Source organism: Mobula birostris, chromosome 14 (genome assembly GCF_030028105.1).
Source record: "Mobula birostris isolate sMobBir1 chromosome 14, sMobBir1.hap1, whole genome shotgun sequence".
Lineage (NCBI taxonomy): Eukaryota > Metazoa > Chordata > Chondrichthyes > Myliobatiformes > Myliobatidae > Mobula > Mobula birostris.
The window spans coordinates 65,896,472-65,968,560 of record NC_092383.1 but is presented as its reverse complement, the minus strand read 5'-3'; the positions used below and the strand labels follow the sequence as shown (position 1 = coordinate 65,968,560).

At 40.3% G+C, this 72,089-nt stretch overlaps 3 protein-coding genes across 5 annotated transcripts in view; all 3 read right to left on the bottom strand.

Annotated features, from left to right (window-relative positions):
- The window catches only part of LOC140209509 (uncharacterized), a 22,272-nt gene extending 10,210 nt beyond the window's left edge, over positions 1-12,062 (bottom strand). Inside the window, exons 1-4 of the mRNA XM_072277758.1 lie at positions 11,742-12,062; positions 7,721-7,939; positions 6,274-6,383; positions 3,265-3,353 (exon numbers count right to left, since the gene is read on the bottom strand). Coding sequence (XP_072133859.1) covers positions 3,265-3,353; positions 6,274-6,383; positions 7,721-7,939; positions 11,742-11,894 — 571 coding nt within the window. The 5' untranslated portion in view covers positions 11,895-12,062. The remainder of the gene's footprint in view (positions 1-3,264; positions 3,354-6,273; positions 6,384-7,720; positions 7,940-11,741) is intronic.
- A 7,531-nt stretch (positions 12,063-19,593) lies between these two features.
- Positions 19,594-56,735, bottom strand: c14h6orf89 (chromosome 14 C6orf89 homolog). Of its 3 annotated transcripts, XR_011889109.1 has the most exons (8): positions 56,486-56,735; positions 49,725-49,893; positions 35,677-35,822; positions 33,963-34,114; positions 25,597-25,732; positions 21,995-22,127; positions 21,091-21,364; positions 19,985-20,067 (listed from the first exon to the last, which is right to left on the bottom strand). XR_011889109.1 is itself a non-coding variant. In XM_072278630.1 (7 exons), the coding sequence occupies exons 1-7, from the start codon at positions 56,672-56,674 to the stop codon at positions 19,985-19,987; spliced, it is 1,008 nt and encodes a 335-aa protein (XP_072134731.1). In that variant the 5' UTR covers positions 56,675-56,734; the 3' UTR covers positions 19,594-19,984. The 3 variants fall into 3 exon arrangements, 2 of the variants coding, with proteins under 2 accessions (XP_072134731.1, XP_072134732.1); XM_072278630.1 differs by lacking the exon at positions 21,091-21,364 and having other exon boundaries at positions 19,594-20,067; positions 56,486-56,734; XM_072278631.1 differs by lacking the exon at positions 21,091-21,364 and having other exon boundaries at positions 19,594-20,067; positions 49,725-49,843; positions 56,486-56,680.
- A 14,132-nt stretch (positions 56,736-70,867) lies between these two features.
- The window catches only part of LOC140209945 (green-sensitive opsin-like), a 12,343-nt gene continuing 11,121 nt past the window's right edge, over positions 70,868-72,089 (bottom strand). The window contains exon 5 of the mRNA XM_072278629.1: positions 70,868-70,996. Coding sequence (XP_072134730.1) covers positions 70,868-70,996 — 129 coding nt within the window. The remainder of the gene's footprint in view (positions 70,997-72,089) is intronic.

The following is a 72,089-nucleotide window of genomic DNA, read 5'->3' as shown; positions in this document are numbered from 1 at the left end:
CTCGCAGGCAGACGCCACTGAACACCCGCTCTCGTCCCCCTTGGTGTCAATCTTCCCTGGCCATTAATCGGCGAGATCAACAAGAAATGGGGGCGAGGATGATTCCATGTTCCCGAGTTTGATTCCATGCTCCCAATTAATTGATCAATCCACCATCTATGGGATTTTGGAGAAAACTTGAACACCTGGAGGAAATCTACACAGTGACATGACATTCAAAGGTCGGGATTGCGGGAGATGCGAGGCAGCAGCCCCACTCGGTGCACTAAAATACCATGTTTATTTTCATTATTCGGCACACTTTCAATCCTGGTGTCATTGATAAGCTTGGAAGTGTTACCCCACGCTTCTATGTAATTAACATATACCAAAAATCAATTATACTTAAACCCATACATGAAGAACTTGGCAGTCTTTCTCGTTCATACTGAAATACGTACGTCTGCCTTGCAATCTGCCCTTTTAAGCCAATTTCCTATCCATGCGGCCAGTGGTATTTTAAATAGGCTGCAGTTTTGTTAAACGATTTTTGAATGAGTCATTTATGAAGGGTTTTTCTCAGCCTTCGTAGAAAGTAGAGACGCTGCTGGGCTTTCTTTGCTATGGATCTGGTGTTGAGGGACCAGGTGAGACTCTCCGCCAGGTGAACACCAAGAAATTTGGTGCTCTTAACGATGTCTACGGAGGACTCATCGACGTTCAGCGGAGAGTGGTCGCTCCGCGTCCTCCTGAAGTCAACAACAATCTCTTTTGTTTCGTTCACATTCAGAGACAGGTTGTTAGCTCTGCACCAGTCCGTTAGCCGCTGCACCTCCTCTCTTTATGCTGACTCATCGTTCTTGCTGATGAGACCCACCACGGTCGTGTCATCGGAGAACCTGATGATGTGGTTCAAGCTGTGTGTTGCAGCACAGTCGTGGGTCAGCAGAGTGAACAGCAGTGGACTGAGCACACAGCCCTGAGGGGCCCCCGTGCTCAGTGTGATGGTGCTGGAGATGCTGCTTCCGATCCGGACTGACTGGGGTCTCCCAGTCAGGAAGTCTAGAATCCATTTGCAGAGGGAGGTGTTCAGGCCCAGTAGGCTCAGCTTTCCAATCAATTTCTGAGGAATGATTGTGTTGAATGCTGAACTGAAGTCTATGAACAGCATTCGAACGTACGTGTCCTTTTTGTCCAGGTGGAGGGTGATGGCAAAGGCGTCGTCTGTTGAACGGTTGGGATGGTACGCGAACTGCAGGGGGTCCAGTGAGGGGGGCTACAGGGTCCTGATGTGCCTCGTGAAGAGCCTCTCGAAACATTTCATGATGTTGGATGTGAGTGCGACGGGACGGTAGTCGTTGAGGCAGGACACTGAAGACTTCCTCGGCACGGGGACGATGGTGGCGGCCTTGAAGCACGTAGGAACGATGGCGCTGCTCAGGGAGATGTTGAAGATGTCAGTGAGAATATCTGCTAGCTGGTCTGCACATCCTCTAAGCACTCTGCCAAGAATATTGTCTGGTCCAGCAGCCTTCCGTGGGTTGACCCTGCGCAGGGTTCTCCTCACATCGGCCAGGGTAAGATATAGCACCTGGTCATTTGGAGGAGGGGTGGTCTTCCTCGCCGCCACGTCATTATCTGCCTCAAACCGAGCGCAGAAGTTGTTCAGCACATCTGGGAGGGAGCCATCACCAGCACAGGCAGGTGGTGTTGTCCTGTAGTTGGTAATGTCCTGAATGCCCGTCCACATGCGCCGCGTGTCTCCACTGTCCTGGAAGTGGCCGTGGATTCGCTGTGCATGTGCAAGCTTTGCCTTTCTGATGGCCCGGGACAGTTGTTAGGGCTGCCTTGTCGCCTGTTCTGAAGGCGGAGTCACGGGGCGTCAGCAGCGCACGCACCTCCACGGTCATCCGTGGCTTCTGGTTAGCACGTGTAGTGATGGTCTTGGCCACAGTGACATCATCGATTCACTTGCTGATGTAGCTTGTCACTGATGCTGTGTACTCCTCTAAATTGGTAGAGTCGCCATCGGTTGCAGCCTCCCTGAACATGTGCCAGTCAGTGTGCTCAAAGCAGTCTTGAAGAGCAGAGATGTCTCCTACTGGCCAGGTTTTCACCTGCTTCTGAGCTGGTCTGGAGCGCCTGAGGAGCGGTCTGTATGCTGGGATTAACATAACAGAGATGTGGTCTGAGTAACCGCTGTGGTACGCGTCGGGAATGTTTGTGTAAACCAGATCCAACGCGTTCTCCCCCCTCGTTGAAAAGTCCACATGCTGATGGAATCTGGGGAGCACTGACTTAAGGTTAGCGTGATTAAAATCTCCGTCGACAATAAACAGTCCATTAGGGTGTGCGTTTTGCACTTCGCTAATAGCCCCATACAGTTCACAGAGCGAGCGCTTCCTTAGCATTAGCGCTGGGGGGAATGTAGACACCGACTATAATGACGATGGTGAATTCCTGTGCAAATAAAAAGGTCTGCATCTAACAGTCACAAACTCCACTAGCGATGAGCAGTACTGTATCTGGAAACCAGCACAGAGTTCTTGCCCCATTCCGTATTGATGTAAACACATAAGCCACCACCGCCAGTCTTACCGGATATGGTGGGGTGGGTAAATGTGTGAAGGTGCTGATCAGCCTGATGGCTTGGGGGAAGTAACTGTTATTGTGTCTAGTGGTCCTGGCGTGGATACTGCGTAGCTTCTTCCCTGATGGGAGTGGGTCAAACAATCCATAAACAGGGAGGGTGGGATCCTTCCTGATATTACTGGCCTTTGTCGGGCACCTTTCTTTACAAGTGTCCTTGATAGCTGGTAGGCTGATGACAGTGATGCGTTGGGAAGTTTTAACCACCCATCATAAAGCCAATTGCATTGCAGAGCAAAAATGTCCAGGAAACCTCACTAATCAAAAGTTGCGTGAAGAATGGTGAATGTAGATTACCATGCTGTTTGTTAATCAATACGTAATCATATTTAGTTAAATATGAATGGAACCAAAATGGTTGGATTTGTTGTCTCAGAAACATGGTAAGGCTACAGATTCAACTTTTGACTTTGGCTTAAGATCAGAATGTACAGAAGGGTAGTTTTTGATTCTGGTGCTTCCTTAAAGCTGTGATGAGTCAGGTCCAATAATGTTTAAGTGAAAAGGAATTCAAAGGGTGTGGGTCTGAATTCCTGAAAGATAATCTTTCAGTACCCTGTTGGGAGAATGTTCAGGGAGGTTCCCTGTTAAGATGTCTACTTATAACCAACTCAGAAAATGTAAAAATATACTCACTACAAAGATTATCAATGCACTTAAATCCATCAGGACATTTGCTGCAGGGAGTTCCTTTTTTGTACGGGTTTTGTCCAAGAACATTGCCCCTGAAAAAGAAGGAAATATAATGATTGTGTTGGCAAATCATCTGACATTACATTAAATTTCTTGCAGCTGCCTGTAAGGAGTTTGTACATTCTCCCCATGACTGCTTGTATTTCCTCTGGGTGTTCCAGTTTCTTCCCATAGTCCAAAGACGTACTGGTTAATAGGTTAATTGGCCATTGTATATTGCCGCACGATTAGGCTGGGGTTAAATTGGCAGATTGCTGGCCAGCATGGCTCGAAGGGCCAGAGGAGCCAATTCCATGCTGTAAATCAGTAAAATAAATATAAATACATTGCATTATGTATGTTCTTCAAGTTACAAAAGTGCCCAAATGAAGAGAAGCATTTCCAGTGATAGTGGATTCTGGTTAATTAGGTCATTGGTTCATCAGAGGAGCCACTTATTTGGGGCAACTCTTAAAGATCAAAGTCCCATGGTGGCGCAACAATATCAGCACCGGACTCTGGAGCGAAGGTTCCTGAGTTTGAATTCAAGTCGGGTTGAGCGTGGAGCTAGCAACTTGGCCTCGTAAAACAAGAATAGCTTGCTACGGAAACAACGTCAAAAGACGGTGCCCCAGTAACTCCACTGCTGAGTTAAGGGCTATTCTTCTGCTTCTTCCTCCTCTTCTTCTTCTTCAGGAACAAAAACTAATTGAGAAAATTGCCAGAATTGCCTTCGTTTATTTGGGACACTATGCCACTTAATTAGGCTGGAGACTGTTGCCTAACGGGTTCTAACCAGTGTCAGCCATGCACATTTTTGTGGCTGTTGGAGTGAATAGTTTTTAAATGGCATCGGTTGCATGTGTCTTTGAAAGCAGTGATTTTTGTCACTGAAAGTTGGTGAGAAATAAGCAGTGAGACAATTCCAAGCTGTTTTGTTCACTGTAGTTTCAAGTATTCCTGCTTGGAGATGCCTGAAATGGACGGCAGTGAAAACAAAATGAATTCTCTACTTCAACAAGTTAGGTACTATGAAAAATTTGAAGGCATGAACAATTATCTTGAATGTTACAGGGAAAATGAAGATCTGGAGGATGCAATCGTTGATAGCATTTTATGAAGGCAGACTATTATCAGCACTAGGTCCACTAACACATGGAAATCTGGAGATGCTGGAAATCCAAGCAACATACACAAAATGCTGGAGGAACTCAGCAGGCCAGGCAGCATCCATGGAAAAGAGTAAACAGTCAACATATCGGGCCAAGATCTTCAGCATTTTGTGTGTGTTATCTGCCCTAGGTGTTTGCACTGACTTTGTTCATTACATACACTGGATGAATTCCTCCATTGATAACTCTTAGGAACTAATACAATTTTATTGTATTGTACTACTGTTAGGATATATTCTGGAGTTGGGGTATATAACAAATATTAATTTCAGCAGCAGCTATTCTTCGGATTTGAATGTGGATAGCAGATTGAATTTAAAACACAGCTCAGAACAATGGGTTTCCTGGAGCTGCAGGTTGGGGTCAATGACAAAGAAAGAAATACCCCACTTAGACCTCAGATGCCTACATATGGAAAAATGCTACCTAGAGTCAATAGAGATTAACATTTATTTTTGGTGTCTGGAGTGTGGGTGCAAAGAAGGAGGTGTTTGAAAACTACACGTAATTCAAAGGAAGAACTGTAGATGCAATGTAACTATAGAATTGTCCTGCTGTTACTTTTGATATAAAAATGTCTTGTAACATTGGGTCTAGCATGCCTCTTCTTCCAAGAGTGTCTCGAATACGATGCCTATATACTCATTTTACTAGAATAAATACTTCTATATCCATTAGCTTCAGTGTTTCTCTGGTGGTTTTGTTCACAGTAACAGCAGTCAATTGGTAGTGTTCTAATTTGTTCTGTATTTAATTTAAATACATAATTTGTTACTCAATTTGTCTTTTGTATACCTCTTTAACTATCTCTGTGAAACTAATTGGGGCAGCTGTTTAATTGGGCCAAAATGTACTGGTCCCGATTAACCAGAATCCACTTTATTTTGTGAGTAAAGAAGGTAAGAATGTTTCATGGTGTCATGGTGTTAATTTACTTCTAAGAATTTCATCTGTATTTCTTACTGTTTATGCATGTTCAATCCGTTAGGTCTAAGATGGCTCACAATTGGCTCACAATCCTTCAGTCCTATTCCCCCTCTTATTTCCCTATACAGTACGCCGGCAAGTTATTCTCTCTCACCTGCCCTTTGATAGTTTAACTCTTACTACTACAAAGTGGTAAGTAACAGTAGCCACGTAACCTACCCTACCAACATACAAGCATAGAACTTTACAGCACAGTACAGGCCCTTCAGCCAATGATGTTGTACCAATCTTTTAACCTACTCTTTAGATCAATCTAGCCCTTCCCTCCTACATAGCCCTCCATGTTTCTTTTATCTATGCGCCTAACAGTTTCTTAAATGTCCCTAATGTAATTGCCTCTACTACCAACCCTAGCAGAGCATTCCATTCACCAACTATACTCTGTGTAAAAAATAACTTACCCCTCTATACTTCCCCCAAATCTGGTCAAAATTGTGCATGTTAGACGTTTCTACCCTGGGAAGAAAAATCTCTGGCTATCCGCCAATGTATGCTTCTTATCATCTTGTACACCTCTATCAAGTCACCTCTTATTTTCCTTTGCTCAAAAGCAATAAGCCCTAGCTCACTCAGCCAATCTTTGAGACATGGGAGGAAATCAGAGTACCAGGTAGAAATTCACAAAATTATGGAGAGCAAAATACAAAATAGCATGGTGTGTATCAAACCTGAGAGATAGCAGCACTGAACATTGTGCCACTCTCCTATTTTTAGTGTGAAAGTACCATATTTTTTACCAATTCTACCAAATACCATGTATCATATTTTAACATAGACTGGAGTCTGTAAAGAATTTATTAATATTTATACTTACGGAGGGGAATAGTTGCACACCAAAATAGACAAGTTATTGTCAGTCAGACCTTGCAATACATCACAAAAGTGGCTGGCACAACCCACTTTATCACTATCTGCCCAGACAACCTGTGAACATGAAAAGTTATAAAGAACAGCATGTTTATTCATTTAAAGCTCTTCCCTATGCCAAGAAAATATCCTTAACTTTCTGACACTGCTGAGAAAAAAAGAGTGCAAACATCATCATGAATCAGTTCTCACCCATGCCAAGAATGCAACTTGTTCAAGCCTGAACAGCAAGTTTCTGGACAGCTGTGTCATATGTCAGGCAGGCATTGAATCAAGAACAACACACAAAACGTTGGAGGAACTCAACAGGTTAGGCAGCATCAATGGAGGGAAATGCAGAGTCAACATTTCGAGTCTCAGCCTTTCACAGGACTGAGGTTAGAGAAGAGTTCGGTTGTATGAAAAGGTGGAGCAAGAGGTGGTAGGTGATAAGTGGATCTGGGTGAGGGGATGAAAGGTGGGAGTGACAAAGGGTTGAAGATGACGCAGTGTGATTGGAAAGGAAGGTGCAGCATGGAGAGAGAGAAGAACCAGTACAAGGAGTGTGTTTTAAAAACGCAAACAACAGGAATTCTGCAGATGCTGGAAATTCAAACAACACACATCAAAGTTGCCGGTGAACGCAGCAGGCCAGGCAGCAACTCTAGGAAGAGGTACAGTCGACCTTTCAGGCCGAGACCCTTTGTCAGGACTAACTGAAGGAAGAGTTAGTAAGAGATTCAAAAGTGGGAGGGGGAGGGGGAGATCCAAAATCCATGGCAATGAATTCCATAGATTCACTACCCTCTGACTAAAGAAATTCCTCCTCATTTTGTTCCAAGGAACCTCATTCTATTCTAAGGCTGTGCCCTCTGATCCTGGATCCCCCCACTATAGGAAACATCCTATCCACATCCATTCTATCCAGGCCTTTCAATATTCAACAGGTGTCAATGAGACACCCAAAACCTCCTTCACGGGGAGCAGGAGGAGAGAGAAAAGAGAGAAAGGGCAGAAAAGTAGCACTGGCTTGATATTGGAGGTGTAGAATATAACCTAGTACATTGAAGATGGATCCAAAGAAAATGCAAGTCACTGGTATTGAAATGCAGCTGCATATGGCATGGTCGGTCACTACATATTCCTTTGCAAGATCTGTTACGTGACAAGAAACCATTAACTAATGTTTTCTGATAAATCATTCCCTTTGGAAATGTTACAGGAGGAACATCTTCTGTTTGATGAAGCTCCTTGGACCTGAAATGTCATCTCTAGTTCTCTTTCCCCAGATGCTGCCTGACCTGCTAAGTGTTCCTGCCATTCTCTGTTTTTATTTAAGATTTTCAGCACCTGCCATTTTCTGATTTTTGGTAATGTAAGCCTATTCATTTTAAGAGTATAATTTAATTTCATACCTGGGTGTAGTGTCCACACATTTTAAGTGGAGTACATTCCATTGTATCATATGTATAATCTGCAGCTTCCAAATACCATTTCTCAACAGCTAATTTCAGATCAACTGTCCCAGTAACTGAATATAAATTTTCACCAGTTTGTCCTCGGTTTTTATTGTGTTCCCAAATACATTCCTTTGCATGCGTTAAGGCAAGTTCTTCCAAGTCATTGTCCCATTTCTAAAAAAAATAAATGAATGTATGGATCAGCAAACATGTAGACTGGTTAACTCAAAATAAGGCCACAAATCAATTCTTGATAAATAAAAATCAAGTCCGCACTGTGGAAAGAGAAACCAAATTAACATTTCATTCTCAGAGACTCTTCATTAGAATTGCAGACATGAGATAATAAAAAATGTCATTTTAAGCTGCAGAAAAGGTTGCAGGAGGAATAGACAGGACCAAGAGAATATCTGTGATAGGGCAAGATAAGGTCAAATGGATAAATTGGACAATTGGATGATGATTATGCTTTCTTGTCCGTGTTATGTAAATCTAATAGAAGGGCTGTGGAATCAGGTCAGGGTTACAAATAGCGAGGGAAAAACTGATCCGTAATAACAGGTAGAAGACTAACAGCAGAAATGACTAGTTCTGATACAAAAAGAAAGAAAGAGTGGGTTAATTAAAGATGGAGAATGCGATGTTGTGTCTCAAAGACCACAATGTGCTCAGAAGGAAAATGAGGTATCAATGTTCAAACTTGCACTCAGCCTCATTGTAACAATGCATAAGGCTACAAAGAGACAGATCAAAGTGAGAGTGGGGTAGGGGATTGGAGTTCTAGGCAACTAAAAGCTTATGATCCCTCCCTGGAACCAAATGAATTTGCTCCATAAAGTGATAATTTGGTTGGCTTTTTGTTTCTCCATTGTAGCGGAGGATGCATTGTGACTACTGAATGCAGTACATTAGATTAGAGGTACATATTTGCTCTGCAATTGCCTGAGTTTGTTAACGCTCCATTTAATCGTGACAGTTCAGTGTCATATCAGGTCTATCGCATCCAAACTAAATACTATGATAGCTCAGGCATTATAAAAAAAGAGATTGTTATCTGTCTTGGCTTGACATTTTGCCCTCATTCAGAGGAAAGAATGGTATCCAGGACAGGCACAGAAAAATGTTTGCCTTGATTGTAGGTGATCAAAGTTGTTTTTTAAAATGCTGGAGCAGCACAACAGGCAAGGCAACATGATTTGCTGACTGTGTCCACATACAGTATTCTGCTTTCTATTTCTGATTTCCATTATTTGCCTTGCTTCCTGAACAACCTGAACAAATGAACTGATAACCATTCCAATACAGATACAACACTGCATCTATCTGATCATTTTGAGAATTGTCTAAGAGCTGTTCACCCAAGGCAGGGCAGATTTCATCTGGCCAGTTGCCTATATGGCTGATCATCATCATCAGCAAAGTAATGGAAGCTGTCATTGCTCTATCATATCAAACTTAACACCAACAGTTTTCTTGATTAGTCGGCTTTAAGTCTCATACCAGATTTGGTCCAGGCACAGACAAAATAAGTGAAGGAGTCCATTGCTGGATGCAAGACTTGGACAATATTCAATCATTGAATGATAGATAGCAAATAACCTTTGTGTCACACACGCAAAGTGATTCACCTCCGAATTGACCAAAGACATTCTACGATTTACCAGGCATGTCAGGTGTACAGTACCTGGAAACAGGAAACTGCAGTAACAAAACAAGCCATTCTAATTGATTTGCAAGCCCAATTCAGCACCTCAAATATTCTGTTTCTGTATCACTGGCTTACTGTAGGTGCAGTGTTTACCAACTACAAAATAATCTGCAGTTTCTTGTCAGGGCTATTCCTATAACACCACTCTCCCACATCCTCTACCATGAAGAAAGACATGAACAATAAGCACACAAGAATCCTTCTATGTCAAACAACATTCTAATTTTGAAACATATTGCAGATGCTTCATCAATATTTGACTTAAACCATTTAACCAATATAGTGAGTGTACCTTCATCAGAAAAACTGTATTGAATCACCGCCATCTAACCAAAGTCAACTAGGGTAAACAATAATGCAAAATAGTTGATTTTAATTAATTGCAGGCAATATTGGGCTAGAGGGAAAATAAGAGATCATTAATCATCATTACCTGTGATGACAAACATTGGAAAAACATAAGACAATCTTATTTTGGGGAATTTGGCTTTGGCAGCATTTTGAGCTCTTGAAGCCATGAAGGTGAAGCTTCAAAGAGTTCTACAGTAGGTATTTGGAGCCAGTGAGAGAGGAAATTCATCAGGGGTAGCTAGAGTCATGGTCTAGAGCATTTGTCATCAGGAGTCACAGAGAGTGCAGACTTAGTGTTGAGTGGATATTATGGGCTTCTGTAGTCCAACCGTTTGCCAAAGTTGATTCTTTGTTGGCAAACTGATTAGTGGCGCCTCTCAGGGTCATGGGAACAATGTTGTGATCTTTCAGGAAGAGTAATAAATGTAGAATGATAGATAAGTTACAGTCGCTTTCTTTAGCTCTTACAGCCACCAGCCCCATGTACTTGCTCAGAATGCTCAGATCAAGAAAACTGGCCAAACTGCAAAGCTCAGGTCTTCTTGTATTCTGTCCAAAGTAAGTTTATGAAAGAAGTTGTCCAAGTACATTTTAAACAAGGATGTCAAAGCATAAAATAGTAACTAAAGGGATATCATCAATGCCGTGAAAAAAATAGTATAATTTTCATTTAAACATGATTTTGTACAGGAATTTTAATGATTGAGAAGATATTACAATTTCTGAAATTTTTATTGGACGAATCAGCAATAATTCTTGAATGTCAACACAGGAAAACTGGTCGTGAATATCTTCAACACATTTCACAATCAGAAACCTCAGAGGATAATTGTAATAAAAATAACTGAGGATTGGCAAATTATTAAGACGATTTCTCAAATGGAAGAATAAATAACTTTTTATAACTGACTTCCAGGTATTTTATAACTCGAATTGGATCTGTCCTTTACCACATAATTTAACCGGGAACAGTGTTAAGCAACTTGCAGGAGGAAGTTGGCGGGCTGAGCATCTGGAGAGCGGGGAGGAATTGCCTGCAGCAAGCAGACTATTTGTTGCTCCAGATTCCAACATCTTACGTCTCCGAGAACAGTGTTATATTAATGTGATGTGAACGAACCAAACCGCATAGATGTAAAACCTGCGGGTTGATTAATTCAATCTCCATCACTGATGGATGCTTTAATGACAGAAATTGATAACAATCACAAGACGGGGTATGGACTCCATCACTTTTGATGAAGGCAAGCTACAACAAAAACTCCCTGAACTGAAGCATAAACATTGGCTCTTTCTCCGCCGATGTTCTATCGCCTAATCTGCAGAACATCACCGGCACTTTTTGTTTGTAGCCCACTCAGAAACTATTTCCTATATACGTCCAATAGAAAATAATCCCTCAATCTCCCAAAATATGGTACAGTACATAATTTACATCAACACCCTTATCCCTTATTTCCACATGCAATGTCAGTTAACTCAACTCAGAGAGAGAGACAGACAGAGGCAGAGAGATGGGCAGCCTATCTCATTGCCTGGGCTTTTTCACGGTTCCGAAAGCAACTTGTTGTTTTCCCCAGATGCCTCCAGAAACAACATAAAATTTGATGAATTTTGTAAGATGTCGCTATCCTGTTAACACTTGGAACTTGTGTGTTCTATGTGTTTGGTTCAAGTCGCGATGTGCTAATTGATTACAGCCATTGCTTTGGAGAATCCAGCTTTGTTAGAGTGCCGCCGTGTAGTTTTATCGCAAATCAGTTAGAATTCTGTTCTGCAACTATAAGAAATCCAAATTCGTTCGTCCAGCAGATGTTTACAAAATTACTTCATATTCAGTCTAATGTCAATATTGCCAACCGTGAGATAATAAGATGTTCACGCAAACTGGTTTCCATATAGAATGTAGTCTATTACCATTCTTAGCATGTAGGAAGCATCCATCACTTGGGAGCGGTACTCATTGTGAGCATTGACCAGATCCTTCTTCTCTGCTTCCGAAAGAGCGAGGGTCCGCTCGGAAAACATTAAGGAAAGAAGCAGCAACGCTTTCAGTGATCCATCTTCCATCCCTTATCCTGGGCTGGTGGCAACTCAGATCAGATAAGCTAGGTTTTACGGGTGAGGACCCAGTCAAAGAACAGCGAGAACGTAGCTCAGTACTCATGTTTATAACGGTGGAAACAATGACGCGCCCACTTTGATTTGCTCTCCTTTTTGGAAATAAAACCGCAATAATTCTAGGTTCCAAAAACAGCTGACGCCTGATGGAACATGTGTTATTAAGTGGAGAGCACCCGAGGAAGATCTTGATGGCATGGGTGGAGAAAGTAGGCTGAACGATGCTCCAAGCCATTAATGAATGGACATATATTATATACTTCCCTACGGTGTGCCCCATGGCACAATGCCCCGAAGGTTCACTACCTTGTGAATCAGATAGCAAGTTAACCCTTGGGTTTCATGCAATTAAGATAATTAAGACTATAATCATTCTTCTTCTTAGGTAGTTTTTCCTTGCAGAGGATGCTTTGAATCCACTCCAGTGTTATGGGTTTCTAAACCAATAATCTGGTGGAGGTATCACAAACAGGAGAAAATCTGTGGATGCTGGAAATCCAACTCAAAGCTGGATTGGGAGATCGCTTCGCCGAGCGCCTACGCTCCGTCCGCCAGAAAAAGCAGGATCTCCCGGTAGCCACCCGTTTCAGTTCCATTTCCCATTTCCATTCCGAATGTCAGTCATGGCCTCCTCTACTGCCGCGAAGAGGCAGTAGAATAGCACCTTATATTCCTTCTAGGTAGCCTCCAAACTGATGGTATGAATATTGATTTCTCGAATTTTCGATATCTCCCCACACCCCTCCCCCACCATTCCCCATTCCTGTTTTCCCTTTCTCAGCTTATCTCCTTACCTGCCCATCACCACCTCCCTCCGGTGCTCCTGCTCCTTCTCTTTCTTCCACGGCCGTCTATCCTCTCCAATCAGATCCCCCCTCGTCCAGCCCTTTATCTCCTTCACTAATCAGCTCTTTTCTTCATCCCTCGCCCACCCGCCTCCCAGTTTCACCAATCACCTACCACCTTGTATTTCTCCCTCCCCTCTCCCATCTTTTTACTCCGACTTCTCAACTTTCTTTCCAGTCCCGATGAAGAGTCTTGGCCCGAAACGGCAACTGCACTTTGTACCATAGATGCTGCCTGGCCAACTGAGTTCCTCTAGCAACAGGAATTCTGCAGATGCTGGAAATTCAAGCAACACACATCAAAGTTGCTGGTGAACGCAGCAGGCCAGGCAGCGGTACAGGAAGAAGTACAGTCGACGTTTCAGGCCGAGACCCTTCGTCAGGACTAACTGAAGGAAGAGTTAGTAAGAGATTTGAAAGTGGGAGGGGGAGGGGGAGATCCAAAATGATAGGAGAAGACAGGAGGGGGAGGGATGGAGCCAAGAGCTGGACAGGTGATTGGCAAAGGGGATATGAGAGGATCATGGGACAGGAGGTCCGGGGAGAAAGACAAGGTGGGGGGGGGGGGAACCAGAGGATGGGCAAGGGGTATAGTGAGAGGGACAGAGGGCGAAAAGGGAGAGTGAGAGAAAGAATGTGTGTATAAAAATAAATAACGATTGGGGTACGAGGGGGAGGTGGGGAATTAGTGGAAGTTAGAGAATTCAATGTTCATGCCATCAGGCTGGAGGCTACCCAGACGGAATATAAGGTGTTGTTCCTCCAACCTGAGTGTGGTTTCATCTTTACAGTAGAGGAGGCCGTGGATAGACATGTCAGAATGGGAATGGGATGCAGAATTAAAATGTGTGGCCATTGGGAGATCCTGCTTTCTCTGGCGGACAGAGCGTGGGTGTTCAGCAAAGCGGTCTCCCAGTCTGCGTCGGGTCTCGCCAGTATATAGAAGGCCACATCGGGAGCACCGGACGCAGTATATTACCCCAACCGACTCACAGGTGAAGTGTCGCCTCACCTGGAAGGACTGTCTGGGGCCCTGAATGGTGGTAAGGGAGGAAGTGTAAGGGCATGTGTAGCACTTGCTCCGCTTACGAGGATAAGTGCCAGGAGGGAGATCAGTGGGGAGGGATTGGGGGGACGGACGAATGGACAAGGGTGTCGCGTAGGGAGAGATCCCTGCGGAAAGCAGAGAGAGGGGGGGAGAGAAAGATGTGCTTAGTGGTGGGATCCCCTTGGAGGTGGCGGAAGTTACGGAGAATAACATGTTGGATCCGGAGGCTGGTGGGGTGGTAGGTGAGGACCAGGGGAACCCTATTCCTAGTGGGGTGGCGGCAGGATGGAGTGAGAGCAGGTGTGCGTGAAATGAGGAACATTGACTTCTCTAACTTCCGCTAATGCCCCACCTCCCCCTCGTACCCCATCCGTTATTTTTATACACACTTTCTTTCTCTCACTCTCCTTTTTCTCCCTCTGACTATACCCCTTGCTCATCCTCTGGGTCTCCCCTCCCTTGTCTTTCTCCCCTATCTTCCTGTCCCATGATCCTCTTATATCCCCTTTGCCAATCACCCGTCCAGTTCTTGGCTCCATCCCTCCCACTCCTGTCTTCTCCTATCATTTTGGATCTCCCCCACCCCCTCCCACTTTCAAATCTCTTACTAACTCTTCCTTCACTTAGTCCTGACGAAGGGTCTCGGCCTGAAACGTCGACTGTACCTCTTCCTAGAGATGCCGCCTGACCTGCTGCGTTCACCAGCAACTTTGAGTTCTAGAGTTGTTTGTGTGTTAATCTGGTGGAGGTGCTTTAGGAACGGTGGTTTTTGCTGATTCAAAGCTCATTTTTATGAGCGTTGTGTATTTGCAAAGCTCCTCAAGGTACATGAAATCTTTGCTGTTTTACTTTGGGCACAGTACAGGAATTATCATGAATTATTGAGAATGTTGGTTTCATTTTGAAGGAAGCTTTTGGAACAACCATGAGGTCTTCCTCATTCCTCCTGGCATTCTCTTGCAGCAATGGAGTTCAGAATAAAATGCATTTTCACAGAAGTCTGGTATCAAAAACATAGCAAGAGCTGATCGAGTATTACTGGAGTCCCAATGCTATACACGTTGGCCTAGAAGAGGGCGCTAATTAACACTTTGCTTTTCTTACAAGTTGATTGTCAACACGCTGGTAGGCACTCTCCACTGTTCTGGGTTGACTGAAGTATGGTACACAAATCCCACGTCTCGGAGAATGGGGATCACTATGATTCACGAGGCCAAAAGCTGTGCTAGGGCATCGGGAGTGAATTTCACATCAATGCCTGCCTTTGCTGAAAGGTCGCTCATGATTGCAAAGTTAATCATGACAAAAAGGCTCTTATAATAGCCCTTTACTCTTCTGCTACAGGGAAGGTTCATGGAGGTGCTCTGACTTATTCTTATTGTAAAGAATAATGTGTAGTTAAGTAAACGAGTCCAAGGGATTTCCCATCTGTCCTATAAATTAACTCCTTTAGAAAGGAAAGCTTAATGGAAGTAATGTGCAACTTTGGGATGGGAAAGCTTGAGGGGAGTTTTAGGGCAGTGATACAACCTTGTTTGGCCCTAGCTGATGTAATATTGAAGGTACATTTCAGAGGGAAGTTCTTCATAATTCTCTTGGTTGACAGATACCTTCCATGGGGCTGAGAATGGCCACTAATAAATGACTGAAGACCGACTGCTCCTTGTCTTCTCAGGGTTGTCACATGGCTCTATTACCTCTTCATGGATGAACATAAGCTGAGAATAGACAGAAACAGAGAGGTAATGATATAATTAGTTTTGACTGTCATCATAGTTGGCCTGGGTCAAAGACCCTATTCTTGTGTTGTACAGTTTGGGTTGGAAGCTGCCAACATTTAAAGACATTCTACCTAAACAGAAATCAATTAGAAAAAGTCTTGCAAAGTGTTAACATGAACTGATGGACAAGGCTTCTTCCTGTAACTCCTATACAAAGAGAAAAGTCAGCTTTGGTCTGAATAGTCCATCAATTTCCAAATGTTCATGTAATGAAAGTGTTTTTCTTTTCCCTTTGCTGACATTCAGTAGTTTGGACAACTCTCCAAAAATCTGGAAATATTTGTACAGTATAGTTGAGTTTAGGCATAACAGATATTGTCATTCCCCAGGATCCATTCCAAATTATGATTCAGTGACTAAAGAAAATGTAAACAAAATATCTGTTTCTATCTCCACCCTTGTAGACATTAATCCAAGGCACAGCTGCTAGAAAAATTGAAACAAGCCTCAGGAAAAAAAATTCCCTTTATTATAGCTTATTATTTATTTAGTTTTAAATAATTGTAAATTTTATTGGTTTTACAGCAAAGGAAGCCATTCAGCTCATTCTGGGCAAAGAGAGAGAGCGCGCTATTTTCATTACTCTCACCTTCCAACGTGTCTCATAAGTTACCTTTCAAGCATTCAGAGTGTTACATTTAAAATGTAACTGCAGCAATATGCTGGGTGGAGAGGGTTGTACCTCTACCACCCTTTTAGGCATGCCCAAAGATTTTTCTTTGTCTGAACTCCCTTCTAATGTTCCTAACAATTAATCAATACTGCTCATTACTAAACTAATTCAATCCTCTCTATCTTTATTTCCAAGTCTCCACAAGCCAGTTGCTGTACTTCAAATCTGGCAACACTTCCATAAATCTCATCTGCACCATGTCTGGTGTTGTCCCACACTGCAGTATGGTAACCACAACAATACACACAGTGCTCCACCTCCGTTCTCAATTATGCCATTTTGTTTTACAGCATTACATCTATCTTTATATTAAATATCTCAGGCAATACAAACAAAAACAGAATCTATTTTTTTTCTATATGAACTCTTGCTGGCATAATTTCATGCTGGTAGATAATTATTGTGTGTATAAATATTAAGTAAGGTACAGAATGATTTTGCAGTACTCCTCAGTGAGTGTATTAGAATTAAAATGGGTTGTTCATGTCATACTGGCCAGTGATTTACTTTAAAACATCTGCCTGATTATCATTTCCATGTTGTAATTAGTGTAGCAAAGACTTGCTAAGATAGAGTTGTAACTGAAAATCCAAACTTCTGTAAGCTTTCTGAATAACTAGGAGTACCATGGGATTCTTCTATAAGAATAAATTCCAATTACAAGGGAATTCACAACTTCTGAATTGATTTAAGTTAACTATGATCTTGGAATTAGAAACAACACATGAAGAGCCGGCTATGATTAGACCTTCAGCTTGCATAAACATACAGCAGTATTTCAAATGCGACTCCATAGAGAAGGCAATCAAAGCTTGAAAGAAAACCTATCGAAACCAAATACGATTCAAATTTCCTTTCTGAATTTAACTGCAATCTCAAAAACAAAACAATAGGGAAGAAAATTAGTGAACAATCAGACAAGAGACTCCCACCTGAGAGGAAAATAAGTGCTATGATGACTATATGCCATCTATTAGGGGTTCCTGTGGGAATAAAAGATTGTCACGAATCAATGTATGTTCAACAAATGGCAGGTCGAGTTCAATCTGGAACAATGCAGTTGGGTCAAACTATAAGGCAGAGGACAAGAGTAAAAGCAGGATTCTTGGCAGTGTGAAGGACAGAGAGGTCTTGGGGTCCAAGACAATAAATTCCACAAAGTTGCCACACAAGTAGGGTGGCTAAGAAGGCAGATGATGTGTTGGCCTTCAATAGTTGGGAGAGTGAGTTCAAGAGCTGCAGGGTGATGTTGTAGGTCTATAAAACTCTGGTTAAACCATACTTGGGAGTATTGTGTTCAGCTCTCGTCACCTTATTTTAGGAAGGTTGTGGAAGCTTTAGAGAAGATGTAGAGGAGATTTACCAGGATAATGCCTGGATAAGAGAACATGTTTTTTATGTGAAAGGACTGAGTGAGCTAGGAATTTTCACCAGGAGGATGAAAGGCGACTTGATAGAGATAAATAAGATTATGAGAGGCTTACTGTGGACAGCTAGTACTTTTTTTTTTATTTTAACCCCAGGGCAGTAATGGCTAGTACCAGAGAACATCTTTTTAAGGTGAGTGGAGGAAAGTTTAGGGGAGATATTAGAGGTAGTTTTTATTTTAAACTACACCCAAGAGTGGTAAGTGCCCCTAATGCACTGCAGACTGCTGATTGAGGCTGATACATTAAGGACAATTAAAGGACACATGGGTGAAAGAAAAATGGGCTATGTGTGAAGGAGGGCTTAGATTGATCGAGGAATTGGTTTATATAGGTCAGGGCCAAAGGGCCCATACTGTATTGTACTGTTCAATATTCAAAATGGCTACTCATTCTTAGTAATATTCAGAGGTATGTAGTATACTATATATTCTAACAGAAGTTATTTACTTAAAAGCAGTCATGAGTGATTGAAAACTTACCAGCATGAGTGCAAAACACAGATACGCTAGCAGTTCAGGCACTGGTTTTTATCATATGAAACAATACTTATAATGCTTAATAATTTCTGAGTAAAATTGACCATTTCTTTTCAGTAAACAGTAACATCTGTGTAATTGTCAGAAGACAATCAATAGGATTTCACACACGTGAGGTGTGTTGGAAAATAATCCATGAAGACAAAGATGTCACGATTTTTTGAACATTTACACCAATCATAAACCTGTTAGAAGTCACAATGTAACAATCAAAAATATTTCTAAAATTTCAGCACACACATGAATAAGACAATGAACAAAATGTTAGTTTCCACAAATTTTGCTGCCCTTGTGCTTCTACTTAATTTTCTGATTCATCTATAAGTACTGCAACACACCGCTGGATTACAGCGATATTGCCCCCAGAAAACAGTATCACAATTTCCCATAATGCAAATCCTTGACAAAAATGGGCAAATTTTGTTGCTTGTTTTATATTTTGCATTTCTTTAGTTATTTTCCCTCATATTCTGGAAGGGCAAATTTCCATTCCCTGAACAGCCAGAAAATGGGGTACACTGTAATTTTTTTCATGTCACATTAAGAATTAATCATCACAAAAAAAAACTTAAAACACCAGATTGTGCATGAGTTTTATGTGGCTTGTAACTCATTAGAAAAAGTAGTGCCTCTTGTCTGGACCCTCACGATACCCACGTTATTATTCAATTCATGCATGATCCAATTCTCTTGTGTTTAGTGGTAGAATACACTAAAAACTGAAAGTGACTGAATGACTGTGTGTATAAATATAATGTATTACAAGAGTTCATCACGTTCAAATTGATACTACAGATTGCAAAGTGATGGCATCAAAGGGGTTTTTATTCCCCCTTTTTATGGCCTACAACAAAGGTGAGGTTTGCAATAACACTTGAAACAAATTTTATTTTGAACATACCATTAAATTGCTTAAACATATTTGTGATTCAAATATTTAGCTTTTTCAAAAAAAAACCAAGGCAAATATTTCAATGATTTTTAACATTATACATATACAAATATATAAAATATGTACACAGAGGCCTCATTATTATTATTGCCAATTTTCTAAGTCACCAGATTTTATACAAATTCTATTTTGTAGCAGTCATAATTTTACACACAAATGTTTTGCTTGAAGCAAAGCAGTAAGAATTGTACCATTATTTTCCTTTCTTGGAGAATATTTTATCCTCATTCTCCAAAATTTAATATTGTCTTCTGCTCGTTCCATTTAATGACTAATAAACTTCTGTTTCATTCTAAAGAAACAGTAATTTATTAATGACTTCTCCCTGAAAATATTAATAATTTATTCTGCATCATTAGTTAACTAAGACCACAAGCAAAAAGTCAAAAGTAAAATATTTTATTTCCTCGAGCTTTAATATATTGTGCATTTTATCAAATAAGTGTTTACACATAACCAAAGAGGAACTTTAGATGCTGAAAGACATCTGAAACTCAGGAAGTACATTGAGCATTTCAAAAGTCAATGACACAGATAGTACTTGGGATTGATGTGCATTGCAGTCAATAGATTTCAAAGTGATAGTCCATGTGTAAAAATTGAAGTATAACTTTGGAACACAAATCCAAGTTCACCAGTGCAGATCAGTCATGATTTTTTGAATTGGTGGTGCAGACTCAAGGGGCTGAATGGCTCACTTCTGCACCCGATTTAAGACTTTAATAACAGCAATTTTGCACAGAAATGATGTAACAGAGCCAAAAGCATCCCGAATTAGATGGATCCAACACAAATAATAACAGTTTGCTCTCCAGCTGGTGAAATGGTCATCTGCCAATAATTTGAATTCGCATAAACTGCAAAACAGTATTTTAAAATAGTCAAGTAAATGCAGTTAATAGAGTGTAATAAATAAACATCATACCTCTTTACCCCATCTACAGGAAGTAGTTGAGCATGAATTAATTTGAGTATTGAAGAGTCAAGATGAACTTAAATGGGAAGAAGCGCACGTGGCCAGTTAGCACTGTAAATGGTCTATTGGACGACATGGCACGTTTTATTTAGTAGATTGTAATGTGATCAATTTTGTAGTTTGTACAGAATTAGCAAAGACTTAGGGAAAAAATTAGGAGCACCATTTTGCACACTTCTAATAAAAATAAGGAAGTAATTTACTGTTTGATCATGAGCAAGGCACCTCATGTAGCATGGTCTGTTGCTTGGGATTGTAATAAAAGCATTCTATAAAACAAGGATTAGTAATGTGCCAATGCAACATCAGATAATTTTGCAAACCATCTCAGGTTGCTTGCAATTGTGCATGCTTGATTTTTTGATTCCAGAACAATACAAACAAAAATGTTCTTCATTCTTTAAATTAAATAAATCCTCCATTCAATAATAGATATTTTGTGCCTCAATACTTTGAAAATTATGACATTAACATTATTAATAAAGGAGTAAAGAATAAAGAAACACTGAATTAGAACAGAGCTGGGGAAGAATTTCTTTAGCTAGAGGGTAGCGAATCTGTGGAATTTGTTATGGAGGCCAAGTCAATGGGTATATTTAAAGCAAAGGCTGATAGGTTCTTTATTAGTAAGAGTGTTAAATATCAAGAGAAGAAGGCAGGGGAATGGGGATGAAAGGGAAGAATAACTCAATCATGATTGAATAGCGGAGCAGATTCTATGAGTTGAATGGCCTAATTCTGCTCCTATGTCTTATGATTACAATTCCAACATTCAGCTCAAGCTAATAGTGAACAACTTGGTTTATCAAAATATGTCTTTTTAATATTCATAGATTTTAAAATTCTTCTTCTCATTTATAAATCCATTAGCTTACTGGGGAAAGTAGAACCAGGAAGTAGTTACCATTCCATGGAGTCTGGTCATTTCAACTGTGTACACAGTGAAACATCGTAGGACTCTACAGCCAAGACTTTCCACTGATATTATGTACAGTATGAAACAGACCGTCTGGTTTAATCATAGATAGCTGCATCTTTTATTAAGTTCAGCCACAAATTTAATCCATTTCAGATAAAGGAAATATTGCCTGGGCCACATTTTCTGATGTGCGATTTTCACGCTCATGCAATTGGTCAATGATGGACCAGGTGCATAGCACCAGTGATTGGTAAAGCACCTGAAAGAAAAAGGTGAAGAGGATTCTGTCCTAGCGCACCTGCATACAACTGTCCACAACCAGCATATATACATATAAATAGCTACATATTTCTTCTGTTGTGTTACATTATAAACAGCGGTCATTGTTACAGTGGCGCACACCTGGTGATAGCCATTGAACCTTTGGTACTGCTGGTGAAGCAGTATTTTCTGCACTTCATATTCATTCTCTTTCATTTTCTCTCTCACACACACAAACACGCCAAAGCTACGGAGAAGACTGAATGGAAGCTTAAACCAAGATGACCACTAAAACAGACTGTAATTCTTTTCTTCTTAAGGAATTCATGTTTAACTAAAATGGATTACATCCTTTAGATCAGTGGTCCCCAACGTCCGAGCCGCGAAGCATGCAGGGGTGCAGCGGTAGCCGAACTTTTTTCTTAAAGATGTGCTGGGTACGTTCTGGCTACTGCTGCACCCCTGCATGCTTCTCGGCCCAGTATCAGTCCGCGGCCCGGAGGTTGGGGACCACTGCTTTAGATGATGCCTATTTCTTTTGCTGGTGACCTGGGAGAAAGAGCAACACATCCACTCACATACAATATGAAAACAATGAGAACACAAAACAGTAAACTTTACTACCTACCGATATCACCTTCACCTAGTTGGACTAAAAAGGAACCACACTGTTCTGCACATTTTTCAGAGGCTTTGATCTGAAGTTTCAGATTACCTCTCCCTACAAGCAGCCAACTGTTCTCTATATGGAGCTGGTGGGACTACAAAAAAGCAAAAAAAGAGACATAAAATCAAGCAGCATTTAAAAATTACACAATATTTGCACTTACAGTCTATTTTCTTTAAAAAAATTCACAAGTGAGTTACATGAATCCCCTAAAGTAGACGATCCCTTTAAACAAAACAGTAATATTTTACTTAAAATGTCAGGCTAAAAATTAAGTCATTTAAGCCTTTTTCAAATGAATTTATGAAAATGTTTCTGCCTGGACAATTCTATACATAAATCTTCATCTCAAATATTTTTATTTCTAAAAACTGTTACCTACTCTAGAATTTTCTCAAATGGGGTAACTGTTTAATATGATGCCTTTTTAAAAAACTAATCGTACAATCAAGTTGGCAAATACTGCCAAAACTATCAGATCTTAAGCATCACATAATAAGAACTATAAAATTTTACAAAAGAAACTAGAAATTAACATGAGTAGCCAAGACCCAAAAACAGCCCAAAACTGAATCAGTTCTTTTTTCATAATATGAAAATTAAAAATTTGAAGCCATCTAACCACTCTTATTAACTACACTATACAGTGATGGTGGTTCCAATTTTGAAATATTAAACATAACTCATTCTTTGGAAATGCAAACCAAGACACAGAAAGTACAGCATAGCTTTTAATGAAGAAAAATAAACCAAAAATGCCATTAAAACCATGGGCTGAACATACTTACCTCGTGTTTGATTCTGCTCTACAAACACATACAATTGAAATTCATATTTCATTTTTTTAATGTAGCTATATCTGCAAGTACTTCCAGATGAGGCAAAAGTTTCAGTGAAGTGGTACAAAAAGCAACTTTAGTTCTTTTAAACCATAACAACTTAGTCCTGCTACAGAAACTACAGGATATAATCAGAAGGTCAGGCAGTAACAGCAGAGAAAGGGTGCTAATACTTTAGTCACAGGCCTTTTATCAGAAGTGAGAGAAAAGAACAGGTTTTTGAAATGGAAAGGAAATGGTGATCAAGGGTGGTGGGGAAGGAGGCAAGTTTGTGATAAGCTGAAAGGGAAAGAAGATTAAACAATGAAAAGGACTGCCATTTGTTCTCTATATGGAGCTGGTGGGGCTACAAAATCTTTCCTGTTTTTCCACTTCTTTCTACTCCCTCTTTTTCTCTACATCTCCAACTACTCCCAATTTTCATGAGAGGCTATTAACCCAAAATGCTAATTGTGCTCCACTCTCAGAGGCTGACTGTTGCCTGTTCAGTTTTTTCAGATTTCCAGCACGCATAGTATTGTGTAAATATTTTAGAAATGTCACAAGTTCAGAAAATAAGCAAATGGAGAAAAATATGTATTCACAGTTTTAAATCCAGTTTATTCAAATTATCGTCTTATTGTCTTATCTGTGAAAATAAAACAGTACACAATGCATCTCTCTAAAAAAAATCACCCCCATTGAGTTTGCCCATATTGCAGTACTAAATTATAGAGTTTGTATGAAATGTCAGCTATATGGCAATACTTTGTACCTTCATTTCAATAGCTTTTTATAAAATAGTACAACTGGATTTAACAAACAGCTTCCAAAGAAACAAAAATGTGATTACAATGAATCACAAGTTGCATGCTTAGCTATACAATTTTAAGGCTGATCAATTAAAGCTAATCATTCTATTTACCTAGCTTCTGTCCATGTTACTTAACACCTCAAAGCCTTGAACATTTAAATGAATCCCACGTTCCCTCATGATTAGCTCCACCTAACATTGTGAAAAGTAATGAATCTTTGGCATTATGCCTAGCATGAAAAAAACTATCTGTTTTTGTCCACGTAATATTGCCCCAAGTCTGTAAGTCTGCCTCTTTGTATTTGTTTTTTAGACTCACAAAGGCAATTTTGTTGAGGACATCTTCAAAAAGCGATGCCTCAAAAAGGTGGCATCCATTATTAAGGAGTCTCATTACCCAGGACATGCTCCCTTTTCATTACCACTATCAGTAAGGATGTACAAGAGCCAGAAGACACATACCCAATGTTTTAGGAATAGCTTCTTCCCCTCTGCCATCAGATTTCTGAATAGACAACGAACCCATGAATACTACCTCACTATTTTTGCCCTCTTTTTGTACTACTCATTTAATTCTTAAAATACTTTTCTTATTGTAATTTGTAACAGATGTATTACACTGTATTGCTACTGCAAAACAACAATTTTCACGACATATATCAATGATAATAAACCTGATTCGGATTCTGGAATTGACCATTTTAATGCATTTCTGGTTGGGCTCCCTCATTCCCTCTTCCTCCTCTCTATAAACATGAAGTCAAACTATGCTCTGCTATTCATGTCCTAATTCTTGTCCTATCACGTTTATCCAATTCTCTTTGCTGGTGACTTTCTGTATCATGGCTAAGCTATTCAAAAAATCTCATCAATATATGTTAACTCAGGAGCCTGAAGATATTTGTGCTCCACTAATACTGTCATCTTATTTCAAATTCAATTGCATCACCATATGCAACCTTTAAATGGCAATGCCCCAAGCTCTTAAACTCCCTCTCCAAAGGCTTACACCTTTCATTCTTCTTTTAAGATACTCATTCAATCTAAATCAAGTTTTTGATAATTTCAATAATAACTTGTGACTTGACATCAATTTTTATGTTTGAGTTGAAGCCCTGGGATATTTTGTTAATTTAAAGGTTATAGAGCAGTAGCAACAATCCACTCTAATATATACAATTTACTGCTGCTCATCACAAGCGTTTTGTTTTAAACAATCACATATTACATCATAATCATTGACACATGGAGACACCCGAGGTTTCAGGAAAGAAAATATCAGAAGTTTGAAAACTTTTTTTCAATTACCCAATACTTTGCCACCAAATGACTTTTAAAAATATCAATGCATTTAAAGCGCTTTCTGCATCTCTTGTTATTCTCCTCCCATTTTCTTAATTTCACAACTCTTCTAGTGTTCTGAAGTTCTAATTTCACTGTGCTAGTGAAATATTTTCTTATATTCTCTCTCTCTTTCTGGACACAGTTGCTTCAAATAGAGCATCTACAGTTTGAAAGATTTATATTGGTCTTGTAATGTACCAAATTAATTTCATCTGTATGCTTATCCGGGGGACAATTCAGTTAGTTTACTGTAATTTACTTTTCCCTTTTAAGATTACCTTAATTAAATTTAAGACAAAGATTTGAAATTCCTCCTCCTCTCAAGCTAAACATCAAATTATGGCATTATTTGCAAGGCTGATGAAAACATTAATTCAATGAAGAAATGTATTACAGAAACAACTAAAATTAGAGAGGCTTTTGTAAATCGAGAAAACTTGACGGACAAAAACATGCTCTACTTCTCCAATTTTAAAAATCGTGAATGCTTTTCATGAGTAGTTTTATAAGAGAACAGATAATTAAAGTTTCATTTTTGTTTAGTATTTAGCCACAGAGCACAATTCTCTTATTTCAATCTTCCTTACCAGGAATTGGAATGGAGAACCACGGCTAGGTGTTATTAAACATTTCTTCAGGGTTACTTTATTCTCAAAGGGTAACATGCTTGAATTTGGAAAAATTGCTCGTAGAATATGCATTCCATTTATACGTTGTTTTCTCCTGATTATTATGAGGAAAAGATTAAAATCTGGTTACTGTTCAAAAATACAGGAAAATATATCCATTACTGCTTTACTTCTTCAAAATAAGGATCAAATGTCTGAATTGAAAGAACAAAGTAAGTAAATGAATGTTTTCAGCAATCCACTATTATACCTGTTATAATTTAAAATGCAGTCAGAATTTAAAACTAGAGGTAAGTATTGTACACTTTGAAATCATAATATACGTTAATTTATAATATACAAATCTGTTTTCCATTCCTCTCTATGTACTCCCTTTAACAAAGGCTGTGATTGATTTGTAATTCTGGATTCTAACAGAAAACAGGGTTTCTACAAACTATGATTTTAGACTAATGAGTTTTTTGAATAAATTTGTGAATATAATTTTTTATACAAAAATTGGAATACACAAAAATAATTCCAACATTTTGGTATCACTTCTGAACAATTATCTCTACCAGGGTCACGTGATGAAAAGCAAGGGTTTACATGCAAATAAATTTTGCACAGGACATTTGTTTAGAAATATTTTACTAGGTTTGAACTCAAGTTCTCTCAATATCCCCAGGTATAAATAAACGTCCATTCCAAAATGGGTTGATAAGTTCTTAGTTGGCAAAAGATTATGGAGTGGTGGCAGGAGAATGGGGTCGAGATGAGAAAATATATCAGTCATGAGATAATGCCAGATCAGACTTGATGGGCTGTATGGCCTAATTCTGCTCCTACATCTTATGGTATAAATATTGAAATTGCATTTATGCCTTAAGGAAAATGAGATATTTATACACTAAACTATAAAAACAGAATTAGAAAATACCATACAATTACGTCGTTAATTAAAATTAGAAAGGGACGGATGATATAACAATAAGAAAACATCCAATTATCAATGTTATTCCTCCAGCCCAACCATTACTACATGCAGTTACTTAGTCCTAATCCTTTAGTCTTGTCAATAATGTGAGAACTGACTATGTTTTATGACTGATTCTCAGTAGTATAGCTCTGTCATAAATGTATATTTTTTTGATATTACATTTTTACAAATGAACTTGATTTCCACATTACTTAAAAGCTCAAATGAGGTAAGATACCAATATCTCCATTTCTCTCCATGAAACAAACTTCGGGAAATCATTAAAAATATTTAAAATTCAAATGCTATTTTTGATAGGTATGTAATGAATAGTGGCTTGCATATTTATTAACTCACAAAATTAATGTAACATTTAAAAAATAAATGTTCTCTAGATTTCATTCAATTTTTTGAATGAAAAAAGCAGCAATGACCAAATTACCCTAGCTTAAATACTGGACGTTGACAACTATCACGGACTCAGAATGGTTGGTTGTTCTATCCATACAAAATAAGGTAAAAGTATTTAGGTTTTTGAGATGGGTGGATGCTGCTTAAATATAAATGATGAATTCAGAAATTTAACTTATGGCAAATGTAAAAAAAAGAGCCCTTTGATTAATTTAATTGTTTAACAATAAACAGGTCTGAAAATTATAAAATGATTACACAGACAAATTCAAAGTTAAACACTCACATATAAAGAAATCAAATGGCACAATAAGTAACAATATTGGTAGAAAGAAAGAGCTAAATTATAAAAGGAAGAATTTTTGATTTAGCCATCACTTTCTCCTCTCTTTTGGTTGGGAGATTATATGCCTTCCAGCAATCTTTTTATTCTTTAATAACGGGTATTTTAGGTAAGGCAAATGGAAATCCTTAACTGCCTTCCAAATGATAGGAATGTGACTGTCACTAATTGCTGCCATCTGTAAAATGTAGTTTTTCCCATATTTGTTCATAGGTGATTTGTTCTACTACTTTGATCTAAAGGCAATGTAGGAACAACAATACATTAACAAGTCAGGATTTTAAGAGGGGAACTTGGACAAACTCCTTTCGTACCTTTGGCAAATGTTGTGGATTTTGGAGTTGCCTCAGAATGTCAACTGGTTTCTGTTGTGCATTTTATAGTTGGCATGCACTACAGCCAGCGATGGGTGGGATGCCGATAAAGGGAGTTGATTAGTATGGCAAGGACTAATGGTTAGAAACAGACTAAAATAAATTCTGTCTAGGTAGCCTCAACCCGATGGCATGAACATTGATTTCTCCAACATCTGATGATCTCTCTCCCACCCCCCCCACTTTTTCTATTCCCCATTTTGATTCCCCTCTCACCCATATTTTTTGCCTCACCTGTCCATCACCTCCCTTTGTTTCCTCTTCTTTTTCTTTTTCTTCAATGGTCACCCATCCTCTCCCATCAGATTCCTTCTTCTTCATCTCTTCCACCTATCACCTCCCTGCTTCTTACATCACCCTGCCTCCCCCACCCACCCACCTTCCTTCTCACCTATTACCTGCCAGTTTGTACTCTTCCCCAACCCCCACCACAACCATCTTATGCCCCTTCCTTTCTAGCCGTGATAAAGGGTCTCAGCCCAAAACGTCCACTGTTGCCCTCCACATACGCTGCCTGACTTGCTGAGTTTTCCAGCATTTTGTGTTGGATCATTCATCTTCAGCTTGGCAAAATGATAAAACAGGGCTCAATATCAGCTGCTATTTACAGGTTAAGAGGACTGAGCAACAACAACATCTATGGAGATGAATAAATACTCAATGCTTTGGACCGAAGCCCTTTATCAGGACTGGAAAGGAGGGGCGAAGAAGTCAGAATAAGAAGGGTGGGGGAGGGTGAGAAGAAGAAGGAGTACAAGATAGGAGGTGATGGGTGAAGCCAGGTGGGTGGGAGAGGGTGGATGAAGTAAGGCAATAGGTGGGAAAGGTAACATGCTGGAGAAGGAGAAACCTAATAGGAGAGAAGAGTGGACCATGGGAGAAAGGGAAAGAGGAGGGGCAACATGGGGAAGTGATAGGCAGGTGAGGAAGAGGGGTAAGTGGGAGTCAGAGTGGGGAAATGGAAGGAGAGAGAAAGGGGAGAGGAAAATTAGCAGAAGTTAGCAAAATCAATGCTCCTGCCATCAGGTTGGAGGCCACCCAGATGGAATATGAGGTGTTACTCTTCCAACTTGAGAGTGGCCACATCGTGGCAGTACAGGCCACGGACCAACATGTTGGAATGGGGATGGGGACTGGAATTAAAATGGTTGGTCATCAGCAAATCCTGCTTCTTGCAGATGGAGCGAAGGTGCCCAAAGCAGTCCCACTTTCTACATCAGGTCTCAGCAATATAGAGGAGGGCACATCAGGAGCAGTGAACACAGCAGGTGACCCTAACAGATCAGATACACAGGTGAAGTCTTTCCTCACCTGAAAGGACTGTTTAGGGCTTCGAATTAATGTGAGGGAGGAGGTGAATGGGCAGGTGTAGCACATCTTCTGCTTACAGGGATGTGCTAGAGCGAGCAATCCCCGCAGAAAGCAGAGAGTTGGGGGGGGGGGTGGTGGTGGAAGATGCTTTTGGTGGGTAGGATCCTGATGGGCAGGTGCCTGGGAAATGGAGGAGACACTGGTGAGGGCAATGGTGGAAGAAGGGAAACCCTGTTCTTTGAAGAAGGAGGACATCTCTGATGTTCTGAAAAAGAAACCATAGAAACCATAGAAAAACTACAGCACAGAAACAGGCCTTTTGGCCCTTCTTGGCTGTGCCGAACCATTTTCTGCCTAGTCCCACTGACCTGCACATGGACCATATCCCTCCATACACCTCCCATCCATGTATCTGTCCAATTTATTCTTAAATGTTAAAAAAGAACCCGCATTTACCACCTCATCTGGCAGCTCATTCCATACTCCCATCACTCTCTGTGTGAAGAAGCCCCCTCTAATGTTCCCTTTAAACTTTTCCCCCCTCACCCTTAACCCATGTCCTCTGGTTTTTTTCTCCCTTTGCCTCAGTGGAAAAAGCCTGCTTGCATTCACTCTATCTATACCCATCATAATTTTATATACCTCTATCAAATCTCCCCTCATTCTTCTACGCTCCAGGGAATAAAGTCCTAACCTATTCAACCTTTCTCTGTAACTGAGTTTCTCAAGTCCCGGCAACATCCTTGTAAACCTTCTCTGCACTCTTTCAACCTTATTTATATCCTTCCTGTAATTTAGTGACTAAAACTGAACACAATACTCCAGATTCGGCCTCACCAATGCCTTATACAACCTCATCATAACATTCCAGCTCTTATACTCAATACTTTGATTAATAAAGGCCAATGTACCAAAAGCTCTCTTTACGACCCTATCTAACTGTGACGCCACTTTTAGGGAATTTTGTATCTGTATTCCCAGATCCCTCTGTTCTACTGCACTCTTCAGTGCCTTACCATTAACCCTGTATGTTCTACCTTAGTTTGTCCTTCCAACATGCAATACCTCACACTTGTCAGTATTAAACTCCATCTGCCATTTTTCAGTCCATTTTTCCAGCTGGTCCAAGTCCCTCTGCAGGTTCTGAAAACCTTCCTCACTGTCTACTACACCTCCAATCTTTGTATCATCAGCAAATTTGCTGATCCAATTTACCACATTATCATCCAGATCATTGATATCGATGACAAATAACAATGGACCCAGCACTGATCCCGGTGGCACACCACTAGACACAGGCCTCCACTCGGAAAAGCAATTCTCTACTACCACTCTTTGGCTTCTTCCATTGAGCCAAGGCCTAATCCAATTTACCACCTCTCCATGTATACCTAGCGAATGAATTTTCCTAACTAACCTCCCATGCGGGACCTTGTCAAAGGCCTTACTGAAGTCCATGTAGACAATATCCACTGCCTTCCCTTCATCCACTTTCCTGGTAACCTCCTCGAAAAACTCCAATAGATTGGTCAAACATGACCTACCACGCACAAAGCCATGTTGACTCTCCCTAATAAGTCCCTGTCTATCCAAATGCTTGTAGATTCTGTCTCTTAGTACTCCCTCCAATAACTTACCTACTACCGACGTTAAACTTACCGGCCTATAATTTCCTGGATTACTTTTTGATCCTTTTTTAAACAACGGAACAACATGAGCCCCTCTCCAATCCTCTGGCACCTCACCTGTAGACAGCAACATTTTAAATATTTCTGCCAGGGCCCCTGCAATTTCAACACTAGTCTCCTTCAAGGTCCGAGGGAACACCCTGTCAGGTCCCGGGGATTTATCCACTTTAATTCTCCTCAAGACAGCAAACACCTCCTCCTTTTCAATCTGTACAGTTTCCATGATCTCACTACTTGTTTCCCTTAATTCCATAGACTTCATGCCAGTTTCCTTAGTAAATACAGACGCAAAAAACCTATCTAAGATCTCCCCCATTTCCTTTGGTTCCGCACATAGCCGACACCCTGATCTCCAAGAGGACCAATTTTATCCCTTACAATCCTTTTGCTCTTAATATACCTGTAAAAGCTCTTTGGATTATCCTTCAATTTGACTCCCAAGGCAACCTCATGTCTTCTTTTAGCCCCCTGATTTCTTTCTTAAGTATTTTCTTGCACTTCTTATACTCCTCAAGCACCTTATTTACTCCCTGTTTCCTATACATGTCATACAACTCCCTCTTCTTCTTTATCAGAGTTGCAATATCCCTTGAGAACCAAAGTTCCTTATTCCTATTCACTTTGCCTCTAATCCTGACAGGAACATACAAACTCTTCACTCTCAAAATTTCTCCTTTGAAGGCTTCCCACTTACCGATCACATCCTTGCCAGAGAACAACCTGTCCCAATCCACGCTTCTTAGATCCTTTCTCCTTTCTTCAAATTTGGCCTTCTTCCAGTTCAGAACCTCAACCCTAGAACCAGATCTATCCTTGTCCATGATCAAGTTGAAACTAATGGTGTTATGATCACTGGAACTAAAGTGCTCCCCTACACAGACTTCCGTCCACTTATCCTAACTTGTTTCCTAACAGGAGATCCAATATTGCATCCCCTCTAGTTGGTCCCTCTATATATTGATTTAGAAAACTTTCCTGAACACATTTTACAAACTCTAAACCATCTAGACCCTGAACAGTATGGGAGTCCCAATCAATATATGGAAAATTAAAATCCCCTACCACCACAACTTTATGTTTCCTGCAGTTGCCTGCTATCTCTCTGCAGATTTGCTCTTCCAATTCTCGTTGACTATTGGGTGGTCTGTAATACAATCCCATACCTTTCCTGTTTCTCAGCTCCACCCATAAGGACTCAGTAGACAAGCCCTCTAATCTGTCCTGCCTGAGCACTGTTGTAATATTTTCCCTAACAAGCAATGCTACTCCCCCACCTTTCATCCCTCTGCCTCAATCACATCTGAAACATCGGAACCCTGGAATATTAAGCTGCCAGTCCTGCCCCTCCTGTAGCCAAGTTTCACTAATTGCTATAACATCATAATTCCATGTGTCAATCCACACCCTCAACTCATCCGCCTTCCCCGCAATACTCCTAGCATTGAAATATATACACCTCAGAAGATTTTTACCACCACTCCCAACCTATTAGCGGATTTGCTTGAACTTTTAACATCATTTATTTTCACTCCAGCCACACTGTCAGCTCTGGCACTCTGGTTCCCATCCCCCTGCAAATCTAGTTTAAAGCCTCCCCAATAGCACTAACAAACCTCCCTGAAAGGATATTGGTCCCCTTGTAGTTCAAGTGTAACCCGTCTCTCTTGTACAGGTCCCACCTGCCCCAGAAGAGGTCCCAATGATCCTGAAATCTGAAACCCTGCCCCCTACACCAGTTCCTCAGCCACTTGTTCATCCTCCAGCGCATCCTATTTTTACCCTCACTGGCACGTAGCACAGGTAGTAATCCTGAGATTACCAACCTCGAGGTCCTGCTTTTCAACTTCCTACCAAGCTTTCATCCTGGGAACAAATGTGGTGGAGACAAAGGAACTGAGAAAAGGAAATAGTATTTTTTCAGGACATGGGGTGGGAATAAGTATAGTCAAGACAGCTGTGGGAATTGGTAGGTATATAAAAGACAGTGGTAGACAGTTTGTCTCCAGAGATAAAGCCAGAGAGATCAAGGAAGGGGAAAGTGATTTAAGAGGATGGAATCAAGATTGAGTGAAATGTAGGGATAAAATGAAGAAATTAATTTTGACAATAATAAAAAAAATTTCTTAAAAATAAGGCAGACTGGTAAACATTGGTATATATCAGGACGTTGGTGTGTTAAATAACGAACTACAAGACCTAAAAATTCAGGTAGTAAACAGTTACAAATTTTTAATTCTTGAGGATGTTCGGAAAGGCGCAGTAAAGCGAACCAATTCAGAGTGGACTTCGAAAGATACAGGTGATTTCACTAAGACATGAATTATTCTGAGAGGGGCTGACATATTAATGGAGACAAAGACTTTGGAAAAGAGTCAGCCGTTTAGAATTGAGACAAGGAGAAATTATTTTATGAAGAGGGTTTCCAACCTTTGAATTTCTCCACCTCAGTGAGCTGTGGATGCATAAATCATCAATAAGTATATTCAAGATTCATATCCAGGATATTAAAAATACAATGGAACCCAATATATGGGTGAGGCAGCAAATTGAGCTTAACACAGAGGGTCAATCTCAATGGAAAAAATACAGCAGACAACATATCCAAAAAGGTTATTTCTGCTTCTATTTCACATGTACTTTTGTGTGTATTTGTACTGAACAGGTTGAGCTTTTTGCAAGCAAGTAGATATAATTTAATCACACAGAACTTGTGCCACATTGTTGGCAGAAAGGAGTTGAATCAATTGATGCATCATAGCCTAAGCCTCAGTAGTTACATGATATATGTTGCTGCTCTGGCCCAGTGACTTCTTTGTGGTGACTCTCCAGGATGTTGATGCCTCCTATGTAATTATTTCCTGTGCATGCATGGTTTAAATGTTACCTGCCTGGTGTTCAGCCCATGTTTGAAATTTCAGAAAGTCAGAAAACCAGTTAACAGTTTGTGATATTGGTTGTTACATTGATCAACCAGGCAATTCCGTGGTTGACTACCAGTAAAACATTTCTCATTCTTAAATTGCTCAATTTCCTGAATGAATTTGATCAAGACTCAATTTTAGGCATTGGTTACAGAACATCATATGCTACAGCAGCAATACAAAAGAAATCTGCTGCACAGGACAACAAAAAGGTAAACATGAATGTTTTCAAATGCTAATATCAACATTTAAAAATATCAAAATCCAAGGATTTTTTAAGAGAAGATAGTAAGTAGATTCACTATACTTAAATCTCACCAGTGAATAATTAGGTTGGATTCTTCTGGAAACACTGAGTTTTTATTGACTTCAAGATTCTCTCCATCTTCAAGATATACATCCATGGCTTCTCTATATTCTGAATGTAAACGCTTCAAATCCCCATATGACAATGATATAGCTGATCCACTCTACAGGACATAGTGAAAAAGAATACACATTTAATACATGCGTCACATTTAAATGAACTATTCAGTTACCTGCAGGAATGCATACTGTAAACCTCAATAATCTGCGTACTAAATGTTAAGAGGCAAGGATGTAAATGAATCCTAAATTATAATTTCATTTACAATCCCACAGCTATACATTATATATTCATAATTCTGATCTAACCATTGTGTTAAGTTGATTGAACATAATTAAATCAACTTAATTAAATAAAACCATGTTTTATTTACTTTTCTATTTAAGCACAATTGTTTATATTCAATACCTGAATCAATTGATGTTCAGAATCAGTGATTCCAAGAAATACCACTCTAAAACGGATTTTACTCCCCTTTCATTTCCCACCTCAGAATGCCCTGTCCTTTTCATGAATTAAACTGAAGGTTCCATCACTGTCACATCACCAGGGTCACTTGCAGGCTATCTGACCACAAACAACTTCAGCTCTGTATTTCTTAAGTCTTCATCTGCTGACCACAATGAGCATTCCTACAAGGAACAGTGGTGTAGTGGTTAGCACAACACTTGACAGTACCAGTGAGCTGGGTTCAATTCCTGCCACTGCCCATAAGAAGTTTGAACGTTCTCTCCGTGATCGCGTGGGTTTCCTCTGGATGCTCCCGTTTCCTCCCACACTCTAAAAATATAATTGGTCATTATATTGGTTAATTGGTCGTTGTAAATTGTCCTGTGATTAGGATAGGAGTTCAGAAATCAGGGAAGATTGCTGGGCAGTGTGCAACAAAGGCTTGGAAAGGGCTATTCTGTGCTGTATCTCAATAAGTAAAGGAAGAAAGAATGATAGCAGTCAACCGTATGAATTCTGGTTAATTTCCTGACCTATCTTACTGCAGTTCAAGTTAATTGCAGTGCTAAAACCAACTCCCAAACACCAGGGTTCTGCTGCTTGTTTAATATAATTGCTGTCATATTTAGCAAAATCACCAACATAAATTTACACAAAACATCAGTATAGTATAACAATATTTTAGACCATTAAAATATGTAATCTCATAATGGAAACCATAAAACATGATTGAATGTGATGTAATTATGTTAACAATAAAACTCAGTATTGTAATTTTGCAACGCTAACATTATTCAACCCTGAAATTGCATTATAGACTAACCACAAACAATTTCCCCATCACTTTGGACCACTGCCAATCCCTTCCTTTTATAAAGAACTAACAGTCTCCAACAGTAGATCAAATCTCTTATAAACCAAAGCATGTATTTGTTCTCTACACTATTCTACATTTTTAGATAATTTTACAAATTTCAGAAATAATCTCTAAGAAACCTTTCTGCATTAAAATGTATTACAGAAATTTGAGCATAAATTGACAATCTTTCCATAAAAAAGCTTATTCACTCATATCAAACACAGTTCAGACACTGCACTCAAAAACAATCTTCCAACATGTTGACTCTTCAAATTTTGGTGGGCAATAAAGATGATCCACTATTAAAATTTCTCAAAATGAAACCACCAGTACTTATATCTAAATGATCATCTCACCTTGATTACAATTGGTTGTATTATTCGATGATTATACTTGGAAATATGTTTCCTGTCACTCACAGTTCCAACAGCACTCAGGCTAGCACATTCAGTACAGTTAGGTATCAGATGCTCACATCCTATATGACCCCAGTCATGAAAAACTGTAACAAGCAAAAAATAATTGTAATTAACACAATGGAAGTCATGCTTACTTGTTAAAGCATATAGGATCAGGAATTCTCCCCCCACCATATAAAATAAATCTACTTTAAAATCCACCTTTAAACTATTTTATAAATCTTTTTTGTAAAGTTTAACAATCAAATCTATAGGATATTTCTCTGGTGTTATAATTTTTTAATATTAAGATTGTTCTTTTCACTATTCCTCTGTTATTTTGTTCACCTGTATTGTAACTTCAGAACTTTTGTCTCTATAGTCTATACCTTCTTATTTATTTTCTTTTCTCTAGTGTGACGAAAAACCAAGTTATCAGAAGATTGATGCTAATGAGAGAGAGGTAAGGGAGACAAATGGAGAAACGTTCAAAGTGTTAATGAGAGATGAGAGAGATTAACGAAAAGAGACACAATTCAGAATATTGACAGACCGGTTGCTTTGAACCTGAACTGTTTGAAGTTTGATGGACAGGCGACACCCCAGCAGGGGGATAAAAAGAACAGGTTTGCTAAGGCACGACACCACGAGATCACGAGACCCTGGAAGAGCGGCGTGCCCTCACAAGTTGGTGGGAGTTTGGAGGTCCGGTTCGCGGGAACCAACCATAGACTCACAGGGTGAAAAGGGACGATTGGCGGGAACCTGGTGTGTGTGTCCGCCCTTGCCTGGGTGCTGGGTTCACCGCGGAAGAATGGTCGTATCTGGAACGGAGGGGTCACAGTCGGTGACCACAGCGGGATAGAAGACATAAAAGGGTCCGCCCGAAAGCCAGCTGCGAAGAACATCAAAGGTCTGCTTGAATCAAAATTTGCATCTCTCTCTCTCTCTCTCCCCCCAACGGCACAACAGCGATTACTGCGAACTGCACTAAACTGAACTGAACTGTGCGCCACTTAAGACTGATTATTTTACCCCTAGACTGCGACGGAGTTTCGTTGATTCCTATTACCCTAGTTCTGTGTACATGTGTATTTTATCATTGCTAACCTGCTGCATTTATATCCTTACGATTAGAGTACTGTGTTACTTATTTCTTTAATAAAACTTTATTAGTTTCTAGTAAACCAGACTCCAACTAGTGGTCCATTTCTGCTGGTTTGGCAACCCAGTTACGGGGGTACATAACATATGATACAAATTATTTAGAGACTTGCTTGGGAGATTTTTGATATAAGTTTTCCCCTCGCATTCACAGATCAGCAAAAAACAAAATCCTTTGTTAATAAATAATTGAAATTCACTTAAATATGCATTCCAGTAACCCAATCGTCCAGTTTGTATTTTTCTTTCTCCCCAAATAAATTAACATTACTACCAAATGCACATGGCACCAAAACATGCAAAGCAAAGCAAATTCCCTGTTGGCTAGATTCTGCTTTAACTCTATCCACAAGATTGCAGATGATACCACCTCAGTGAGTCGAATCCCAAATAACAATGAATTGGAATACAGGGAAAGAGAGAGAGCTCGGTATCATGGTGTCATGACAACAGCCTTTCCCTTAATGTCAGCAAAACAAAAAGCTGGTCATTGACGTGTGGGGGTGGGGGAGGGGTGGAAATGAGACAGTGCACATGCTCCTGACTACATAAAACATACTGGGATTGAGATATTCAAGTTCCTAGGAGCTAACACCACAAATAGCCCATCCTGGTCCAACCATGTAGACACCGCAGCCAAGAAAGTTCACCAATGTCTCTACTTCCTCAAGAGGCTAAAGCGTTTTGGCATGTCCCCAGTGATCCATTCTGACTTTTATTGAAGCACCATAGAAAGATTCCTATCTGGGTGCATCACGGCTTGGCAATTTCTCTGCAGTAACTGTAAAAACTGCAAAGAGTTGTGCTAATCTGTGTCCACATCACAGAAACCAGCTTCTCCTCCATGCACTCTAAAAGCACAAATCACCAGACTCAAGGACAGCTTCTACCCCACCGTTATAAGCCTACTGAATAGTTCCCTAGTATGATAAGATGGTCTCTTGACCTCCCAACCTATCTCATTGTGATCGGGCACATTGTCTACCTGCACTGCACTTTCTTTGTATCTGTTACACTTTATCATGCATTCTCATTTTACCTTGTTGCTATCTCAATGCACTCTGTAATGAATTGATCTGTATAAACTGTACATATATGCTTTTTTCACTGTGGCTTGTGTACTTGTAAATGTAACAATAATAAACCAATTCCAATTCAGTCAATAAAGTCATATTCAGCCAGTTTGGAAACCAATCATTTGTCCTGTTCTGCTCTAACCACTTTTCTATCATTTGTCCCATCTCAGAAGGTGCTTGGGAAGCTGAAACGTCTGAAAGTAGATGAGTCACCTGGACCAGATGTACTACACCCCAGGGTTTTGAAAGAGGTAGCTGAAGAGATTGTGGAGGCATCAGTAATAATCTTTCAAGAATCAATAGATTCTAGAATGGTCCCAGAGGACTGAGAAATCACAAATATCACTCCAGTCTTTAAGGGAAGGAGGCAAAAAACAGGAAAGTATAGGTCAGTTAGCCAAATTTCAGTGATTGGAAAGATGTTAGAATGTGTTATTAAGTATGAGATTTCAGGGTACTTGGAAGCACATAATAAAACTTTGTTGATTTCCGCTTGTTTTATCAAAGGGAAATCTTACCAGACAAATCAGTTGGAATTCTTTTAAGAGATAATTTGCAGGATAGACAAAGGAGAATCAGTAGATGCTGTTTACTTGGATTTTCAGAAGGCGTTTGTGCTATGTATGAGGTTGCTAAACAAGTTAAGGGATTACAGGAAGGATACTAACATGGACAAAAGATTGGCTGACTGGTAGAAGGCAAAGAGGGGGAATAAAAGGGTAATTTTATGGTTGGTTGTCAGTGACTAGTGGTGTTCAATAAGGGTTGACATTGAGTTCGCTACTTTTCACATCATATGATAATGATCTGATGGTGGAATTGATAGCTTTGCAGCTTAGTTTGTAGATGATACAAAGATAGGTGGAGGGCAAGGTTATATTGAGGAAGTAGGGTGTTTGCAGGAGGACTTGGGACAGATTAGGAGAATGAGCAAAGAATTGACAGAAGGAATACATGCAGAGAAGTGAAGAGTAATACACTTTGGTAGAAGGAACAAAGGCGTAGACTATTTTCTAAATGGGGAGGGAATTCAGAAATATGAGGTACAAAGGGACTTGGGAATCCTAGCGCAGGATTCTCTACAGTAGGGGTTCACAATTTGGGGTCCATGGTCCCCTTACATAATGGCATTGGTCCACGGCAAAGAGAAGTTGGGAACCCCTGACCTGAAGGTCAACTTCCGGGTTCATTCAGTAGTAAGGAAAGCAAATGCAATGTTAATGTTCATTTTTAGAGGACTAGAATATAAAAGCAAGGATGTAATTCTGAGGCTTTATGAGGCATTGGGCAGACCACGTTTGGAGCACTGTAAACTGCTCTGGCCCCATATCTAAGAAAGGATGCACTGTCATTGGGGAGGATCTAGAGGTGGTTACAAGAATAATGCCAGGTTAACATATGACGAGCATTTCATGGCTCTGGGTCTATACTTGCTGGAGCTTAGAAGAATTGGGGGGGGGGGACGGCCTCATTGGATCAGCATTTAGTAGGGAGATGGAAAATCTGACTTGAGTGGTACCAGAATAACAACCTCTTACTCAATGTCAGCAAGACCAAAGAGCTAATTATTAACTTCTGGAGGAGGAAATCGGAACTCCAGTAATCTGTCCTCATCGGAGGATCAGAGGTGGAGAGGGTCAGGATCTCTAAATTCCTCAGTATTATCATTTCAGAGGATCTGTCCTGGACCTTGCATGCAAATGCAATTATGAAGAAAACATGGCAATGCCTCAGCTTCCTTAGAAGTTTGCAAAGACACCAGAATAAAAAGCTAGGGAGAGGGGAAGGAGGCTAGCTAGAAGGTAAGAGGTAAAGCCAAGTGGGTGGGAAGGACAAAGGTTGGAGAAGAAGGAATCTGATAGAAGAGAAAGGTGAACCATAGAAGAAAGGGATAGAGAAGGGTACCCAGGGAGAAGTAACAGGCTGATGAAAAAAGGTAAAAGGCCAGAGTAAGGAATGGAAAATGAGGGGAGGGGAGGGATTTTTTTTTACTGGAGGGAGAATTTGATATTCATGCCATCAGGTTACAGGCTACCCAGACCTCTGTAGATGTGTGGTGGAGAGTACACTGACTGGTTGCATCACGTGTGGTGGAGAGTACTTTGCCCTGTATGAAAACATTAATGCCCTTGAATGGAAAATCCTACAAAAAGTAGTGGATATGGCCCAATACACCACAGATAAGCCTTCCCCACCATTAAGCACATCTATATAGTGTGCTGTTGCAGGAATAGCATCCTCCATCAGGGACTCCCACCACCCAGGTCATAATCTCTTCTCACTGCTGACATTAGGAAGTATTATTCTCAGCACCAGGTTCAGTAACATTTATTGCACCTTAACCATCAGGCTCTTGAACCAGCAGGGATAACTTCACTCTCCCCATCACTGAACCATTCCCGCAACCTATGGACTCACTTTGAAGGACTCTTCATCTCATGTTCCCTATGTTTATAGTTTATTTATTTATTATCATTATTTCTTTCTTATTTTGTATTTGCACAGTTTGTTGTCTTTTGCACATTGATTGTTTGTCCATCCTGTTGGGTGTGGTCTTTTGTTGATTTTGTTATGATTCCTGGACTTACAAAGTATGCCCACAAGAAAACGAATCTCAGGGCTGTATATGGTGACACATGTGTACTTTGCCGATGGTGAAAAGACTTTAGGGTGTTTCAAAATGAGTCACTTGCTGCAGGATATCGCATTTCTGAACTGCTCCTGAACCCATGGTACTTATGTTAACCCCCTTCCCCACAATGATGATGGTTAGCAATGCCATTGAGTGTCCAGGGTAGTTAATTAGACTCTACACTCAGTAGCCATTTTATTAGGTAACTCCTGTACCTAGTATAGTGGTCAATAAGAGTATGTTCATGGCCTTCTGCTGCTACAGCCCATCCACTTCAAGGTTAGGCATGTTGAGCATTCAGAGATGCTCCTCCGCACACCACTGTTGTAACACATGGTTATTTGAGTTACTGTTGCCTTGAACCAGTTTGGTCATTCTCCTCCAACATTTCTCATTAATAAGGCACTTTTTGCTCACAGAACTGCTGTTCACTGGCTGTTTTTTTTTTGTCCAATTCTCGTAAAGTTTAGAGAATGTTGTACATGAAAATCCCAGGAGATCAACAGTTTCTGAGACACTCAAACCAACCCGTCTGGCATTCCATGATCAAAGTCGCTTAGATCACATTTCTTCTCCATTCTGATGTTTGGTCTGAACAATAACTGAACGAACATCTTGACTATGTCTGCATGTTTTTATGCACTGAGTTGCTGTCACATTTTTGGCTGGTTAGATATTTCTATTAACGGGCAGATGTACACATGTACCTAATAAAGTGGGCACTGAGTGTATATTGAAAGGGATAAACACTTTCCAAGTGAAAGGCAAACAAATGGTACTTTTCCTTATTCCAAGTCATTTCATATTCAGCAAAGGGGCTTTTTCAAAGACATATGTTATGTATTAGCAATGAAAAGTTGACGCCCTTTCACTTAACTGCATCTGTAGAAAAGATGATGTCCCATGAGGACTGTCCAGCCATGCACAACAAGCATTGGCTGTACTTTACATCCTGTTGCACTGACACATTTCTTGACCTTAATGGTAACACCAGATAAATGTTTTGTTAAAAAGACAAGTACTACTTTAAACAAAAATAAATTTGGAGGTAGAAAAAAAAACAAAAAGGAAAATACAGAGAAGAATTATAAAGTATATTTTAAAAGTGGAGGAAAGCAAAGATAGGTTATTGGAGAAAATAATGACCAAGTAATCTTGGGCATTTAAAAGACTGTGTGATAAAAGCAATCATTTTTTTTTCTGTTTATTTTACAAAGGCTGCTTTTTATTTCAGCTAAGTACTGTACAAGTGACAGAATACAAGTCTGAGCTAATTAACATTCTACAAAGTTTGGAGCTACAAATAAACAGAATGACCAAAATTTCAGCAAGCATCTACAAGATGAAAGTTCAGTTAACTTTATCAACGGAGTCTGGAGACCAGTCTCAACCAGGAGAACGGCCCAAAAGAAAATGTGGCAGTGACATTCCTAATCCCAGCATTATCAACCATGTTGGAGGATTGCATATAAAGTCCAATAAAGAATTATAGAGAAATTTCAATTTACAGCTTATAAATATTCTAAAAATCCCAGTGATTGGGTCACTTTTAGTCATAAGAATGTGTGCGAAAATATAATACCAACACTACATTTCCTGTGTTATGTACCCCGTAACGGGGTTGCCAAACCAGCAGAAGTGGACCACTAGTTGGACTCTGGATTACTAGGAACTAATAAAGCTTTATTAAAGAAATAAATAACACAGTACTCTAATCGTAAGGATATAAATACAACAGGTTAGCAATGATAATACACACATGTACACAGAACTAGTGTAATAGGAATCAAACCAAGCTCTATCGCAGTCTAGGGGTAAAATGATCAGTCCTAAGTGACGCAGAGTTCAGTTCAGCTTAGTACAGTTCGCAGTAATCGCTGTTGTGCCGTTGGGGAGAGAGAGAGAGAGATGCAAATTTTGATTCAAGCAGACCTTTGATGTTCTTCGCAGTTGGTTTTAGGCGGACCCTTTTATATCTTCTATCCCACTGTGGTCACCGACTGTGACCCCTCCGTTCCAGATACGACCGTTCTTCCGCAGTGAACCCAGCACCCAGGCAAGGGCGGACACACACACCAGGTTCCCACCGATCATACCTTTTCACCCTGTGAGTCTATGGTCAGTTCCCGCGAACCGGACCTCCAAACTCCCACCAACTTGTGGGGGCACACCGCTCTTCCAGGGTCTCGTTATCTCGTGATCTCGTGGTGTGTGCCTTAGCAAACTTGTTCTTTTTATTCCCCTGCTGGGGTATCGCCTGTCCATCAAACTTCAAACAGTTCAGGTTCAAAGCAACCGGTCTGTCAATATTCTGAATTGTGTTTCTTTCGCGTTAATCTCTCTCTCCTCTCTCATTAACATTTTGAACGTTTCTCCATTGTCTCCCTTATCTCTCTCATTAGTATCAATCGTCTGATAACTTGGTTTGGCGTCACACCTGTTAATTTGTCCTCATGTCCAATCAGTGTCATACTATAAGAACTTGCTTCAGAAGATGGTAAATAACAGTAATTCTCTACAGAAGAGAGTTATGGAGGCCAGATCAATGGGGATATTTTGAGAGGAAGCAGGTAAACCTTTGAAAGACCACAGATATGAGGTAACAAGGAAATGGCAGATGAAAAGACCAGATGAGAACCAGGGATGGATCAGCCAAGATCACATCAAATGGCAGGATAGGCCTGGGAGTCTGCACTGTTGTGTGGCCTTCTTCTGCTCTTATTTTCATATGCTGACTGGAACTAAATTAGTTTCCAGAGCAAATAGTAAATTGGATGTAGGAATTTAACTTTTCTTCCAATTTGTCAGCATTCTGCAGCAACTTTGTTCTAGTTATTTTCATTGAACGTTAATAAATTATACATCCATTAATAGCATTGTAAATCTTACATCTCAAATTACCCTAATCTCTTTGCTCAAGTTTTTTTTTCATTTTTCAAAGCAATAAGCCACTCATCCATCAAACCTGTTCTGCCATAAGTGAGATTACAGTGAATCTGCTTGAAACTTCAACTCTACATTCCTATCGGATGAATTCCTATTATCCATTCAACACTTACTTACCAAAATCTATCTCATCCTTAAAATATACAGCAGCTGTTCCACTTCCCTTTGAAAAACTAAGTGATAAAGACCCATGCCCTTCAGAGGAAAAAAATCTGCATGTCACATTTACATTAAATGAGGGACTGCTTGATTTAAAACAAGTGAACCCCTCATCTTATATTCTCCCTCACTAAGGAAACTTTGCCAATATCCACCTTATCAAGATCCTCAGAAACTTATACATTTCAATAAGTTCCACTCACTCTTCTAGTCCTGATCTGCCCTCCATGATGTGAGATCTTCCTAACATAAAGTACGGAAAATTAAGCACATTACAAGTGCAACACAATTAATTATTTGGATATATTTAGTGTAATTGCACTTTATGAGTCCAATTATAAAACCGAGATCTAGAATTTTATGCCAATACAAGCAATACTGAAAAAGAGACAAATATTTTGCTTAAAACAGGTTTCAAATGCAAAAATCCACCAGATCATCACTTCTCTACCTGAAAACAAATCAAGGTGATTGTGGATTCTTAAGATACTGACCATGACTATTATATCATCTCAGAGAATTAATTTTAAAAAGTTGCAAGTCAAAGAAAAACTTCTGAAAACTTTTATTTGCGAAGGCCTGCACATCTTATCTATATTTACTCTTGCCCTACAGAAATTAATGTCAGGTCAAAGTCACAACTTGCCACAGATTTTTATCTTCGTGTGTACCAATATTGCTTCAGGCTACGAGGCACACTGCAATTTCGTTTGGTGAGAATGAAAAATTCAGGATCTTATCAAATGAATGAATAAGACAAATCCTGGGTAACAGGATAGTTAAAGGTTTACTATTACTAAAACTGCTTGTATTAAACTAAACTGAACTCTTGTATTCATTACAATTATGGCTCAATGTCAACACAATCTTATTTTTATGTATTTAAAAAGCAAAGAAGCTTTCCACCTCAATATGGTCGCAGTTTGTTACCTCAATATTGAATGTTTTGCACTTAACACAAGGACTTGCCTTTCTGTAATGCATTATAGTTCTAAATGCCAAGGTTAGATGCCACCTACAGCTGAAGTGAAAGTTAAAATAAAGCAATGTCATGCAGTTGTCTTCCTTTTGTATGATTTACTGTTTCAAATGTGTTACAAGATACTTCTAACTTCCAGATGTATTACAAAGACTAGAAGACTTTTAAAATTCCATGGCTGGAAATGATAATTGTGTCCAAGCACAGCAATGAATCCAAAATAAACATTCAGCAATGTTTCCCATGTTATTAAAAATACACACCCACAATTAATATGTTTTTGTCTGCTAATCTAAATCTGAACTAAATTCCATTTGTAAGTGCACTTTTTCATTATTTTGCATCTGTTACTGTTTTAGCTGGAACTACCTCAGTACACTGCGTAATGAATTGATCTGTAGGAACAGTATGCAAGAGAAAATCTTCACTGTACTTTGGTATATTTGACAATAATAATAGCCAATTATGCCACACAGTATGCCCTAATATTGAAAGAATATAAATTAATAATTGTTTTGATGGTACTGATCATTGGTTCCTATAATAGAGCATACATCCTCAAAAGTCAGCAATGACTGAATTAATGGAACCACTCAGATACTCCTTTGCACTTAAATATCAGCTATGATAAAGTGCTCAGGCTCTGAAATGAGCAAATTCCAACTTATAATGCAATGCACAATAAATCATACATTAAGCGGCTTTAGAAATTACACAACTAAAAGTAGGAGTATTGCAAACAATACTAGGGAAAAGAAGAGAGGACAGGACATTAATAACCACATTAACTCAGTGGCTACTTAGTTCACACGTATAGCTGTTCGTTAATGCAAATATCTAATCAGCTAATTACATGCCAGCAACTCAATGCATTAAAGCATGCAGACATGGTCAAGGGGTTCAGTTGTTATTCAGCCCAAACATCAGAATGGGGAAGAAATGTGATCTAAGTGACATCGGCCATGGAATGATTATGTTGGTGCCAGAGGGGATGTTTTGAACATCTCAAAAAATTGCTGATCTCCTGGGATTTTCACATACAACAGTCTGTAGAGATGACAAAGAAAGGTAATGAAGAACAAAAAAAAATTTCAGTTCTGCGGGTGAAAACGCCTTGTTAATGAGAGAGGTCAGCGGAGAATGACCAGACTAGTTCACGCTGACAGGATGGCTACAGAAACTCAAATAACCATGCGTTACAACAGTGGTGTGCAGAAGAGCAGCTTTAAACACGTGACACATCGAATTTTGAAGTTGGAGGGCTACAGCAGCAGAAAACCACAAACATAGACAGTGGCCACTTTATTAGGTACAGGACATATCTAATAAAGTGGCCTCTGAGTGTAGGTACCATATACAAAATAAAAATACACATGGATATCTAACCAAAAAAAAACTGTACCCCTGGAAATACCAGAGAGCTAAGAAATCCTATGCAAAATTTGAAAACAGTGCCATCATCACTCAACAAGTTGTAAACACTTCTGTTTAATGGTTTTTGATTGACAGTGAATTAGAAAACTTTAACCTGTTCAGCTCGTTGGATGATTGCATTTCTTACATTAATGGCTAGAAGATCCATTTTGCTGAATTGGAAAGAGATTAATCCTCCTACCACATTTCATTGGTTCTCTCAAACTATGCTGTGTTTAAATTTGGAAAAAATTAGAAGTGTTGTTTATGATCCCTCTATTAAATTCGAAAAGACTTGGAGGCCATTTATTTAACATTTTCATATGTCATAATTTGACCTTTTCCAAACTTATTTTATTTCTTTGTAATATTGGTTGAGAGGAACGGAGTCATCGACACTAAGGTTTCCTTTTTTTATGATGTTATATAACAGCCCATGTCTTTGTTTTTAGTTTAGTTGATTAATACTGTTTAGATTGGTTTTTTTGGGAGGGTTATAGTTTTATTTTTTTTCTTTTTCATGTTTTTTTTCAGATTTTTTCTTTGTTTTATATTGTTCATCTGTATCCTATATAATTGGGAGTTTTATCATTTAAGTATCAACTGGCTTTTTAATTAGCTATGCCAATTATAACAACGTATTCCCAATAACTTTGTACCATTACTATGCTATGTGTATTATTATGAAACTAATAAAAAGATTGAAAAAGAAAGAAAAGAAAAATGCATTGTCAGCTGTGAAACAAACTGCATTAGAAATATTTTGAAAAAGCTAGACTAATCATGAATTTAAAATATTCTACATTCAGAGCTGAATTAAGTTATTTCTAAACTTCTTTCAACTTTCTTTCCAAATGGGAAGCCAGGGTCAGTACGAATTTAGTTTACAGGAAGTATGATCTCATGAAAGTGCACATGCTGGAAATCTGAAATAAGAATAGAAACGGCTGTGAACACCCAGGAAGCCTTTTATCACAATTTAAGGGACAACTCATCTTCTGTATAAACACACTGCAACCTTCCAGACTGAGTATTAAACTGCCTGATTTCAAAGAACTCGCTTCCTGGGGTCCAGTTTCATATCCAATACTCTAATATTAAGTCTCCCATTCTGATCAAGGAAAACAAGCATTTTACAATGCAAATTCTTCAGTCCTTTATCAGTAATATTGATTCCAAGGATATTGTTATCTACAAATCATTCCTTTTTTTAAAGTCGAAGTATAAGAACTAGCCATTTCTGCAAGTCACCCTTGTTGTTCTGGCTCAGTTGTTCTCTCTCCATTTGTAGAGTGACCTACTGGGAATGTGCCATAGATAGCCCGACTAACAGCAATACGAAACACAAAGAAACGTAACCTTCCTCTAACTGCCACATTAGCCCATTTGGTCTTACCTATCAGGACAAAGGGAATACCTCTACCCATTCCTCTCACCGACCTTCTCTGTAACTTAGAACTCTTTTCTCCTGGTTTTGACAAAGTGTTTTGAACATGAAACATTAATTCTGTATCTCTTTCCACAGATGTTGCCTGACCTACTTAGTATATGCAATACTCTTCTTGTCCACATTAAACTGTGCTTGATTAAGTTTATAACAACATTGACTAGATATATGACTGAAGATGATATATTTTAAAATTCCAATAAGAAACATGCACTGCCACAAACTTTGTGCAAGCACGTTTTGTAAACACTTATTTGTGTGTCTTGGATATTAGGCATTGCACCCAGAAGATGGAAAGAGAAATAAACCTAAATCATCCAGAAAAATATACAGAACAAGATCAAAATTGCAGCTGTTTATAAGGCCCACAAGTAAAGGTATTGGATCAGGAATGGTCAGCAACCAGGATGGCAAGCTTAGAAAAAGAGAGGAAAATGGAGCCTTTCTACTATCTACACAAGTGATTCTTATCAGGGTCTGCTTGTGTCTTGATATGAAGAATAATCACATTATATCTGCCCATTTACACCAGTAAATTTAAAACCTAAGATCATAATCTTTTATTAGAAGTCTCTCCTGGTTTCTCTCTTTTTCCCTATCAACTCCAGTTTTTCTTCCCCACCTTCACTTTAATCACTCATTTTCAACATACAAACAGTCACTCGCTCACTTGGCTTCCACCTGTCTAGTTAAATATTGAATACTCTTATATTTAGAATCTCATTCTGATCAAGGAAAGCAAGTATTTTAAAATGCAAATTCTTCAGTCCTTTAGCAATAATATTGATTCCAAGGATATTATCATCTACAAATCATGTCTTTTTTAATTAAAATAATTTATGTTTAAGATAATATCTCCTCCATAAAATGTACCTGATGTCATAAAGGAAAGCAGATTCAAATCATATTTGCAATGTAAATAATGATTCAGTGATAATCTGATGCATGTCTCAAGAGTAGAGTTTACAAGACCGTAAAACATTGGAAAGAATTAGGGCATTCGAGCCTGCTCCGTCGTTCCATCATGGCTGATTTATTATCCCTCTCAACCCCACTCTGTTTTCTCCCCGTAACCCTTGATGCCCTTACTAATCAAGAACCCCTCAACCTCTGCTTTAAATATACCCAATGACTTGGCCTCCACAGCCATCTGTGGCAATGACTTCCACAGTTTAATACTGAAGGCAATAGATTTTTTGGATGTAATGGAGCTGCCCAGGAACCTTCTGGCAGAATTAAGCTCGTCTCTGCTTCACTTCTGTGCATCTGACCAGTGTGGAGCAGTGAGGCCCTGGAACATGTTATAGAATACAGAAACCTAGAGGTAGAAATATATAGTTCCCCTGCGACACAAGTAGGCAAGATGGTGAAGAAGGGCATATGGCGTGTTTGCCTTCATTTGATGGGGCACCGAGTACAATAGTGGGTTGTCATGTTACAGCTGTACAAGATGTTGATGAGATTGCACATGGAATAATGTGTGCAGGTCTAGTTGCCACTCTATAGAAAGGATGTGATTAACCTAGAGATGGTGCAAAAAAGATACACAAGGATGTTGCGGAGACAGGGGAGCTTAAGTTATGAGGAGAGACTGGAGCGATGGAGGCTAAAGGGCGACTTTATACAGATTTGTAAATTCCTAAGGGACAGAGAAAAGATAGATTGTCAGTCTTTCTCTCCCCCCTCCCCCCATCCAACCCGAAGGCAAGGGAGTCTAAAACCTGTCTCTATGACTTCCTATGGCAACTCTTTTCAAAGATCCACCATCTTGTACACGAAAAACCTGCCTTCAGGTCCTCTTTAATTCTTTCCCTTCTCACTTTAAACCTCTGCCCTCTAAAGGACAGGATTATTTCACATAGAACATGATGGGTATTTAAAAGGAGTTTCCAGAGGAAGTGGTAGAATCAGGAACAATTACAATGAAAAGACATTTGATCAGGTACAAGGATAGGAAGGATATGTACCAAATGCAGTAAATGGGACCAATTCAGGAAGACTTCTTGGTTGGTACAGCCAAGTTGCACTAAAGGGCGTAATCCATGCCATGACTCTAAGCTTTTCATTTGAGTTTGAAAATCCAAATATATTCCACATGGTTGCACAAAATTCATATGCACACTGTGATCTCCAACGAGGTTTCAAAACCTTGCAACAAAAAAGCTAATCTTTAAAAACAAAATCCATTACCTTCCAGATTGTACTTCTTTGCAATAGGTAAATGTAAAAGACGGATATGACCAATTATTAGATTCTTCCGATCCTGATCTTCTGTAACTTTACTTTGGTAATGAGATCTGCTATACGGACTGATGAAGGAACAGGCTGTTATTATAAGGAGCCCCAGAGCAATCACAATCTGTCAGAAGACAAAGATAATTTTATTTTTATCAAAATTTGAAATTACAACATAAATTAACTTGAGCAAGTTAACAAAGATATCTCTACTTTTAACAGTTTACTCAATTTGTAACCCTAATATCTATGATGCTCTTTGTCCTACTTTAGCAACAGACTTTCAGCTCCAAAAGTGAGCAATGGATTTTTAAAAGCATAACACAAATGAAAGTGCAAGTTTTCACAACTATTCAAAACACCCATTCATTGAAAAAGGAGCTAGGGCTTTCCCAGCATATACGACAAATAAACTCTTCTTGGGCTTCTAGCCAGGTACAGGTAGAGGTTCAATTATAACCTAGCCAGGTTCAGTTATAACCAACGTTTCAATTACAAACTCTGCCAATTTCATCAGGATGATGCCTGCGCATGCCTAGTCTGGTGGTATAAATAATAGTTACCTGTACCCAGCTGGAAGCCCGAGAAGAATTGATTCACCCCTTCATTGTTTCCTTCACTGAAAAAAGTTCAACCCTTAGAACAGGAGACTGATTACTTATACGCAAAAGGTCTGCTTACAATCAGCCCATTAACAAGAACTGTTGTATTGATATTGTCTGCCATAATCACACCTGGATGAACATCAATTTATCTGGTACTACTCACATTATCCTCTCACCATGCTGATATTCTCTCATCCCTAAATACTATTTGCCTTTCCACATTTCTCTTATTCCCTTCATTAGATTTTCATTTCCCCATCCCTCTATTCTGGCTCACATCTCCTTATTCATTGGTTTGTCATTCTTTCTCTTGTACGATTAGTAGGTGAATCCCTTCCTTATGCATTTAATGGGTGAAATTATTGTATACATACAAATGATATTTTTACTATTAAAATCACCCTTTCTTTGATATGAAATCCAATTCATTCGTGACAATAGCAATGATTATTGTTTACTTTTATCTTTATTCTTAAACAGCAGTTCATCATGATTTAATACATCCCAAGATATTTCTACCTGTGTATTAATAGTGAAAATTTAGAAATCAATTAAAACACAGTAAACAAAGAACATTAGAAATTAAGAAGTACAATACATTTTTATGACTATTTCAGATGTTAACAAAGATTGTTTCTTTAATCAAGCATTTTAAAAATCCATTCATTAGTCCTAAAGTTCCAACTACCTGATGCTGAATGATACAAAAAGGAAAACTAACACGATAAAACCGTTTATCATTAAACAATCACATGATATTCACTACTCAGCAAAAAAAAACATTACCACAATTAAAATCAATTCCATTTTTAAAGTATTTCAGGGAGTGCATTATGACCGTCTGCTTCACTCGTTAACAAAATGAGATAGGCAAAGCAGTCACATAAATTCAGGAAACATTTCACACGTGCTTCTTACCATATATCTTGTTAATTCTGTAAACCCATCAGGAAATATTTTCAAAATTTGAAACAATAATAATGATTTAGCCATCTTCAGGATTTCATTTGTTCTCCAAACATTAAATACTTCGGATGAAACTCTGCTCTGAAAGCAGCTAATATCTATACTTTGAGAAGAAGCCTTGAAATCAAAAAGGGTTACTTTACAAATTTCGCCATGTGGCCTACTTTTTTTTAAATTCACTCATAGGGTGCAGTTATCCCTAATTACATTTGGGAATGTAGCAGTGAATATCCTTCTTAAAGTTCAAGTAAATTTATTATCAACACGTCACCATATTGTCACCAAATATAACCCTGAGATTTGTTTATTTGCAGGCATACTCAGTAAGTCCAAGAAACATAGCAGAATCAATGAAAGACCACACCCAACAAGATAGACAACCAACCAACATGCAAAAGGCAAATGTAAATACAAAAGACGAAAAAAGAAATAATAATAAATAAGAATGTAATAAATATCAAGAACATGAGATGAAGAGTCCTTTAAAGTTAGCCTGTTGGTTGTGGGAATAGTTCAGTGATGGGGAGAGTACAGTTGAGTGAGGTTATCCCCACTGGTTCAAGAGCCTGATGGTTGAGGGGTAACAACTTCCCGAACCTGGTGGTTTGCATCCTGAGGCCCCTGTACGTTCTTCTTAACACTATGACAAACTTCTATAGATGTGCAGTGGAGAGTATATTGACTGGCTGCATAACAGCCTGGATGGAAATGTCAATGCCCTTGAATGGAAAATCCTGCAACAAGTAGTGGATATGCCTCAGCCAATCAGAGGTAAAGTACTCCCAACCATTGAGCATATCTACATGAAACACTGTCGCAGGAAAGTAGCATCCATCATATGGGACCACCATCACTAAGGACATGCTCTCTTTTCACTGCTACTGTCAGGAAGGTGGTACAGGAGCCTCATGACTCACACCATCAGGTTCAGCAACAGTTGCTGATTTATTATTATTATTATTATTTCTTCTTTTTGTATTTGCAGTTTGTTGTCTTCTACACTCTAGTTGAACACCCTAGTTGGGCAAACTTTCATTGATTCTCTTATGGTTGTTATTCTATAATTTATTGACTATGCCCACAAGAAAATGAATTGCAGTGTTGTATATGGTGACATATAGATACTTTGATTATAAAATTTGCTTTGAACTTTGCTGATAGTAGCAGCAAGAAGAGAGCATAATCTGGGTGGTGGGGGTTCTTAATAATGAATGCTGCTTTCCTGCGACAACATTCCATGTAAGTGTGCTCAATGGTGGGGAAGGCTTTACCTGTGACAAACTGGGTCGTATCCACTACTTTTTGTAGGATTTTCTGTTCAAGGACATTGGTGTTTCCATACCAGGCCACAATGCAACCAGTCAATATACTCTCCACCACGCAGCTGTAGAAACTTGTCAAAGTTTTAGAGCACATGGCTTTAGAGTGAAAAGGGAAAGGTTTAGGGGGAACTTCTTCACTCAGAGAGTGGTGGAGTGTGGAACGAGCTGCCATCTGATGTGGTAAATGTGGGCTCACTCTTAAGTTTTAAGAATAAATTGGATAGACACATGGATGGGAGAGGTCTGGAGGGTTATGGACTGGATGCAGGTCAATGGAACTAGCGGAATAATGTTTCGGCACAGATAGAAGGGCCAAATGAACAAGTTTTCTGTGCTGTATACACATACAGAATCTTCATTAATTTCTAAATAGAGGCACTGTGGTGTTTTCTTCATAACTGCACCTAAGTGCTGGACCCAGGACAGATCCTCTGAAATAATACTAAGGAATTCAAAGTTGCTGTCCTTCTCCACCTCTGATCCCCCAATGACGTCTGGCTCATGGACCTCCAGTTTCCTCCTCCTGAAGCCAATAAATCATCTCCTTGACCTTGCTGACACTTGAGTGGCACCACTCAGACAGATTTTCATCTCCCTCCTACATGCTGATTTGTCATCACCTTTGCATCGACCAACAACAGTGGTATCGCCAGCAAACCTGAGTATGGCACTGGAGCTGTTCTTAGCCCTAAGTAAAAAGTGAGTAGAGAAGGGAGCTAAGCACACAGCCTTGTGGTGCACCTGTACTGATGGAGATGGTGGAGGAGACAGTGTTGTGAATCCAAACTGACTGGAATCTACAAGTGAGGAAATTGAGGATCCAATTGCACAAAGAGGTATTGAAGCCAGGGTCTTGAAGCTTATTGATTAGTTTTGAGGAGAGGATAATATTGACGGCTGAGCTGTAGTCAATAAAAATCATTTTGATATATGCATCTTTGCTGTCCGGATGCTCCAGGGTTGAGTGAAGGGCCAATGAAATAGCATCTGCTGTGAACCTGTTGTGCCGGTAGGCGAAATGGAGCTAATGCAAGTCACTTCTCAGGCAGGAGCTAAGATGCTTCATCACCAAAGCACTTCATCCCAGCTTTGTGATTAGGTTCCTCCAAGTTGTTTTTCTATATCAAGTTCCAGAAATTTGATAGAGCAAAAGAGGTCATCTATTTCATTTATTCAGTTCATTCAGGACTTGGACATTCCTGGCAAGAAATTATTTATTAGCATCCCTAAATGCCCTTGATAAAATATTGGTCAGCTAACTTCTTAAACAGTTGCTGTCATTCTGGTGAAGGTACCCCAATTCAAATGGGGATTGAGTTCCAGAATGATGACGGAATAATGATATATTTCTAAATTATAATGATGTGCAACTTGGAGGGCAACATACGGTTAGACCATTTGACATAGGAAAGAATTAGGCCATGTGCCCCATCAAATTTGCTCTGCCATACGATCACGGCTGATCCATTTTCCTCTCAACCTACTCTCCTGCCTTCGCCCCATAACCTTTCGTGCCCTGACTGATGAAGAACCTATCAACCTTCACCTAAAATATACCCAATGATTTGGCCACCACAGCCACCTTGTGGCAATGAATTCCACAGATTCCCCACTTTCTGGCTAAAGAAATTTCTCTTAATCTCTGTTCTAAACGGACATCTCTCTATTCTGAGGTTGTGCCCCCTTGTCCTGGACTTCCCCACTATAGGAAACATCTTGTCCACATCCACTCTATCTAGGCCTTTCAGTACTCGATAGGTTTCAAAGAGATCCCCTCTCATTCTTCTAAATTCTAGAAGGTCCAGGCCCAGAGCCGCCATCAAACGCTCATCATATGGTAAGTCTTTCATTCCTGGAATCTTTTTTGTGAACCTCCTTTGACCTCCTCCAATGTCAACATGTCCTTTCTTAGATAAAGAGACCAAAACTGCTCACAATACTCCAAGTGGGGCTTCACCATATCTTATAAAGCCTCAGAGGGGGGGAGAGAGAGGGGGAGAGAGAGGGGGGGGGAGAGAGGGGGGGGAGAGAGAGGTGGGGAGAGAGGGGGGAGAAAATCCTGATTGGTCTCTCTTCGTGCTAAGTAGACCTATCAGTTTTCTCTGTGGTGGCCAGGCTTTACAGTTGACCTCTCTCTCTCTCTTTCATTATCCATCAGTTCAGTTTAGTGTCCTGCAGCACCATGGCAGAGTATTCCAAAAAAAGAGAAAATATAAAAAGTACGTCACCCCAGACTACACTGAAGTGTACCCCTACCAAATAGGGGTCAAAAATAATGACAGTGTTGCTCACTGCACTGTTTGCAACAGTGACTTTTCTACTGCCCACGGTGGATTAAATCAGGGGTCCCCAACCTTTTGTGCATCGCGGACCTTGCGTGAGTTCAAGTTCAAGAGTGGTCGTGACAAGGAACGAGGAATGGTGCAGCTGGCTCATATCGGTTCATATCGCCAAATCATATAATTTCCTAGCAGCCCAGTAGCACATGCTCGTGGCCCGGTGGTTGGGGACCACTAGGTTAAATGACTGTAACAGACATGTTGAGGTGAGTTTAACAGGTGTCATTCATTCATTAGCATAGCTAACATTATTTAAACTAGCTGGCTAGCTGCCAAGGAGCTACTCTATTGATGTCATGTTTGTGGGCATATGGCCGAGTGGTTAAAGCCTTCATCTAGTGATCTGAAGGTCGCTCGTTCGAGCCTCAGCTGTGGTAGCAAGTTAGTGTCCTTGTGCAAGGCACTTAACCACACATTGCTCTAGTGTCTTGCGAGGAGTGGCGCCCCACACAGACTTCCAATCTGCGCTTTGTAAGGCATGAAAATGCCCAACGCAGGACTCTCATGGTCTGAGTCGACGTTCTCTCCCTCCCTGCAGGCCAAACTCCCTGTAGACTTGCTTAAAGTTGTAATAGAATAAAAAAATGACTCCATGATAATATAACTGTGAATCTTGTGAATATGTCTTGCAAAATTAACAAATTCATTGACACAGACTGCTATGAGGTTGAGACTTCCGGCAAAATGCTCAAATCTGCTAAGCAAGCCACATCACAGTACTGTACAAGGAAAGTTTGCAAAAGAAATAGAAAAGCTATTTGCATTAGCATTCAGCTATTAGCATTGAGACTGCCAACAAAATACTCAACAAGGAATATATATGTGTGTAAGTTTCAATAAGTGATCAAATAAATTGTTGTGTTCTTTCATAATCAAATGTCCTGTATACATACACCCTTGGAGGTCGACGGGTGGGGGGGAATATGGGGTTGTGGGGGAGAGATATGGGGTTGCGGGGGGGGGCGGGGTTGGTGGTGCTACCTCCTTGAAATGAGTTTTTGCAGGGTGGGATGTCTGCTTATTAACTGGCTTTACATGTTTTACAACAACCACCTACTACTGACCGACCCAAATTATAAAGTTAGTAAGGGCGTGGTCCGAAACTCCGCCCCATCCTTTTAATTACTCGCTCGTCTGTGAGCAAACTGCGCTTCCTTTTGTTGGAAATGGGGAAACGAAATCCGACCTACATTAACTACAATTTTTTTCATAAACTTTGCACTTTTCACTGCAAAGTTCCAGCCGAAGTCAAGTAGTGTCGAGAGGAGGGACAGTGGAAAGGGTTTAAATAATGATCAACAAACGCAACAGAACTTGAATTCGCTGTAAACTGTAACCGGCTGAAGGGGAACAGGATCTCCGAGTACCGCCTGCCTCCTTGGGATGTCCAACGTAATTGCCCCCCACTGTTAACCGGAGCCCATACCATCCGTCCGTCAGTCACCCCACCACCAGGTCCCGGAGGCCTGGGGCCGCTCACTAACCTTGACCGCCGCCAGCAGCCGCGGGAATCTGCGCGCCTCCCTCTGCGGCTCGTTGGTCTCCAGGATCTGGGCCACGAACCTCTCGATGTCACGCTCGGACATGCCATAGTGCTCGCCAGACCGCCGCAGCACCTCGACGCTGACGGCCAGCTTCTCGTAGATGCATGGCTCACTGGGGCCGGCGCCCATCTTCCGCCATCACTGCCCGGCCGGCACGTCCGCCTGGCCCGGCAGCACTTTCGCCACGGGGGGGGGGGGCCTAACGCAGACAGCGGACAGAAACGGGACACGGGGGGGGGGGGGGGTGGAAATAAACAGGCCAGCAAACACCAGCTGCGGGATAACACACCGCCACACTCCCCGCACTGAACTAAAGTGACCAGTCACGAAATAATACCAGTAGCAGGGCGAGGTTACATAAATAACCGACCTCGAAATAACACTGAGTCACCGAAGAAATTAGTCTTGCACCTTGAACATCAATGCTATAGAAAAGCAGTGACCTGTATCTGAAAGACTGCTTTCTCTGCAAGGGTTTGCACTGTAGTAATAATATGGCAACGTTTTTAAGACACTCAGGTTAGTTATACTTTCAAAATATATGTAACAGTTACACTTTGAGTAGATCGGCTTATTATATAGTATCCGGGTGTTGGTGTCATGTTTCAGTCATTTACCTGCAGGGCTGCCCCCGTGTCTGAATAAATGCTGCCTAACTTGCTGAGTTTCTCCCAGCACCTTGTCTGGGTGTTGCTCGGGACGTCCAGCATCTGCAGGAGCCCTGTATCCAGTGTGTATTTCAAACAATGTGGGCGCCTGACAATCTTAATCAAATCTGCGATCGGCACAGAATCGTGCTACAAAACTTCTGGCATTGCCAGCAAACCGAATTAAACCAACTTTCAAGATCAGTCTGGAGAATCAGTTTAGTACATAATGCCTCAAAATAATTTTAAATCGTAGGTTGCTTGGCAAATACTCCAATATATTAAACTAAATACATCTGATAGCGCAGCAAGGTTGCTTTCCAGCACATCCACGTTGTCGAATGTACAACTCCGAATTGCGAAGGAATTCACTTCTCTGGGGCGAACTGCACATGCGCAAACTTTGCATGGAGGGTTTGCTTGAAAGTTAATGGTTGCGCTGCGGTGCTCTCAATTGGGAGGCTTGGCTCGCTGACATTGCCAGATTTTGTCAGGAAGATGTTGCTCAAACAAAAAAAAAAATCCTAATCTCTTTCACCTAGAGGAGTGAAAGCAGAGACTTAACAAGAAAGATCCAAAGGTTAATCGGGAAAAATTTGTGCAACAAATAGGGCACCGTCAATGATAGGATGCCATCGTGGAGTTATTACTTTCTTGAAAAAATCTGCTCTTAACTTATTTGCCATTTACTGTGTAGTTCACAGACAATATTTTGTCACAGAATACCTATGTAAACAGCTGCACAGATAATTACTGTTATTTAACAGTATTTAAATAAAATGTTATTTAATTCAGCAGGGCAGGCGGCTTCAATAAACAGAAAAACAGTCGGTGCTTCCGGCCAAGATCTTTTATCAAGGTTCATTGAAACATTTTAATATGATTTCAGGATCACAAAATCTGAAATAACTCAAAGCAAAATTAGAATTATTTTATGTGACAGGGATTTCAGAACTTATAAACCCTCACAGATAAAGAAATTGATAAAATTCTGGAACACCCGCAACCCGCACTTCCCGTTTCCACGATCCGTAAACCCGCTTATCCAGGCCATTTGGTCTGCTGTGCTATCTCATCATGGCTGATCCATTTCCCTCTCAGCCTCAATCTCCTGCCTTCTCCCCCTATTCCTTCGTGCCCTGACTAATCAAGAATCTTATCAGCTTCTTTCTGTCATAACTATACCGAATGATTTCATCCGCCATTTCATTGTCCTCCATTGCTACCTCTCCAGCATCATTTTTCAGTGGTCTGATATCTTCTCTCGCCTTTCTTTTACACTTCCTATATCTGAAGAAACTTTTAGTATCCTCTTTCATATTACTGGCTAGCTTAACATCATATTCCATCTTTACCTTTATGATTTTTTTAGTTGCCTTCTGTTTATTTCTAAAAGCTTCCTAATTCTCTAACTTTCCACTATTATTTGCTCTATTATATGCCCTCTCTGTCATGGTCCCATCCGTAAAGTCTGCATTCCGGTTCACGGTCCGGTCCATTGATCCGTAATCCAGGTTTTCCGGTTTTCCCTTGTTCTGTTGTGTGCCTTAATTGAGGTACATGATTCCCATTTTGGGCTGACTACATAAATAGCTCCTGGGTTCAGCTTCATTTGTGGACTGTTCCCTTCACCTTCCTCCTGAAGCCTTGGCCTGAAGACATGCCTGCAACCTCGCCTGCGTCCTCGTCTGTATCGCTGTCAAGTTCTACCACTGGAGCAAGACCAAAGCCTTACTGTGTCTAGATAAGGAACTGTCTATCGTTGTTTGGAACTGCCTCTGTGTCCACGCCTTCGCTAGGTAGGTCCGGCCATTTGCCGCTACCTAGTGTTGAGAACCGTCTCTGTGTTCACGCCTTCGCTAGGTAGGTCCGGCTGTTTGCCGCTACCTTGTGTTGGGAACCATCTCTGCATTCACGCCTTCGCTAGGTAGGTCCAGCTGAGTGCCGCTACCTTGTGTTAGGAACTGTCTCTCTGTGTTCTGTGTATGAGTCCCAGCCCTATGTCCTGTTCTCAAGGAGGGATCCTAGCTCTGTGTTACATTTCCTGTCTCCTAAGACCAGGGCACTGTGTTCTGTGTTCTGTGTTCCTGTCTCCCAAGACCAAGGCTCAGTGTTCTGCGTTCCTGTCTCCCAAGACCAAGTCAAGGCTTTGGGGTCTTGTCCTGTCCTTGTGCCTCACCCAGCCCGATGCTGGGGTTCCCTCGTCCTGTCCAGGAGTCTCTCGTCCTGTCCAAGCCATGTCCAAGAACCTCGTCCTGTCCAAGCCAGTCCAAGAACCTCATCCTATCCAAGTCGAGGCTTTGTGTTCTCGTCCTGTCCATGTGCCTTGTCCTATGCAGGAGTTCCACGTCCTGTTCTGTAGCTATGTCCTGCCCTTGCCAAGATCCTCGTTCCGAGTCCTAGGCTAGACCCGGGTTCCGGTTCTGGGTTCCGAGTCAAGATGCAGGTTCCGAGTCCCAACCAAGACCCAGGTTCTGGGTCCTTGCCCAGGCTCTGGTTCCAGAGTTCCATGTCCCTAGTCCAGGCTCCTTGTTCCTAGTTCCTTGTCCAGGTTCTGTGTTTCTTGCCCATGTCCTAGCCCAGGCCCTGCATCCTAGTCTCGTCCAGGGCCTGTGTCAATGTCCAGCGACCTTTCTTCCCCACTTTCCTTGCTTTCTTGACACTCCAAGTCCTGTTCCTAGTACTTCAGTGTGTGTGTCTTGCATTTGTGTCTGCCTCCAGCGCCCCCCTCCCCATATGACACTCTCTTTGGCTCTTATGTTGGCTTTGACTTCTCTTGTCAGCCATGGTTGTGTCATCCCACCTTTAGAATACTTCTTTTTTGGGATGTATCTATCCTGCACCTTCCAAATTACTCCCAGAATCTCCAGCCATTGCTGCTCTGTCATCATCTCTGTTAGTGTCCCCCTCCAATCAATTTTGACCAGTTCCTCTCTGATACCTCTGTAATCCCTTTTCTCCACTGTAGTACTGTTATATCTGGCTTTAGCCTCCTACTCCCAAATTACATGAATCAGAATCAGGGTTAATATCACTGGCACATGTCATGAAATGTGTTGTTTTGTGGCAGTAGTGCACAATAATAAACATGTGAATTGCAGTCAGTAATTCACTATCCATTCAGAAATTTGATGGCAGAGGGGAAGAAGCTGTTCCTGAATTGTTAAGTGTGTACCTTCAGGCTTCTATCATATTATGATCATTATTCCCTCAGGGTTCCTTTACCTTAAGCTTTCTAATCAATTCCAGCTCATTGCACAACCCACAATCCAGAATTGCTGATCCCCCAGTGGGCTCAACCACGAGATGCTCTAAAAAGGCATCTCTTAGGCATTCTACAAATTCCCCCTTTGGGTTTCAGCACCAACCTGATTTTTTTCCAATCTACCTGCATATTGAAATCCCCCATGACTATCATAACATCCCCTTTTGACATGCATTTTCTATCTCCCATTACAATTTGTCAACCACATCTCTGGACATCTGACTATAACTCCCATCAGGGTCTTTTTATCCTGGCTGTTTCTTGGCTCTATCCACAACAGTTCAACACCTTCTGATCCTATGCCACCTCTTTCAAATGATTTGATCACATTTTTTACCAACAGCGCCCCTCCTATACCCTCTGGTACCTGCCTGTCCTTTCGATACAATGTGTACCCTTGGACATTAAGCTCTCAGCTATAATCTTCTCTCAGCCATGATTCAATGATGCCCACAATGTCATACATGCCAATCTGTAACTGCACTACAAGTTCATCTGCCTTATTCTGTGTGTTGCGTGCATTCAAATATAATGCCGTCAGTCCTGTATTCATCACCCAATTTTGTTCCCCGTTTACATTGGAACTCATCCTGTTGACGCAATTTTGCCCTATCATCAGTGCTTCTTGCTTGCAGTCCTACTACATACTGCCTCTGTTTGTAAACCAAATACCCCAACCTCTGCCCTATCAGTCAGGTTCCCATTCCCCTGCCAAATTAGTTTAACCCCCCCCCCCCCAAAACAGCTCTAGCAAACCTACCCAGAAGGATATTGGTCCCCCTCAGGTTCAGGTGTAACCTCTCCCTTTTGTACAGGTCATATCTTCCTCCGAAGAGATCCCAATGGTTCAAAAAGCTGAAGCCCTGGCTCCTGCTCCAGTTCCTCAGCCACGCATTCACCAGCCAATTCCTCCTATTCTTACCCTCACTGGCACTTGGGCACAGGTGAAATCCGGAGATCACTACCATGGAGGCCCTTCTTTTCAGCTTTCTGCCTAGTTCCCTCGAACTTCACTTCAGTACCTCCCATGTCATTGATACCAATATGTACCAAGGTTTCTGGCTGATCACCCTTCCCCTTTAGAATGCCTTGAACCAGATCCGAGACATCCCTGACTCTGGCACCTGGCAGGCAACATGCCACCCAGGCATCTCATTGCGTCCACAGAATCTCATCTCTATTCTTCTAACTATGGAATCTCCTATCACAACTGCATTCCTCGTCACCTCTCCTTCTCTTCAAATCATGGCATCAGAGTCAGTGCCAGAGACCCATTTGCTGTGCCTCTCCCAGTTGGCCGTCCCCTCATTAGTAACCAAAGGGGAATATTTATTACTCAGGGGAACGGCCACAGGGGTACTTTGCACTGGCTGCCCATTTACTTCCTCCCCCTGACAGTCACCCAGTTAACTGCCTCCTGCCACCTAGGGGTGACTACTTCCTTGTAACTCCTATCTATCACTTCCTCACAGGACAGACAACTAGAGGATAGCCAATGTCATTCCAATGTTTTAAAAAATGCTTTAAACAGAAACCAGGGAATTATAAGCTTGTGAATCTGGGAAAGTTATTGGAAGGTATTCTAAGGGACTGGGTATATAAATATTTGGATAGACATGGACTGATTCAAGATAGTCAGCATGGCTTCATTCGTGGTTGGTCATGTCTAACTAATCTTATAGAGTTTTTTGAGGAATTTACCAGGAAAGTGGATGAAGGCAAGGCAGTGGATGTTGTCTACAAGGACTTTAGTGAGGCACTTGACAGGGTCCAGCATGGTAGGCTGGTCAAGAAAGTTCAGTTGCTCGACATTCAGGATGAGGTAGTAAATTGGATTAGACATTGGCTTTGTGGGAGAAGGCAGAGACTGGTAGTAGAGGGTTGCCTCTCTGACTGGAGGCCTGTGACTAGTAATGTGCCACAGGGATCAGTTCTGGGTCCTTTGTTGTGTGTCTTCTATATCAATGATCTGGATGATAATGTGCTGAACTGGATCAGCAAATTTGTGGAAGACACCAAGACTGGTGGTGTAGTGGACAGTGAGGAAGGCTATCATGGCTTACAGAGGGATCTGCATTGGCTGAAAAATGTCAGATGGAATTTAATGCAGACAAGCGCGAGGTTTTGCCCTTCAGAAGGACGAACCCAGGTAGGTCTGACACAGTGAACAGTAGGGCACTGAGAAGTGTTGTAGAACAAAAGGATCTGGGAACACAAGTACATAATTCATTACAAGTAGCGTCACAGGTAGATAGGGTCATAAAGAAAGTTTTTGGCACATTGACCTTCGTAAGTCAATCTATCTACAGGCGATGGGATGTTATGTTGAAGTTGTATAAGATGTTTTATATAGGCATCCGTTAGTCTCGTGAGACCATGGATTTGCGCATTGGAAGGTTTACAAGACGTTAGTGAGGCCTAATTTGGAGTATAGTGTGCAGTTTTGGTCATCTACTTACAGGAAAGATGTAAACAAGGTTGAAAGAGTGCAGAGAAAATTTACAAAGATGTTTCCAGGTCTGAAGGACCTGAGTTATAAGAAAAGATTGAAAAGGTTAGGACTGTATTTAGAACATAGAAGATTGAGAGGAGATTTAAAAGAGGTATACAAAATTATGAGACATATAGATAGGGATAATGCAAGCAGGCTTCTTTCACTGAGGTTGGGTAGGACTACAACCAGAGATCATGGTTTAAGAGTGAAAGGTGAGAACTTTAAGAGGAACATGAGGGGAAACCTATTCACTCAGAGGGTTGTGAAAAGGTGGGATGAGCTGCCAGCACAAGTGGTGCATGCAAGCTTGATTTCAACATTTAAGATTATTTTGAATAGGTACATGGATAGCAGGGAAATGGAGAGCTATGGCCCTGGTGCAGGTCAATGGGAGTAGGCAGTTTAAATGGTTTTGGTATGGACTAGATGGGCTGAAGGGCCACTTTCTGTGTTGTACTTCGCTATGACTCTTGACCAGGTCTCCTGTATGAACCTAAGCTCATCAAACTGCAGCTCCAGTCCCTTAACACGTTTTTTGAGGAGCTGCAGCTTGGTGCACATGGTGCAGATGTGGTTATCTGAGAGGCTGGAGAGCTCACAGAGTTCCCGCATCTCGCACACAGAACAAAACACTGCCCCTAGAATCATTCTCACTGTATTACCTGTGCCCTGACAGATGAGGAATGAAGAATAAAGATGAAGAAGATGCTTACCAGATACTTGCCTCACTCAAGCCTGAACTCGCCGGAGCCTGCTGAGCCAAAGCCACTCTAACACCGGCCCACTCACACAATGGCCGCTCTGCTTGCCCCCGCCTTATTTGTATTCGCCCTTTCTAATGAAACCCATTCACTGTTTAGGCGCAACCCAACTCTGAAAACTTCCACAATGCGCTGCCTTTTTTAATCTTCAGTCACGAACCTAAGTGAAATCATCTCTTTTATTCATGCTCCTATAATCTACATGTTTTATTGAGTAGTTTTAATTTAGTATATGGTTTTGATGAAGTTATTGTTTTAAATGATTTTGCAATACAAGGTTACTGGCTGAAAACATTTGCTTTGGTATTTTCCTAGATCTATTAGGAGTAGAATGTATCAGAAGTGGGAAAGACTAGTAGGGCCAGGAGGGAAGTTCAACAATCTTTTGCAGTTGCTAATTCAGCCACTTTACCTGCTTCTTTCTTTTAATATTTGATTTTGGACAACAAGAACCTTTCTGTTAATGTCAGCAAAATGAAGGTCCTGATCGTTGACTCCAGGAAGAGGAATGGACTATATCCCACTGTCTGTATTAGTGATGCTGATGTTGAAGTTGTTCAGAGCTTCACATTCCAAAGTCTGAATATCACCAACAATTTGTCCTGGATCAGCCACGTGGATGCTCAGGCGGAGAAAGCACACCAACACTTCTAATTCCTCAGAATGCTATTAAAATTCAGCATGTCCCAATAACGTTCTGTGGGCCGCAGAAAATTGTTCTAGATTTCCGCTTAAATATTCTTCTTTTGAACTACTTCTGCTGCGATCTGCGGCATGTAGATTTCCTCTTAACAATGGGCTTCAATGATCTTCGAGTCTCACAATCAACTAAACCACTTGGACCTGGACCAGTCGATAGGGTGGAAAGCGTGGGAGGAGAGGGTGAATCCAAAGCAGGCTGAAATGCAGAGGGATATGGCCTCCTCTACCCAGCATCTTGTTGGTGAATGTGCAGTCACTGGAGAATAAAACTGATGACCTGAGGGCCAGACTGCTATATCAGAGGCAGATGAGAGAGATCTCAATTGCTTGCCATGTTGAAGCTTGGTTATGTGCAGATATGTTGGGCACAGCAGTCAGACCAGAAAGATTTGATTTTTGGAATGGACCAAACTGCATACTCTGATAAGACAAAGGGAGGTGGTATGTGCTTTATGGTCAATTCTTGTTTGTGCCCCAACGTAGTGGTATGTCAAACTCGTGTTCCCCTCACTTGGAACACCTATCAATCAAGTACAGACCATTCTATTTGCTTTGGGAGTTATCATCCATGATTCTCACAGCAGCTTCCATACCACCAGTTGGCAACCATAAGCAAGAACTCGTGACACTGCATGATGTTGTCTGTCAACAAGAAACAGCCCATCACAATGCATTTCAAATTACAGTCGGAGCCTTCAAGTCTGGAGATCAAGAATGCCACAAGAGGTGCAGGTATGATCTCCGGAAAGCCATCTCATGGGTGAAGCAGAGATTTAGGACCAAACTGGAATCAACAAAGGATACTCGACAGCTGTGGCAGGGTTTGAAAGCTACAACCTCCTACAAAGTTAAATCAAGTGACAAAGGGGACAGTGGAGCTTTGCTTCCAGATGAGCTCAATGACTTCATTGCTCACTTTGACTGTCAGAAGATGGAGAAACCATCACAAGGCCCTACATCCTATGATCTCAGTACCTGAAGCTGACGCATGAGCTGCCTTCGGGTGGATGAATCCAAGGAAAGCATCTGGACTGGATGTGGTACCTGGCCATGTATTAAAAGCCATCTGACTGGTGTGTTCACTGATATCTTTAATCTCTCGCTTTGGCAGTATGTGGTACCCAACTGCTTCAAGCAAGCTTCAATCATATTGATGCCCAAGAAGAGTGTGGCGACCTGCCTCAATGACTATCACCCAGTTGCACTTACATCCACAGTGATGAAGTGCTTTGAGAGGCTGGTGATGAAACATATTAGCTCCTGCATGAGGAGTGACTTGGTTCCACTCTAATTTGCCTACCTGAGCAACAGGTCCACAGCAGATGCCGTCTCACTGGCTCTTCACTCAACCCTAGGATATCTGCACAGCAAAGCTGCACACATCAGAACCCACTTTGTTGATCACAGCTCGGCATTTAATACCATTACAGTATCCCCTCAAAACTAATCAATAAGCTTGAAGACCTTGGCCTCAGTACCTCCTGGTACAACTGGATTCTGGGTTTACTCACTTGTAGACCCCAGTTAGTTCGGATTGGCAAAAACATCTCCTCCATGATATTCATCAGCACAGTGCCCTGCTCTACTTGCTTTACACCTGTGACTGTGTGCTACACACAGCTCCAAAACCAAATGCAAGTTTGCTGATGACACCACTGGTGTGGGCCATATCAGAGGTGGTGATAAATCAGCATTCAGGAGTGAGATTGAAAATTTGGCTGAAGGGAATTTGACAATTCCTTGGCGTTACTATTTCAGAGGACCTGTCCTGGGCCCAGACCGTAAATACAATTGTGAAGAAAGGACAGCAGCACCTCTACTTCCTTAGGAGTCTGCAGAGATTTGGCATGCCATCAAAAACTTCTACGGATATGTAGCGGAGAGTGTATTGACTGGCCGCAGCCCTGCCTGGTATGAAAATGCCAATGCCTTTGAATGTAAAATCCTACAAAAGGTAGTGAGCCTAGTACATCAAAGGTAAGGCCCTCCCATGAAATGATGTCGTAGGAAAGCAGCATCCATCATCAGAGATCCTCACCACCCACGCCAAGCTCTTTTCTCGCTGCTGCTATCAGGTATACGGTACAGGAGACTCAGGACTCACACCACCAGGTTCAAGAATAGTTACTGCCCCTCAACCATCAAGGTCTTGAACAAAAGGGGATAACTACAATCACTTGCCCATCCATTGAGATGTTCCCACAGCCAATGATCTCACTTTAAGAACCCTTTATCTTGTTATTTTATGTTCTTGTTATTTATTGCTATTTATTTAAATTTGCATTTGTACAGTTTGGTATCTTCTCATTTATCTTTCATTAATCCTGTTATTGTTACTATTCTGTAGATTTGCTGAGTATGCCCACAGAAAACTGAATCTCAGGTTTGTATATGGTGACCTATGTGTACTCTGATAATAAAATTTACTTTGAACTTTGACTCTTACCAAATTTTATTGATGTCCAATTATTGATCTGAATATATCACAGGTTGATGTGGCAATTGCTCTGCCCAAGACCAGAAGTAATTGCAAAGAGTTATAAATGCAGCCCAGTCTAGCATACAAACCAATCTCCCTCCATTGACTCTGTCTACATGTCCCACTGCCTTGGAAAAATAGCTAAAGTGATTATGGACTCTTTCACTCAGGTCCTTCTTTCTTCTCCCTTCTTTTGATGGACAGCAAATTAAAAAAAAGCTTGAGAGCATGTAGCACCAGAGTGAAAGATGGCTTCTATTCCATTGTTATCAGACTCTTCAGCACATATATTATAGAGCCAGAGTCATACAGCACAGAAACAGACCCTTCGACCCAAATGGCCATTGCTGAAGAAGATTTGCATCTGAGCCAGTCCCATTTGCCTGTGTTTGGGGCATATTTCTCTAGACCTTTCTTATTCATATACCTGTCAGTATCCTTTTAAAGTTGTTTATGTACCTTACTCAACCACTTCCATCAGCAATTCTTTCCATTATAGTGACCATTCTCTGGGTGAAAAAAATTTGCCCCTCAGATTCCTATTAAATATTTCCCTCTCACCTCAAACCTATGCCGTTTAGTTCTTGATTCTCCCACCCTAAGAAAACGACTCTGCACATTCACGCTATTTATTCCCCTTCGTAATTTTCTATATTTCTATATGCAATAGTAATGCAATATTCTCCGATGCAATAGTAAAAAAATGCCCAAACTTTTCAACCTCGCTCCATCACTCAGTCCTTCGGGTCTCAGCAACATCCTGCTTAATGGCATTATACGTACAGAAGGATGAACATTTTAAATGTGGCCACTGTAATGTCATGTACAACTGCAACGTAACATCCCAACTTCTCTTCTCAATATCCTGACTGAAGAAGGCCAGTGTAGTAACTTCTACTTTGAAAAAGGCAAACTCGACAACTTCATGCCACACAAAACAACTTTATCTCGAACGTCAAAACCGTTATGTACATACAGAGGCTTTCATCAACCCGTACGGCATGGCGGGCACACTATATACAAAGCACACCGGAAGAGGAAAGAACAGAAGTAGGATCCTCCATTATCCTAATTAGTATTAACCATCAGTATTAACTGATTAGTATTAACCAAAGAACCATCAGGGCTGCGGAAAGGATTATTGGTGTGAAGCTGCCCTCGATCCAGGACTTATATGCATCTAGAGTCAGGAAGCGAGCAAGCAGCATCATTGTAGACCCATCACACCCTGGACATCACCTGTTCCAACTCCTTCCTTCTGGTAGGAGCTTTAGATCACTGTATGCCAGGACAAATAGGTACAAGAACAGTTTCTTTCCATATGCCATCATGAACACTTGAATTTTAGTCTATTATAAATCAAGTCCATCTGTACATACACAGGTATACCTCATTGTATATAGTTCATGATTATTTGCACTATTGTTTGCTTTTTGATTCTGTACAGCGAGAGCTCAGGGAAACTTTGGTGATAATAAAGGATTCTGATTCTGATTCTTACTTTTAATAATGCTCACGTTACAACAGCCAGCATGCCAGAATCTGTTTTCACCACACTATCTACCTGTGATGCCCTTTCAGGGAACTATATTTTTGTACACCCAGGTCTTTCTGTTCGACAGCACTCCTACCGTTCATTGTGAAAGTTCTACCCACATTTGTATTCTCAAAATGCTTTTATCCAAATTAAATTCCATTCGTCATATGCTGGCCCACTTACACAGCTGATCAAGATCCTTCTGCTAACCATCCCACTGACAGCAGCTATTTTGGTGTCGTCTGCAAACGTACAAGCCGTACCTTACACATTCTCATCCAAATCATTAAAGGAGATGACAAATATCAATGGGTCAGCACCAAGCCCTAGAGAACAACACTAAACTTGGGCCTCTGGTCTGAAGCACAATTTTCCATCATGCTGCTTATCCTGCCAAGTTCCTCCAGTATTTTGTGTGTGTTGCTTTGGATTTCCAGCATCTGCAGATTTTCTCATGTTTGTGAACCTTCCACTATTACCCGACGCTTCCTACGATCAAGTTGATTCTGTATCAGGTTGCTGTCTTCCCAGATCCCACCGCAATCTAACTTTTCATAGCCGAACTTACCAAAGACCTTAGTGAAGTCCATATTGGCCATATCTACCACCCTGCCCTCATCAATCTTCACAGTAACTACTTCAAAGAATTAATCATATTGGTGGGAGATGATCTCCACGCATAACACATGATCTCTGATGCACAAATATGATCTTCTAAGATGCAATGTTCCATTTACATGCTAAAAAATGAACTCCTGATATCCTAATGCATTTAATTGTGACTCTTACGCTTTTTTTTAATCTACTTCCAATGCACTTTCTCTGTAACTGTGACACTAGATCTTGCATTCTGTTCTCTTCTTACTTCCTTGATGTAATTATGTGTGGAATGATCTAACCTGATATGAAAATAAAAGCCTTTCACTTCGTACATGTGACAAGGATAAACCAATATGAATACCAATTTATCGTAGCATTTGTTGTATAAAATCCACTAATCAATGGGCGTACACAAAGATTTTTTTTTACAAAGTGGCATCAACTTCTCTTTAAGGTAAAGGGAATAATATAACACTCAGGTTGCAGGGGTCTCATTCATAGATACAGTTTTGGAAGTGCAACATATTCGCTGATAACTGAAGCTATTGGAGTTTCAAATTTACAGAAATGATGAAACAACACCGTAACCTGTGATGCTTGTATTTATTTCTAAAACCAGTTGACTTTACAAACATTTTACACAATATATATGCTGTTTTATATATAAAAATATACAGTGATGGTGTCATGATTTAATCATTTTCTGCATAAATGATTAAAAATGCAAACAGGAATCGATTCATCCAGTAAATCAGAAATAGTCTATCACTGACTGGTAATAGGAAGTGCTATGTACAGTGAAAATCCACATTATGGACACTTTCCTAACTAGAAAGCTTGTTCTATTGTTACATGTTCTTTTCCAACAATATATTTTATGTACATCGTACATCTGTGTTCTAACATACATTATGCTCCTCTTGATACTGGAAACTGGAATATTGTTCTCCTTCATTGTAAAAATATTAAGAGAAAAATCAATCGTTTCAACTGAATTTCATTTATATTAAATGGGCTATGATATTAAACCTTTGGGAGTCATTGTCTTATGAGAATTTCATCATTATTGATCGAAATTAATGAATTTCAGCATTATTTCATCATTAGTCATCATAAAACTTCTTCGTAAAATGTAAAATTAAGGGATAAGATTGACCCAAGGTAATTTCTGTTTGTAGTATTCTCCAGACTAGTTAATACTATAAAGTCTGAAGTTATTGATAGATTTTGTTTTAAGTGGCATCAGGGGGCATTAATGATCAATCACATAGTATAGAACCAGATGCTGATAAACAAGATTGTGTCGAGATGGCAAGTCTGACTTCCTAGAAAATGTTAGGGAGCCAGATGTGTTTTAACTGACAATCAATTAGCTTTCTTGGTCAGTTTGCTAGTTGCCAGTTTTATTTAATATACTTTCACATCCTGCTAATGTTAGATCTAACTGATTGTTGAATTACTATGCCAATTACTATCCCCATAATCACGAATGATTACTGTTCCCTGCAGCCGCGCAGTGACTGAAATGCTCCTGTGCACATAGCCTTTGTTGCCGTGCTGCTGGAATTTTCTTTTGTATAATGTTAATATAAAGAGCCATGCAGTTTTCAGCCCATGGAAAGATTTCCTGCTCAGAGCAATGGCTGGCCTGTGCAGCTGTTTAGAAAAAGAGGGAACATTGTTCTTTATGGTTCTGGTTAAAATACCGTGAATTAATAAAATTCACTTACTGCTTCAGTTTGTTCGAAAAGTTAAAGGAAAACAGAGGAAGATGCCAAGTTGTTTTTGCATACAAGTACAGACAGTTGTTTGAAAATTAACATGATAAATTTTGTCTCTATGCTGGGTTAACCTGATTTGATGACACTGAAGAAACCTCTGTCTTGCTTTGAGAAGACACTGTAGAGTCATCGTCTCCCAATGGATTTTTTCCACAGCACAGGGTGGTGATCATACAACTCCGGAACTAGAAACAGTTTAGAAATATTTTAAATTATTTAGATTATTAAAAAATAAATTTGAGCTATTAACCAAAATAAAACAAAAGAATTGTGAAATATTCAACACCACTCCTTACAATGATTATTCACATCCTTAATTAAAATTATTTTAAACACAAGCAAAGGTATTCTAAAACACATAAAACATTAAAAATATTTTAAACTATAAAAATAAAAAAAAGCTATGGTATTTGTTCTTAGTTTTTCCATAAAGAGTCACCTAAACTGTATTTTGAATAAATGCCACAAATTTGAGATTTCCACACTTGCATTTTTGTATGTAAATTCCAAACATGCTGGCACATGCATCTGGAGAAAATTTTCGGCTTTACAATCTATAGTTTTTTTAATAAAAATTCCTCTTTAGGTTCAGTCAATATATGTTAAAAGCCACTTTTTTTATGTCTTGCTTCTACCTAAGACCGGGAACTAAACTCCCCTCCCGCCCCCATGCCTGTTCCAACTTTCAATGATATCACAGCTGATATATGATGCAATGCCACATTCCCAAGATTTTCCACATCACTTCAAGTCTTTAGTCTCCTAAATTCAGCTTTGATTTTTAATTACATTTGATGTAACAAAAAATGTTAATTGAATAAGTTTTCCAGACTTCTACTGCCCCATTTTGTAAGAAAAGGCTTTTGTGTGATTTAATAAGTCCTTCCTTGTCCCAGTCTGACTTCAGCCCTTATGTTTTCCAATTTGGCAAAAATAAAGACTAGTTATCCATTATATGACATTCATTTTCCATGACATTATAGTGATTTTTTAATCTTAAAAATTGAAATCGATTGTATGTGCTAAGAAATAACAAAGAATATTAAAATGTTGGCATTGCCAGTACAAGTCTTTCCCCCTTTAATCTGTACTAAGCTTAAGTGCATCCTGGAACACATAACTTTGGACCATGAGATCTATCAGTTTGCTCTATTTCATCATTTACAACTGATTTTTGGCAGACCAAACATTTTCGTCCAATGGGTAATCTCCCAGCAGCTGTAGGTGTTGGTTTCAGTGTGTTTTCTTCATATACAGCTCAAAAAAATATTGAACTCT

What these genes read in the sequence shown, in the direction of transcription:
- c14h6orf89 (XM_072278630.1), bottom strand. Translation starts at nt 56,674, where the DNA reads ATGGGCGCCGGCCCCAGTGAGCCATGCATCTACGAGAAGCTGGCCGTC. An exon ending in AAAGAAGTACAATCTGGAAG is followed by an intron (nt 35,823 to 49,724) that starts GTAATGGATTTT and finishes TGCTTGTTACAG; the next exon opens with TTTTTCATGACTGGGGTCAT. An exon ending in GTTCTCCATTCCAATTCCTG is followed by an intron (nt 22,128 to 25,596) that starts GTAAGGAAGATT and finishes GCTTTTTTGTAG; the next exon opens with TCCCACCAGCTCCATATAGA.